We start from the raw sequence: 72,089 nt of genomic DNA on the forward strand, positions 1-72,089 counted from the left end.
GCCCTGCTGGAGAGGGAAAACACACAAACAAAGAAATATTCAGACATAGATTGAACTTTGTTGTTCTCAACCAATTTGTTTGGTAGGTGGTAGTGGGCAAATGGGCTGTTTTTCCCAAATGGACTGTTTTACACACGTAAAAAATTTACAAGATGGGTGAGTAAAACACGTACATTGAATGTGGGATCATCATTATGGCATTAAAAATGTAAACATTTCTAGAGGCCTTTTAGAGTCCCTGTGTGAGCGCATTTCTTCTACGCTGATGCTTTCAGTGTTGACCATTTAAAGCTGACATCGTAACTGTCCTCGAGGGAGTTTTTCTTTAACAAAGAGGATAACCTAGTTCAAAAACATTGAACAAAGGACAATGGCAGAGCAGAAATGGTCCGTAAGTCCATCTCATTCTAGTTCAATGCTTTTAACGTCACTGTTCCTTAGACAGACATCACCCTGCCCCTAAAAGTGGGTCTCAACCAGGAGAAACAGCCATTACGAGCAATTCAACTGCATGAAAGTAGTGTCTGACAGGTCCACTCTCAGTGACAGATGCCATTATAACCTGTAAAATGTGATACTGGCACTTTAAGGTTATATCATTTTACCCTTCAACTCGGGCAGCCCATCTGCTCGATAATAAGGGCACCCTTCTTTGTTTTAGGTCATATAGCCAATGTGCTCATAATCCGTTACTTCACCTGTGTTTACTATTATTTTTTCAAATCTCCTTTTGAAGTGAGCTATTAAGGAGTATATTTAGGCTGGGAGTCTGTTGGCCAGTATGTTGTGTTACATTTTTTTTTTTCCATGTACAGCATAATGTTATTATCCTCTCACAAAAAAGCAAAATCTATTTGTCCCTGCTTCTGACAGCAGTATAGTTTCTAAAGCTTTAAATCAAAACTTTATTTCTTGAGCTCCAACTCCTCCAAACAAGAAGCTATGAAAAAAGAAAACTCAAATTTTCATCGTCACCACAGCTCAGATGACAATTATGACAGCCCAGGTTTAATCATAAGAATCGGGTAGTTCATTTTCTCAATGTCAACATGAAACCTTGTCAAAAAATGAATTCTGTCTTTCTCTCGGGAGATAAGCAGGCTCCAGTGCACCGGGCTCATTCAGAGGAAAAAAACTTGCAGGTCACAAGGCAGCGACTTGCATGTTTTCTTATTTTTTTTCACCCGCTCGCTCTATCCTCCCCCTCTCCTTTTTTCTGAAAACCACCCAAGAAGAGATTAATCATGAAGGGAAAACTCAACTTCACCCTCTAGCTGCAGGTCACAGTTCTTATTTCGTGTGGAATTGGCTTTCGGAAAGCAGAAGGCCTGCCCGGGGGGCAGGGACCTGATATGAGAGGAATTTGAGAATGAAGCAGAGGGGATTGATTAGCCCACTTCATATCCCACACTCCGTAAGCACAGTCCAGCTGCAATCTAACACACCGCTGAGCTGAATAGACAAGAGAAATTGGATTCCTTCCTAATATTTAACCTTCAAGTCAGCTCTAACAGCTGTTGATGGGTTGCTCTCCCAGGTAGTTACAAGAGGACTTTTTACATGTTACATGGAGAGGGAACAGCAAAGTGGGAATGTGATGACTTTTCTGTAGGTTATTCAATTACAATGGTGCAAAGAGCAGCTAGGCCATTGAAGCACATCATCTGCATGCAACTGCACTGAGGGATTTAATTTTACACCTCTACTTGTCTGAACGGGCTGTGTGAGTGAGTGTGGGCACACATGTACCACACTCATGTACACGTGCACAAACAAACGTACGAGCATATACACACATAAAGAGCAAGTAATGGCCCAAAAGTTGAGTGTGCAGCTAATGGATGGATCATATACTGCACATAATGACTTACTTTGATGTTGGTTGTCAAAGTAGACCTATTTTAGACTCGGAGCAAAAGGCCCTTGAAAACATCCTGTAATGCTCCCATTCTTTTTATCTCTTTTCACGAGCAGATGTTAGAACAAAGAGCGATGGCATCACTTCCTTACCCTTAGATCTCAAGAGTGACTGCCATTTAGATTTCTGGTTTTCTTGGTCTCTACTCGAATCCAGATCAATGTATAAGAAGTATGAGGAGTTGACTGAAAAATGGTGCATCTCTGTGACTCTGTGAGCATATTAAACGCCAATGAATATTTAGTGGCTTCATTTATAGGCCAGTTTGATCATATCCAACCATCATCTCTTGTGCCAGTCTTTGAGAAGTGTTGATAAGAGAGCAGGATGTCATCAGGCTCTTTTCTCAAGTCATTAAGCCATGCAGTTTTTTTTCCAAGCAAAGTGTTGCCCATTCGAATGAGCACATTAGAGAATGTCTTATGATAATTAAGTGCTTGAGTTGCAGAATTGCAGAATCAGATTCATTAGTAGAGTCGCACATTTTTTATTACCACCTTATTCTGTTCCAGGGTTGCAGCAACGTCTGGTGAGTCGACACACAGCTTCTCCACAATGAGGACTCTATTCAAGCACCAAACTTCCATGATTAGACAGAGCTTATTGTAAAACTTCCCATCATGGATTTGGAAGAAGTATATTTAAAGTAAATTAAGCTGATTTTTATGTTCCCCAAGAGAATTTAGGTCAATTTACTGAAGCATATTTCAGGCGTGGGAAAGCAATCCAATAAAGTAGTCTGGTACAAATCTATAGATAAATGATGCCTCACATTCAATTACAGTGCAGATTTTATCTTTACTTTTCAACGATTTTGTCAATTAGTCCACACAGTGTTTCTTAATTCATCAAGGAGTCTGGTGTTAGTCAGTGTGTAAGCATTCATTAGATTAGCAAAGGCAGGGGGAGAGAAAGAGAAAACACATTAGACGACATGGATGTTTTTTCGTTAAAATAAATCCACTAGTAAAAGACAGTTTTCTGTTACTTGAGAATGAGCTCTGCTTCTTGAACTGGGTTCATAGCAGCAAACAAAACAAAGCGGGTAAACATTCCCTTATTCCTTCAATTTGACACATTGGCTATCGAGCACATACACAGCACACCAAACCAAATACACTGGGGAGCCCACGCAGGGACCATGAAACTATACTCAATACACAAATTAATTGGGGGAAAAATAACTAATTCTGACATTCCCTGAAGAGGGTCTTTCATCTTATAAATAGTGGCTGCAAACTTGAGTATTTTTGCTTAAGTAACACAACACTGCAGATGATAGGATTTGTTGGGCTCAACCCCAGGGGCACAGCATGACAAAGAACACTTGTTTAGCAACTGCATAACCGGGTCCCAACATGGGCCTGTGACTGTGCCCAACCTCACCTAGAAACCTACTCCATTTGCATTCTGCCTCTCCAGACACCAGGCAACAGAGTCTAAGGGGATACAGCGTCCCAGAGATGGCATTGGAAGCTCACACATAAATTAGTCCTTATTCCCCAATCTCTCCACCCTCTCTTCTCCCACTGCTGCTCCTCCCCTCTCCCCCTTATTTGTCCCATGGCTTCATCACATCACAGTTCATGCAAAGGAGAGAGTGAAATCCAACTTTTCTCCATCTAATTACAATCTGTATTTACTTTCCTGGGGCTACTGTGTGAGCCAGGATATCGGCTTTTTAAGTCTGGGAACCAATGTTTAATTCAGCATTAAACATGTCCTTCAGAATAATAAAACAACAGTGTAAAATAAAGTTCATGCCAAATCCAAACCCACATAGATGAATCCCATACTTTATGTTGGACAAAATGTATCATGTTTATAGTGTATACAAGGAAGTATAAACTGTGTTTCCATCAACCCGATTTCTCAGTATTTTAGATTGTTTACATCCAAGCTGGCATAGTTGTTGTGCACTTCCTTGCCCCGGACACACAATTATCCTTTTAATATGCTATGTGAGCATTCCCTTTTGTCAAAACACATGAATATAGAAGTTTCCGATGTGAAAATGACAGAGTATGCACATTTTTTGCAGTAAATTCACACAAAACTATTGTGGAGAAAAAACGGACATTACACATTAAAGGGAAAATACCTAAATAAATGAGGGGAAAACCATTAACCAATGCATATGCTTCTATGCAGGACACAAGAGGTTACTGAATGACTTATACATTGTTGTGAATCATATGGCCTTCACAGTCACCACATCTCAACGCAATTGAACATCTATGTGAGATTTTGGACTGATGTGTTGCACAACGCTCTCCACCAGCATCTTCAAAACACTCAATGAGGAGTTCAGAGAAGAGGCTCATGGTGGCCCACCTTCTTACTAAGGCTGTGGTTACACTTGTCTTTTCAATTTGACTTTCGTCATCAGATTATGCCAGGATACATTAACTGTCAAGGCTGTATGTTCCACAATCTGTTCTTGCCCACATTGCAATCCGATCAGTCAGATCAAATGTCAAGGTGGCCTGGCTTGCATTGAGTTTAGATCTTAAATGTGTTCATCACCGAATTATTGAAGCTTTGTAAGCACCTGTTCTCCAATAAAACAAGTCTGCAGGGAGAAAGAGCAAGCAGCAAAAATAATGAAGAACTTATAGGAAATGAATGTGTTTGTCGACCTACAGACCTCTACAGACGCCCCTTTGACGACCAAATATATCCGATCACTATCCGATCAGGAAGATCACACACAAGTGACAACTGTGGACAAACATATACGGACACAGCTGAGGTCTGATCCGCCGTATCCGGTCACAAAAGGTGCATTGAAAAGACAAGTGTAACCATGGCTTAAGACAGTTTATGTTGGGTTTTCCCTTAAATGTTTCCCCCTGTAGTTGTATGCTTAACATGCCAAACTAGCATCTTTTACAGCAGTTGTATTATTGTATTAGTAGCTAGTAAGGTGCTGACAGTTGAGAGTCTATAGAGCAGAGAAACGTTTCCTCCAATCTGTCCATCTAATGGGAAAAAGGGAAGACAGAAGACCACTGTGGTGTTGACTCTTTCCAATGCCACCCCCACCCAATCCTTGTCTTTCCAGACAGTCACATTCTGCGGGGCACATCATTTGCTATTGCCGCAAAAGCGATCATTAATTTGCCATCCCCAGTGAAACTTCATATACCCATGACATATTTTTTTTCTTTGTCTAATTAAATATAATTTTGAAGCTCTTTAAATCCAACTTCATCCAAATGCACAATCTAATTTTTCATTTGCTTTTGTACATGATATAAGACATCAAGTCAATAATTTATTAAATTACTTTTCCCATTCATTTTCTTCTATCTATAATTGATCTCTCCAGTTGAAATTCTGTTGTTCCTCTTACTCAGCCAGTCTGCGGAGAGGCTGCGTGACATCACTGTGAACAGGGCTTGTGCTTCCCCATAGCCCCACTGGAGAAAACACACACACACACACACACACACACACACACACACACACACACACACACACACACACACACACACACACACTAACCACTACAAGCTTGATTCCCTCTCTTAAACATTAAGTACATTATTTTTGTGATGATTCCTTTTTATTTATGAACATAATTAACAGTTGATTTATTGACATTTAAAGCTGGTACCTGGAAATGTGTTCATTAATTGAACTGTTAATAGAGGTGACTACTTTAAAACATAATTAACTATGATGTTAATACTTGTTTGGCCATGCCTGTTGCAACAGTGAGCTAGAAGCACATGTAGCCCAGCAGTATCATACTTTGCTTGCTGAGGCAGCTTCCAAGTTTTGCACAATTCTGTTATCCTTTCTATGGACATCACTGCAGGGGCACAAACAAATGAGAAAATAGACATTGATGTGAATATTTTGATTGTTTGCAAGCTATTTCTGGTAATTGTTGTTGACACAGAACAGTTGGATATTTTTCATTATATGCATAAATCAATCAAACAATTACAAACACACACTGATTATTATTCTGAACACTCATCTGGTCATTCCTCTCTTCCACCTCCACCAACATGATAGATGAAATGCAATGTCATGGCTACTCCCTCCAGTTTCAGTGGGCCTACCTTGCAAAGGGTTGAAACATTTCCACTAAAATTCTGCAATACTAGGTCTTATGACATGTTTTGGTTAAAAGCATGTCCATTCAATTGAATTGCAACCATGCACCACATTTAGCACAGCCTGGTCTCCAAAAGTACATTTACATTCAACAAAACTTTATTGTCAATTAGGTTTCAAGGGAAACATATTTTCTCCCGGATTGTGATGGTTTTAAATATATCACAAATACGTTTCTCATCATAGTCTGTGGAAGTCTGTGTGGGGACAAGGTTAGAGTGGGTCTACACAGGACTTTCACCAAGGAAATCGCTTTTCATTTCCCACGTGAAATCAAAAGTCAATGTTGACTTGTTTTAATTTACGTCTGTGACGTAAATAACGTAACAAACATACCTATTTTAAGCCAAACCATGATGTTGTTTACCTAACAAAGCAGTTTAATTGCATTTTGTTTAGTTTCAATTGTTCAAAACTGCCTAATCCGAAGAAAATATGTTTCCCTCGCAATGTAATTGAGAACGCATTTTAGTACATCATTTTGTAGGAGAAAGGGATGTTCAGCAAAACTCTTCCATCATACGTATTTGCATGCATTTCAATTCTAGTTACTTTCTGCTTCTTTCTCTCAGGATCTCCTCCCTTCTACAAGGAATTTTCTTTATATACTTCCTTGTCCTCTCTCTCCTTGTCATTTCTCTCCCTCAATTCTTTGTCAAAAAGTGAAATATCACATTTTATACTTATTTTTACATCTATTATAACAGTACAAATATTCTGCAAAAACACCAAAACATATTCTAATCTATGTATTCGACAATGAAAAAGGTCAAAATAGAATAAAATGGAGTTCAACAAATCGTATTTAATTACTTAAAATGCTTCTTAAAGAGATCTTTGAGTACAAGTGTCACAACCGGAGGACATGTATATCACAGCAAAGGACGTTTCAGCTTTTTGTGTCAGTTAGTGTGTTGAATTTAGGGAGATTTATTGGAAGATATGGAATATAATACTCATAACAATGTTATTTTCAGGTGTATAATCACCTGAAACTAAGAAATGTTGTGTTTTCGTTTAGAATCAGCATTACATCCCAAGTATCTTAACTGCATCCCCGTTTCCCTCACTTGCGAGGAGAGAGGAATTGAGGAAATATTTTTTAAGAGATAGGAGACGTCCTTTCCTCAGTTGCGTCACGTGAAGCAAAGTCTGTTTGTGATGACGGCGGTCACTGATCACAGCTGATCACGGCTGGATCAGCTGTCAGTCGGCTTTAACAGCTGGAGAGACTTTTGAGAAGTTTGTGTCCGTTCACATGATCACTGTACTTAATAATAGTAACTAATAATAATACTAATAAAGACACACAGTAATCATCACTGTAGAGGTATTTTCTCTGTTACCTCTTTAATAAACTGTATCCTGTTTATAAGCACAGAATCGATTTCTAGGCAGAATGCGTTTGTCATATTTATGACTTATTTGCATCTGTACGTTTTGAAATTGTGACTGTGACGTCATTATTAAATAACCCAGAATATGATTATGGTTTCTCTTGAATGATATAACTCAATGACTCATCAAACCAGACACTCAGGAATGATCAGCCTCACGTGACTGAATGAAATGATGATAAATGATCTAAAAGTGTTTCGTCTCTCCAGCTCTCTCTGACTTTAATCTTATCCATAGTAAAAGTTATTGAGGGAAATATCAGATCATGAAAAGACAAATCTTTCTAATAAATGAAGAAAGTTGTTTGTGGTCCTTTTGTTGTTCAGTTTACAATGAACATCTATTTAAACCAGATAGTAAATCAGAAAACTAATCAAATATAAAGCTTGAGTTTAATCTGATCTGTCCTCACTGTTTAAATGTTGAAAAAAATTGTATCAGTCCGATCGGCTGCAGCTCCAATCACATAACAGATGAACAAAGAGGGGGCGTGTCAGCCGTTAAAACACTTCCTGGAAGGTTGTTCTTGTGCGTCCTCGCTCATGGCTCCTCGGAGATCCCTCCTCGCTCCTCGATCCTCACTCCTCAGATCAGAAATATGAGCTTTGTGACGGCCGTCAATATGGCGGCGCAGAACAACTTCCGGTTCCAGCAAGGAGCGAGGGAATGACAATTAAGAGACTTGGGATGTACCCAGGGAGTGGATCCTCTTCACAGAGTCCGCCATGTTGCACCGCCATGTTTCTACAGTAGCCCAAAACAGACAAACCAAACACTGGCTCTAGAGAGGGTCTTCATGTTTTACATTATACCCGAAGGCCAATGTAGTTTGCCGACATGCTTGGTTTAGGGAAGGGTGAGTGGAAGGGTATTCAGTTGGATGCAATCTGCAACCTCACCACTAGATGCCACTAAATCCTACACGCTGCTCTTTTGATGTACTTGGTATTCCTAGCTAACTTGTCATTAGCAGTTAGCAAGAAACATTTACATAATTTTCCATAATGATGTAGTTTAACATACAAGTTTATATTTAAAAACAAAACAAAATGTAGGGGTGTCAAACCAAAGGACAAAAAACACTTTTATATGAACAATTCTGAGACAAGAACTTCGACTTCGGTAACATGAAAAGGGTCCTTCAACTAAATAAAGTTCTCCATTGAATTGCCTGATTTTAAAATTAGGATACCATGTCTCACCGGAGGACATGTTTTTCAGTGAGTTTTTCAAGTTCCTATGCTTTAAGAAAGATAATGATGAAAAAAAAGATTGCTATTTACTAACAAGACAATGCCTGAGGTATTCATCACCATTTTAAGCTTTTCTTTCTGCTTTATCCAAGTTGCAATTACTTGAACCATGCTTTAGATAGTCACACCATAAGACACTTATGAGATTTGGCTACAAAATGTAAAGAATTCTAATAAAAAAGCAGGTCCATGTAAAACAAAGACATTTTAAAAGATATTTATTGCATTTTAACCGATAATACTAATTATATAGCAATATATAATTCTGATTCCCACATAAACAGGGCACAAAACCCATTTAGGATTTTCATTTATTGAATGCTTGCAGTGCAAGTATGCTGCTGGTAGAGCTGGCTCAGCCAGGTGGTTCACCACTATAGACTCGAAAGATGTTTATTTTTATGTTGCAGTGGTGCCCTGAGATGAAAAGTTCCTCTGTGTAGCTCTCAGGGAGTGGCTTACATTTACAGCTTTTCAGTTTCTTTCTGGGTGCTAAGGTTTCTGCCAAGGTACTAGAGCCTTCTTCTAACTAAATGACCTTAAGAATATTTTTGGCCTGGTCTCCAGAGTCGGCTATGTTCTACACAGTGCAGTTGTTGCTGCACCTCACCAGGTAAGAAAAAGAAGGAGAGCTTCCCTTGGCCAATCAAGCAGATGCTATACCTAGGAGTCTTGGTTACACTAAATGCCAGACCTCCTAAATCCAGATACACAACAATGACAGCTTTGATTCTCATGCATCTTTTAGGTTTAATGGCAGCAGCTAACACAGCGGTTCTCTTGAGGTGCATGCAGATATGTTTTGAGCATCACAGCCTAACAATTTTCCCAGCAGTGAGCCAAGTCTGGTCCACTGGAGAGATTCTTTGTTTTGGGGGAGTGCCACCTATGCATCTGTGTTCACAGACAGGCTCCTGATGGAAGGGGATTGGACTTGCATGACAGTTCTTCCATTTAGAGCAAGGTCTTTGAACTCTCCGAAACCAAAGGCTACAACTGATGGTACAGATCCAATGAAAGCTGCAACACAGCTTTGTGTTTTGATTCAGCGTCCAACACCTTTGGCTGGCACATTCCGTGATGCATTAGTGGATTAGGGAAAGTCGAATAATCAAAACTTTGCTGTGGCAGATATGTACACACTGCCTTGCAAATATTTGAAAGTGTTCAAGTTATTATTAACAAGTCTAGGTCAGTCTAAGTCAGTGTAGCTGCCTTTGAAGGGGGACAGGCTCTCGCATGAGATCCATCTATATTATTTGTGTGAGCCTGCATGAGCGGTGTTCCTCTGAATTGCTAAGCCATACACTCTGGGAGTCAGCAGTGGCTTGCAGGGTTAACCATTTCCACTGAGTCCATGTTTGTACTGTGCTAATTTTGGTTCCTGGACTGGGTTTCTTCCCTTGTCCTGTTTAGGATCAATCAAGCTTGGAGCATTGTATTTTGTTTTCCCATCCTCAGGGTCGAAAGGGCACCTGCTCCTATGTAATCAGTTCATGTTGATTTCATGTCAAGGTGGTGTCACAGCAAGAGGAAGGTGTGAGTGTCATGTTTTCCCCCCTTCAGCCTATGGAGAACCCGTTCATTGGAAATGAAGCTCTACGATGACAGGCATAGTGTTTGCCAATTTATTGCCACTTCACAAATTGTTGATTCGGTGGGTGCCCAGTCGGGTCACGCTACCCCTGATATCGGGTTAATAATAGGTGTGTCTATAATATACAGGTGGGGAAAAACTTGATTTAGAGAGCAAGAGCTGCATCAGGTAAGATTCAACAAAGGAGAGTTACTTTTAAGGGCTCAGCATGGTCCATATGCCAAACTGCACACATCTCTGTGATTGTGTGCACTCTGCCGGCAAAAGTGTATTTGCACTCTTCGACACTGTAGTGGTAGTTGTAGACAAATCGACAGCAGGCTAAAAAGAAGACTGCTCTTTGAGTTGGCAAAAGTGGGTATATTTTCTATATTACCTTGTAAAAAATGTTTTAATTATGGGCTGCTTCAGAAAAAAAAGATCAGTAAAATATCATATTAAAGTGTTTTTCAGTGATCAGTCAAGTGTTCATCAAGTGAAAGGCAGAGTGAGATATATAAGATAATTATCCTTGTTGTGACCAAAATAATTGGCACGCGTTTTCTACCTGAACCCTTCAATAGTTCCAGTGACGAGAAGAGAGCAAGGGTCTGACAACAAAGACAGACGAGGAACAGTCTTGGAAGATTGGTCCATAATTAAATGTTTACATAATTCGATGGTTCATTTTGGTTCATTTCAAAATTCAAGTGCTTCCCTGAGACAATTTCCTCTCCCTAATTACAATTTCCGTCTAGACTGACATTTACAATGCAATCTTCTGATCTTTGAAAATGTGTTTTTGATTTATTTTTTCTGCCTTCATCAGAGTAGTTAGTGACAAGAAATGAGTTTATAAAATAAGAGCTCAAATTATCAGGGCCTTTGACTTTTACAGCTGACTCATTACCGTATGTCAAAGAAAAGCTGAACACGTTTGACAACCATGTACAGCAGGAGAAGATCAGAGGAAGAAATAGGTTGTTTCAATTTTCTCAAAATGCTTCTCTGCTATTGAAATGAACTGCAGGGACATCAAACATTCTTGGCTGCGTAGCTTTCAGAGGGAAGACAGTAAAAAAATGTATTTGATGCCATCTGAGGCTCACCAGTGCTGAGGATCACAATACAGCTAGCTGACACACTGGTGATTATTCATGGCACTCCCGCTTATAATGCTGGAGAGACAGAACAATGTTTTTTTGTTGTGGGAAGTGAACAGTTAGAAGTTCTAACCTCTGCAAGAACAAGCGCCCTATGTATTTCTCTCAGCAGTGAAACAACGCAGGGCTGGAGGGATGCACACATCTCCGTCTCCCTTGGGTGTAATCTGACTTAGATAAATATTTGCCATGCAGTCTGAACATCACACAAAACCTTTGTGATGCTCTTGTGAAGCTTGCTGTGATTGCTTTACTCCACCGCAGGCATGGATTTCAGCCTTGAAGTGACTTTCGTTGGTAAAATATCTACAAGCAGGCATGATATGCAGCTGAAAGTGGAACAAAAATCTATTTAAAAATCAATAAGAAATGAAGGAAACCCATCTTGTATAATTTGATAAACATGTAGACAAATATATATAATTATTCTTGACATGAAAAATAATTTGAGTCCAAAGTAATATGAAGAGGGTTTTTACTTTGTATGTTAGAGCCAACACAAGGCAACAAACGAGAGGCTTGAGTATTGGCAGTGACACAAATGATATTGCTTTGTCTTTGAAGAGCTCCGGTAAAGCTATTCTCTGAATTTTTGCCCTGCCTACAGCACGCTGGCCCATGTAGCTCGTGTTTTACCATCACACACATCCATCACTGAGTCAAGAATCATATCAATACTTGCCCATTTACCCATTTGGGGAGAGCTGAGTAGATCAATTCATTTAAAAGGAACCACAGCCAGACATCCGTTTTAGAGATTAGAGCATATATTGGCTAGTCATCTGATGGAGGGTTTAAGGTTCATTAAGTCAATGGAATCCTTAATCAATAGGCAAACTTTAAGTCCAGGCTTTTATGGCAGAAGGCTACTGCATATCTAGATACACTGGTAAGGCACAAAACATTAAACAGCCTTTTTTTGAGAATGTTTAAAATGTATTTCTTTTGTTTGTTTATTTTGTCCTTGGTACAGCTAGCATGACAAAGTAGCCTACCCATTCTTAACAGGATAATTCAAAAGACCAGTGATGTATTTATAAAATTGTGAAATGCAGTCACCGAGAAAAAGTTTTACAAATCCGTGTCATAACCTTGGTGTTGTGATGAGGCTATAAGGCAATACAAATGGGGAAAAAACTGTTGAGAAATAATGTCTTGTTCAATTCTCAAAGTCAAACAACTGGCATCTTTGATAGTCAAAGACAAAGGATAAAGACACATGACAAGCATCAAATGCCACATCCCTACAGCGTTGTCCAAATGACAGGGTGAGTCCTCAATCACCAGGTTTATGTAAATCCTGCAACTCAAGTTTCTGTCTATAGTCCAGCGTATCCCTCTCCAGCTAAATCATGGGGCATACTCGGGCCGTGATTCTTAAGTGTCACTCGTGTCCACCTGAATTATTGTTTGTGTGTAATGCAGGGGAAGAACCAGCATGCAATGAGAAGTGGTTGTGCCCTCTGATTGATTGTTAAGTGTTGTCCAGGAGCCCATTGCCAGACTCCACTTAACAGCCTGCACAGCAGAAAGCAATCAGTGGCTGTTACTAAGGGTCTCGTGGGGACGGGTCTGGTCATGATTGATCTTCAGTGGATCTCTGAAGATGTCTCAGAGTACTGGGTTTCACCAGTCGTGTTCAGGTGAGAGAGAGTGCCCTCGGACCTGAAAGTGGAGCATCAGCTGAGAACTTTGGTTAACGCAAAACAATAAAGCCAAAACACTTTTTTACTGATTTACTTTCGTTGTTTGAAGAAAATATGAGATGTGTTGGTGTGTCTAATCATAAGTGGACTTGCCCTGTGAGGCATTTTAATTGGCATGACAAATGGCGTGTTTTGCATACATCATTCATACGGTATGTTAACGGCAAATTACAGCATGAAGCAGTGCATTATAGCCCAATAGTAAATCCCAGTGGATATATTACATGTCTCTAGGCAATATTGTACCTGAGGACACACATGCACAAGCACACACACACAGTCGCCTCTAGTACCAGGCTGTAGAGCTGTCGGCTCTCCAGTGGTGTGTCAATGTGTTCAGTGACCACAACGCCTGGTGTTATTCTCATTACAGAGGGATCAAAGGGACATGAGCTTCATAGCAGCGGGGACTCTCTTCAGCCCCCTGAGAAGCAACTCCTCCTCTGATCTCAAAGGTCACATTTAGTCATTCAAATATAAAACAGCATCACATCTCTCACACCCATGAGACCTGCTGGAGTCTTCTCCAGAGCAGAGGTTTCAGACGAATCCGCTAAAAAAGTATCCCATAAAAAAATTAACCATAAAAAATGGAAAACTGTAACATGTAAAACAAACAGGCAGTTTATCCTAGAGCAATAATTAGCCTCAAAGGTTCCCAAAATCACGGTGATGACCCTGCTGATATTTAATCTAGACTGGTAAGTAATGTTATTTAAATATTCAATTAATATTCTGCGGCCTCGAACCACACAAACAATAATTCTCATTAAGAGGCTGAATGAGGGTTTGTCCTTGCAGTTTCATAATGACTGAAAATAACGGCCATGAATTGTGCAAACACTACATTCAATGCAACCTATTTCAACAAAGCTATAATGTCAGGGGTTAAGTGAGGGCAGGGGACGTAAGTTTAAGATGAAACCTAACCTTTCTATTTCTTTTCATACATGTTCTTACTTGCACAATTTGTTGTTTCACACTCACTTCCATATAACATGTTGAATGTTATAGAGTAGCTACAGCAGAAAAAGGTACAAACACTGCTACATACGCACAATGTTTACAATTAAAATCACACCAGTGATTTCTGTCATGGAATTTAGTTTTCATTCTTTAAATGACACAGTGAGTGGACAGTGATGGTGGCAGCTAATAACATTGCAGTGCCAACAGCAGTTCCTCGGGATCGGAGCAGCTGTTCTGCAGTCTATATTGGCCTGCTCTTCAAGTGGAGAAAAAAAAAGAGCAACCTAGATGAGAATTTTGTGCTTCAGTGGCTATTGAAAGATGAGGCAATAAACGGCTAAACTTGAGTAATCACACACTCCCTGAGGAATTTCTCAAATGGGGATGGTCAAAAACCTTGAAATTTGAGCCTGTCGCACGCGACCCAGGCTTTAACATTTGATGAGATTCATTATTGTAGGGAGCTGAATACAAGTGTCTTCTGATTACAGGGCCCACCATTAAGAGTTCCCACCAGTGTGCATTTCCATGGTGGAACGTCAATGGGATTAAAATCTCAATTCACTCCAGTCAATTCTCCAGTAACAAGATTTCATTAAAAGCAGGCAGGGAGGAAAATGGACTCGAACGCACTGAAACAGCTGGACTATAAATTATAAAAATGTGCTTTCTGCTAACTGAACACACCTTCAGCTTGCAGATGCATTATTATTTAATGTTCAGAGGAGCTGGTTTTATGTAAATTGGAGTCTTCTATTCTCTTCAGTCCCCTTCTCAATGCCAGGTACTTCCAAACCAAGCAAAGGGAGAGATTATGCAAACCAATTAACATATGAAAATAACGTATTAATATACTGTCTCTGAACTGTATCCAATCAGTTCCTTTTCACTGGCGTGTGTACAAAACAATTAAAATTAAATTTATACTGCTCTTCCTTAACATATTCTGCAGCAAATGGAATCAGTGAGCAAATGCTGACAAAAGTTTTACAGGCCTGTGTTCTTCCTTAAAGGCACACTGACTTTAAGAATATTTATAAGAAGCCATGCTAATAAATTCCACTCTTTGTTTCTCCCTAATGATGTGTGCATCTGAGACAAAGCAGTGAAATCCATAGCGGTAGCCAGGTGCTAATGAATGGCTTACATTATGCTGTCCACTAATTACTACCGCACCATAAATAAAACACAAGACAATCAATTAGGGGTAGACGTGTGTTTGTTAGTCATGGGCAGCAAGTTCCTCCAGGCCAGGGCTTTGCAACAGACCTGCCTCTTCAGGGTGTAATGTTTTAAATGGATAGGAGGAGTTCAAATAAATCACATTTTCAATGTTACCGAATGCACTTCAGGCGTTCTATTTCTACTCTCAGAGATTACAAGTAAATTAATATCTCCACAGTTTCAACTGAGCGGTAAGTAACATGTTAAAATGCACATGGAGCAGAAAGTACTTTCCACTGAATTAGACAAAAGAAATCCAACAGGCGGCTATCATCTCTCTGTTTTTTAATGGAGCTTTGCAAAAAGGCTTTCTCCTCCACTTCATACAAAGCTCCTCCAGTTTCCCAGACACCAACTGGCTGACGTATCGCACTTGATTTGAACCAGAGCAGGGGAAATCAGAGTGCATTAACACTGCATGTAGAAGGCACTAACTGAATGATCTTAGCATTATGCGGCCTCTGGCCGGGCCTATCTGCGTAGTTTGATGCATAATTTGAGCATTAATGTAATTTACATTTTAACACAGTCCCAAAAGTAAACTGATTAGTTGATAGTTATCTGCTAATGTGCCAAGAGGACGCACATGTCAGTTGCATGCAGGCAGAGGGACAGGATTACACATGACAAGGTTGGCCTTGCAGGAGCACAGACAAAGAGACAATGCCTGCCAAAAGGTTAGACACCAGAGAGAGGCAACACACACACACACACACACACACACACACACACACACACTCAAAGTCTAACACAAAATCTTGTAAGGTAAATGGTTGTCGTTCAGGTTTGCTAGTGTAGCATTTCTGTCGAACAGGATCTATCTTTCTTCTTTATTTTCAAGGACCTTTAAACAGATCATACCAAAAAGGAGGGAGAATCATAACAATAAATCTGGAGGATATAACAAAAAGTTCTCAGTGGTGTTTGCAGTCTTTAGGCCACTTGGTAACATCTACAAATCTGTTTTTGTGCAAACTTAAAAGGGCAGTTCACTTACCAGACATCGTATTAATCAATCTAAAATTCAAATTTGAAAACTTATTAAAAGTCTTTCTGGGCCATCAAATGTCTTTTATCTTCGTCCCGGCAGAGTTCCTTCTTTTTCATGGGACAAATGAGTGCCCCTGTAGATGACAGAGGCGCTTTAAAGAAAGTGCAACAGAGTTGCAGTCCCATGATGCAAAGCTCCCAGTGGTTACATCTGCTCCATTCTTTCATCTTTCTCCATTGTTAGGTGGGAGCTGTCACATTAGGAGGAGAATCGTGGCTCCTTCCCACCCCCAAGTACCCCCTTTTTTCCCATTCCAGCAGTTGGCAGGGTGGCAGGCCCATACAAAGGAGCATGCACCAGGAGCGCAGAGGGGAGCACCGTTAGAGGAAAAACAGTTTGGGAATTAAGGTCATTAATTTTCCACTTTAAAGGGCTGCCACACAGACGGAGATAAAGTCAGCATAAATATTCCGCCGAAGTTTCTCCTGTTTTTCTCCTCTCCCCATTTTCATCGGCAGCCCATTTATCTCCATGCTGTCAATTAGAGGCAAAAGCAAAGAACTAATTAGGAACTGTGCAATTTTAATTAGCTGTTTTGATAATTAAACTAATTGGTTCCCTTGTGTTTCTGCAATGTGTGCTGAGAACTTTTTTGATATCTGGGCAGCAGATTTCCCATCCGCTGGTTAATTAGTCACTTTTGCATTAAAAAGGAGCCTTCCTTAATAGCCTTAATTTGCAGTTGAAAAGAGAATCTACCATCAATAATTTGTGTAATTGGTAACCGTTTGATTGTAATTTAGAGGCACGGCCGGACAGCTCGGCATGTCTAATTCCTAATGACTAGGATTAAAGTTGGATTAACTGTTTGGGAAAGGGATTCACTCTGGTCTCTTTTCTACCCACCAAATGACACCTTGTCTACATTTGATTGGTCATGAAATTCAAATTGACTATGTGAACAGCAGGGCTTACACCATTCCTATTACCATCTATATGGTGAGCCTGTCAGGTTACCTCAAAAAGATTCCAATAATTCCTGTTTTCCACATAACGTCAAAGGAGCTCCATGAGGAGGATGATAAAAAGATGTTACAATTTATTATGTGATGTGCTTAACCTCTGCTATCAAACCCATTTGTGTACAACTCTGAGGGGAAAACATGGCAGAGATCAGCCACTAGGAGGAGCAGAACCTTAAGTCTCTGAGTAACAAAGTAAAGTACATCTCACTGTTAAATGAAACTTCATTCAAGTGGTAGGCAATGCTTTTCTCTCTGAACATAACATTGCATATTAAACACAGTGTACATTCACAAATAAATGAATCTCTGCCTATAGGTTACAGGCCTAAACTCTATGCAAAGATGGTGAAATTACTATAAATCATTTTGCACAAGTACTTACCAAACTGGTGTTTGCTACAGTAGCAGAAACGTCAGGGGAAATAACACTGATGTTTACAGGTGTCAGCTTAAAGCAAGCATGCATTTGAATATTGCTAGAAGCTGGGAAACCTGGACTAAAAGCATATCATTCAACATCTTAACTATCGGGCACCATCTTTATACTTTTACAACACAGAGCCCCGTCAGTAGTCTGATTAAAAAGCACCATTCATCCCACTTAGCCAGAATACAATTAAGGGACATGGCTTTAAAAGCCCAGCCCTGAAGCCTCTCCCCATCCCACATAAAAGGAGCACTCTCCACTGAGCCTTGCCTGTAAATATCATGTTTGATATGAGGTTTTAATCTGCTTAGCCATTCTGGACTATAGAACGGGCTCATCCTCTCTCTGAAACCTCTGTCCAATGGCTGTGTGCCTCAGGACGAATAGGAACACAACACTAGTGCGCTATCTGATTAGGTGGGGTTAATTACAGAGCACTGTTTTGTAGTGGCTGCATTTGAGAGCTGCCCATAAATAGATGGGCATGGCTAATGCATGCTCAGAAATGAATTTTAATTAACTGTGTATCAGAGAGGCCCACTCAGGGGCTTGTTTGTAGTATGTACTGACCTCCCTGTTGGATGTAGAGTGGGAAAAGGTCTGCACCCAAGACACTGTAAGAGGGGCTGAAGAGTACACCATGGCCTACATGAGCCACGTATCACAGACGCACAAAATGTTGTGTCTTTACTCAAAGGCAATGTGGGTAATTTATATTGATGAGAACTTTGATTGAGAGCCACTCTGCAACCTGTCCATGCCTTCGCATTAGGATTATCTCAGTTGGACAGAGACACATGGTCTCTGCAACTACTCCACTTGTCCATATGAGAATCAAATACCAGTGATGCTTAAATATACATGAAACTTCCTCACCTACATGATTTTGTATAACACGTAGACTCCAAAAGCTGAGGTATTGAGTGAGGCAATTGTGGTAAATTCACAGCTCCATCCGTTATTACCCACCTCTCTCTCTCTCTCTCTCTCTCTCTCTCTCTCTCTCTCTCTCTCTCTCTCTCTCTCTCAAAACGGTCTTTATATAGAGTTTTTTTTCCACATTCAAATGTCAAATGGTTATTTGAAGTCAAGCCCCGATGATACTGAACCATTCATTCCCCTTTCATTTCCAGTTTTCTGTGTGATTGGATTAATTATGTGCCACTCACTTTGCTAGAGGTCAGCAAACATACATTCTCGGTCATAAGTCATCAATCTATGTGACCGTGGAGATGAAAAGTCAAGCATGTCAGCCAGGAAGCTGGACAGAACGGGATCAGGCCATTGATTTCAGGGCCAACCCAATCTCACCACAGCCTGCTGCCCTGAGAACTGAAATTATCCCTATGGGCTATGTACAGTGTGCTTTATACCTTAGATTTGTGGTGCATGATCACATTAGTGGGGTCTATAAAAAAAGTTATTTCAAATGCAGGGCAGGATAATTATCAAATGGGAAAGCATGTGTAGTCCATATATTGTACTGTGATAACGGAATCTATAAAAACAGTGCAACATGGTTCAACTCAAAATGGATGGACTTTTATGAGGATATGATTATTTTTAGTTTAGTTTAGATATTTTATAATATATTTCATATATATTTGTATTATTCTAAGCTTTCACCACCATTTCAGTTTATACAGATATAAATCGTCTTCACAGATGAGGCTTTACTGCACAAATCTGTGGTTGAGTGCAGATCTTAGAGATGCTCTTGATCTGATATAGTTTAAGGGTAATTATTATTACAATAATGTATTATTATTACAATAATGTATTATTATTTGATGATAGAGTAGCTAATGATAATGTGCAGTGTTGGTGCAAAATGTAACAGAAGGCAAGGACAGACTGAGCAAGCTCACACCACAGACAGCCTGCTGGCTGCTGACGAACCAGCATTATTGTAGCTATACTCCACTCCACTCTCCTAAATGGCTAATCTTTGTTGGATCTCACCCTTAATTGGTTAACAGTCTCCGCAGGGCAAGTGAAAGTGGTGCTATTTAAGGCTCCACCATGAAACAGCAACACTTTCATCTTGGCAATAACAGGCAACAATTATATTACCAGATTCGAAACTGAACCTTCTATCTACCCACTAATCAAAAACGCAGCCCATCTGTTGTGTCGTCTCTTTTGAAACGACTGTTTATCTGCCTGTATGATAACTGTGTCTGGACACTAATTAACTGCTAAGTAGACCACAATTAGATGTTATTTCTATTAAATTCAGCAGGGGGAAAAAAGTAAGGAAAGAAAAACAATAAGCGCATTTTATGTTTACTCCAACTGTACCAGGCACCGATGGAGCAGCATCTCTCTCTCTCTCTCTCTCTCTCTCTCTCTCTCTCTCTCTCTCTCTCTCTCTCTCTCTCTCTCTCTCTCTCTTTCTGACACACGCGCACCCGCGTCCGTGCGCACGTGCATCAATACAACATGACGTGCATGCGCACACCCTCCTGCTCTATCACGCACATTCAGACTGGCAGCCAGATCCAATGCGCGCGCACGCACGCACACATACATATATACACACACACACACACACACACACACACACTTTCCCTTAGCTGTGCTTTTGTGTTTTGTCAGAATTAATGAGAAAAGTTCCCTTGCCCTAGGGGTAATTAGTGTCCTTGGAGTTAAATAAGCTAATACTTAGACACCTCTGGCACAAGCAATTATGTTTGTGTATTGAATAATTGATTCAAAGAGGGGGGAAGGGCTGCTAATCAGATCTGAGCATAATGAATTGATTTAATTAACAGGGGAATCCGAGGGTCTCTGGAAACTGCGCGCATTTATTCAGTAGCAGCCGAGGCGAGCGCGGCACATAAACTGGGAGAGAGGCGGCGTGAGTTTGCTTTTAGCAGTTGTCAGATTTGCAATTGGATTTGTTTGAATATAGTTGCTGTCTCGGAGCAAATGAGAACGAGAAAGAGAGAATATTAACAGCGAAGCAGAGCTCAGCCGTTCAGTCTGAGCGTCTGATCCGTCCGTGTGTGCACAGTTACAGATAGGCGACACTAGATTTATATCGCTTTTCATTGTTTTTGCCTTTTTATTCGCATGGAATTTATCAAGAGCTACCAACGCTGTTTGATCGCTATTTATTTGCATTGCAGTTCAGTCCGGATAGGGGGATCTCGCCGCGTATCTCGCCGTATTCTGTGTCTGAATTATTATTGATAGGAGGAGAAAGAATAACGTGCAGACGGCAATTCATCTTTCCAGGGTTTTTTGGTCCATCGAGGCGTAGTCTAGTCAACCGCGCGTTTCAAAGCCATTTCCAGGAGAAGCTTTGAGCAGACCGAGCGGTGCAGCCTGCTGGAGCCGAGGACGGATCGCCCGGGGAAGGACTCCTCGTTCCTCAGGACGATGGTGTTGGACAAGGAAGAGGGTGAGTAACAGCTCCGGCCGTAGGATGCTGGAACCCGGGGAGTTACACGGCAAACTACTGACATTTTACACGTCAAGTGTTTCCCGTCGCCCCGGACCCTGCGCACCCGCAGCCTCCGCTTTACATTAGCTTTCTAAACCCCATTTAGTCACGAAAGGCTCCGTGTTTTCGCGAAGGAACCGGAATACTGCTTTCCGTACCATGAAGTTGAGGTTGCACTTTACACAAATAGCTTCCCCACTGCTAAACTGCTGTTTAGTTCGGAGAGAGTTGCATGTTTATTTAGAGCGGATTTGTCTGTGGCGTTGTGATGTGTAACCCAGAGTTTGAGGATATACTCCGCAGACGCTGCAGTGCATGTGGCTCCTCTTTTCTTTCCTCCGCTAAGTGCTTTTTGCGTCTGTGAAGTTAGCGAGGCAGCCTTTGACATCACCACGGGATGGGAGATGACAGCAGAGTGCTTTTAACTTGATTGCAAATTATGGATAGCACCGTGCAGCGTTCACTCACTTCCCATCCAAATAGGCCTACTTGCATTACTTATCTATTTCAATGTATTTAGGTTAATGGGTGAGGCAATCTAATTAATTTTAATTTAAATGAAACTCTCCACTAATGGTGTCCCATTTTGGATTAATCTGATGTTGAGATGTGCAGTGCGTTTATCACATGCAGGTCTAAACGGTGCTCAGTGCGTATGCATTTAAATATCTGCACAACATGATAATCATATTCTATCATCAGTAGTGAAGGCTTCATGTGGTGTGAAATGAAGTTATTTTCTGATGTTCTTCTCACTTTAAGGGTATTTTGAGGGTTGCTTTGTTGACCACCTGCTGACATGCACAATGACAACCTCCACTAACCTTTTATTTGTGCATTAGTTCTCAAAGTACAGTAGCCTTTGCACATTTGAGTTTATCAAAGAGGGCTCCTCCTCCTCCAAAAGTAATGGATGCATTTGTAACCCAGTATTTACATTTGAAAATGGATATTTCATATCTCTTAGCAGAGCATCCTTTCACTTACACATCTAAAAACCAATAAAAGGATTGCGGCAGAGACATAAATTGGTCTGTCTGGCTGAATCCATGTTGTGCGGCAAATGTACCCAAATTAACTCAACTGTAAATTGTCTCCTTTGGATGTCTGTCTAGCTAAAAGTTCCCTATATGATTCATGATTCAGATTGCTTTTAACAGTTATTGGCTAAGCAATATGGTAAATGTACAAGGTGATGCAAATGGCATTAGTGGGAAAGGATGCACAGGAGCATGTAATGCAGTCAATACTACATTAACTACTGATGCCCAATTACAGAACCAGGGAGAGTGGCTTTTAGGAGCATTAGGACTTGCAGAAAAGCTGAGATCACCTGCTGCTCATTGCCTAAAAGCTTCACCCTTTATTTGCTGGGCCCGACCAGCAGCTCCAGCATTTTGGCCAGGTTGTCAACAGAGCTGCTTGGATCTGGTCTCTTTCATTGTGGTGCCTCTTAGCGTTTATTGGCTCTAAAGTTATAGGCTTGTCAATTCAACCTTCTTGTCTAATGTATCCACTTAGTGCCTGCAAAAATGAATGCGTGCATATGTGGAGAGGGAGGTGTGGGTCTGTGTTTTGGGTGGTCACATGGGTGTATGTGTATGATTGCTGCCTGTTTCTCTTGAGTGAGTCACCGTTATGCCTGTGTGTGTTTGCGCGTGCTGTTAAGTGTTCATATTTCAGTCCTTACGTAGCCCATAAAATAGATCTTCAGTGTGTCTGGTCTTGTGTTTAAAGCCTGCCCTCCTGGTTGGCAACAAAGTAATGCTGCTGAGTGTTTTTGAACTCTGACTTCCTTCTGAAAAGTCTTCAACAATGTCGGCAACAACAACATTAACCAGAAATTAACATAGGCTACGTGACCCCTTATGTTAGCTCCATTGAGACAATCTGCCTAAACCATTTCCCACTGCATCTTTTAAGAGTTGAAAGCTTAACATCATATTTTAGACAGACTGCCGTCAGTTGATCAAACCTAAAATATTTCTCATTTTCGCGTCATGTTGCAAGTAGTTTCATATTATCTGTTGTGTCCATCGCAAGCTATATGCTCATTGTAAACCTCTCACCACACTCTCAGATGACGCACTCATTAACTTATGATATACACTTTCTGGCAAGGCACTGAGTCAGAGAGCACGGAGGACTGTAAATGCAATACAGACACTGCTCTGTGAAATAACCTAATATGCAGGTCATAGTTAATGAATAGCAACACATGTACCAATTCTGTGTCAACATTATATTTCACCCTGTGATACGAAGGTTCCAATTTGCGTCTAATTTGAGAGGAAAAAGCAACTCAGCCATTTTTCTCTCCTTCTTCATACAGTAGCAACTGCAGGAGAAGCAAGTGGGTCCACACTGAAGGCAGAATTCTGCTGAACACTAACACAACAACAGTATACTCTTTGCAGACCTGAGCAGAAGAAATATCCCCCAGCTAATCATGCATTTCTGGTAACCTTTGCTTGTTAATTTATGATCCTGTTATCATCCCGTCCAGTGAAATTTGTACATTCATAAAGCATGTGATTGAAAAGCAACGCTTCAGATGAATACAGACTGGTGATCTGTCGGCTGCTGTAATAAAACTTGGGCTTCGGGCTCCAATTTTTATTTTGAAATAATAAGAATTGCTTCATACTTTACCAGTGTTACCATGGTAATACTGTCTCGTAGCGATGTTATATTGATTTAGAAAGTGGACAGTAATATTTCTTTTCTGTTATTTGGTTTCTGAGGGTTGATTTCTAATTTCCAGTTGGAGATTACTTTTATATGTTCCTTAAGTCTTTTCTCTTTTCCAAAGGAATGCAATTTGCTCCCCTGTATTTGCTATTTTCACAGCTTATTGGTTTGCTCTTACTTCAAAATTAAACTTGCCCAATTCAAATATTAAAATTACATCTGTTTTTTGTGCTTTGGGGCCTGAACAGTATTACAAACACTTTGCTTCATTTGATATTTCTTAAGTCGCTACAGTTTCTTTTAAAAAGCTTTATTACAGGCACCTGCATCGCCTTTGCAGTACTTTTACAATTCTGTCAGGCACATAGATTGTCAAAGGAGGCAGTTGTGTATTTTAAACAGTAACACGTGTAACCTGTGCACAAATGAATGCAGGAAAAATGTCCTTCTCTATTAGCTAACGCATAACAAAATATATAAAAACATACCCAATGAATCTTCCCTGATACAGATGTGATAATAACATTATCGACCGTACTCTGAATTGGCATGCAACATTGTTTGCGCCTTCAGTGTGTTATGCTAAAGCTATTCTCATTAATTACCACATTTATACCATTTTTAGCTGCGAGTGTATATTAGCGTCTAGTCTGTTTCTGATATTACCAATGCAGAATTCTTCACCGGAGACAATTTTGTCCGTCACCACTAAACCTCTAGATCCATATCAGCCCTGATCGTTTCAATCTACGAGTGCTCCAGTTGTCTATCATTTTCTATAATCTTAGTGGAATACAAAATGTACTGAATTGAGACTTAAGAGACACGTGTTAGCAAGAGCGCCCACCTGCCTTTGATGTAAATGGCTGCACTCATCAGTGTGGCACACAAACTCAATTATGCACTTTTGAGCTGTAAGAGCATCCCTTTTATGATTGCCAGAGGCCACAGACACATTACCACTCAAATTAGAACACCAAGATCTGCATCACATGAATCACAGGGAACGGACGATCCCCGTTGTGTTGTCCAAAGTCGGACCCTTTTATTCGCCCTAATATATTTTTTCCATGTCATGAAGAATTTCTGGTGTATTGTAGAGTTGAAGTGTGAGAACACTGAAGGTTGCAGAGATAGTGACGCCACATTGAACATTATATGAACAAATAAGAAACTCAGAGCCACAAGGGCATACACACATCAGTCCAAATGTTACAATGAAACCTTTTACAAAAGCCACGAATGTGCTGACAAGTGGAGATGAATCGTTACTTTAAACCCCCTTTGAAACCACCTTGGAGAAACCCAGTGTCTTATCGCGAGCTCTGAGACAAACGCAGACATGCACAGACGTAATGGTGATGTTGCACAGGTGCAAAGCTATTATTGCGTGCAAAAAAAAGAAACCCCAATAACCTTGTGCATAGTTGAGTTGATAAATATTGCTGTATTTATTAACAAAATCTAATATATATATATATAGTTAGTTATTCATCCGTTTGAACCTGTTGGAAGCTTGTGTTACTGCCACTGCAAAGCTGACTCTCTCAAGCTTTTGACTCCACTCATGTTAATATGGGGGGAAAAAAACATTCATTGATGCCTCTACAAACACACAATCACTTCCTGCAAAATCTCACCAGTTTTTTTTCCACATAAAGTTACTTATTCACCGGTCTACCTATTACGGGCTCTCTGTTCTGACTTTTTTTTGTCATGCTGTTGAGCTCTGTTATTCTGTTACTAAAGGCTTAGTAAAGAAGACAGGAAAGATGGGAAAGGGGAATGACATGAAGCAAAGTTCTTGAGATGAGCAGATGTCAAAACTACAATGTCATCAGCTATAGTTCTCTGATAGCTGAGTGCAGATGTCAAAATAGCCACAAAATGTTACTGAAGAGGAGTTTTTATATTCTAACTGCAGAGTTAAAATAACTTGTCACCTAAGACAACGTAAGCACTTTCTACAGTAAAGCCTCATGGGAAATCAAACACATATGACACAAATTACTATTATTATAATATATGAAGGGTTTATATGTGTATTTAATTGCTATGGTGCATTATTCATGTGTGAACTGCATCTCAAATCATAATTGCACTGATGTCTTTCAATGGTTCCTTTTATCTTAAAGCAACCCAGCATTATAACAAGTCTTGTTTAATCCCTCCTGAAAGTGTCCGCTTTAAAGCAGATACCAATATCGATATTTTGGGAGTTTTAAAAATCCGATACAATATATTGACCGATACAGATTCCTTATCAGGAATATATACACACACACACACACACACACACACACACACACACACACACACACACACACACACACACACACTCACATATTGATATATTCCATATTTTACAGTTGACAAATACACTTGTCAGTACTTTTTGGTGAACAAATCAAAATGTCCTCATACCTAATTTTTTTGTTTCTTGTTACGTATTATTGATGTATCTGTAAAGAGCAGATACGCCATATATAGGTCTAGCTTTAGTGTGCGTGTGAGTGTTTGTTCTGATGGGAGTAGGAAGCTGTACACTGTGCTGTATTTTGGGGTGCGGACATGTGTAAAATGTGCTATGGTTATAAATATAGAGTTTCATCAGCTTCTCATGGAATTTCGCAATTACGGGCAAACATGTGGAGCGATCCGAGTTGACAATTTTCACATACAATCTTGTGCTTAAGATGATTTAAATCAGGTGTTGATTGGTTTGCACTGGTCTATGTTACATGTGGGGCGACACTTGCAGAAATACAATACTGCATTATTGTAATTATATAGTTTGATTTCCGCTATATGAACTAACTTGCTGTGTGCCCCCTATATAGTGCACACATCACACAGGAATTGTTGCTGATTCCATAGTTCCTATTTGACAAAGCTCTGATTGTTGTTGCTGAGTATTTTTCATTTATTTTTGGCCCTGCCTGTGTGAGTGTGTGACTCTGAGGATGACAGTGTTGATTGGTCAGTAAAACACTTTATTGTTGTGAGTGTAAGGAGCAGTACAGCCTCTAGGGGCTGCTAGTGGGGCTTTTACACTTTCAGTCTTGTTTCACTGTAAATATCTTTTGAACACCCATCTCATATTCCCATTACAGTATTTAGTTTTGTGTCAAAAAGTAGCTTTGGTTAGAGCTGTCTGATATTTTTTGCATCTCAGACAGAGATATATAATAAGTTTCCTTTCTCATTTCTGATCTATTTTCCTTCTTCAGGTAATGCAGTCATTGGATAAACATGCAGTTCAGTGCAATGATATGTGAACTTTACAGCCATAAGTTGTTTTAATGTAATTGGACAACTGGTATTTCGTTGGCCTATAACTTGCAGTCCTTCTGTTTTCCTGCACTTTCACTTACAATATATAGTTCTAATCCAACTTAAAGTGACCTTTAGTTGGATATTTTTTGCAAAAATAAAATACCTCATGCATTTATAAAGGCCTCCTAAGCGCTTCCTTTTAGGATAAGAATCCAGAAAAATACACCTTAAAATATTACAGCTATCTTGTGGGTAAATAGAAAAGCCTGGGGTGCCTTCTCTTAAATAAGAGCCAACTTGCTGAGAACTAATCTCTTATTGGATGACCTTCAGTAAATAAAATCTTAAATAGCTAATTAAAGTCTGTGATTAAAGAGGGGTAGTTCTTTCTCTCTTAAAGCTAGTAGATTAGGTTTTGGATATTGAAGTTGCTGATTTAATCAGTGCTTAACTACGCTGCTTGCAGCTACAAATACAGAAGCAATTGACAGCGGCCATCCACAAACATTCCCACCGAACCCAACATTAACTGAAACTTGCTTGTAAAACCTTGGACCACATCTTTCCAATCACACTTCTATAATTTTATATCATTAGGCCAGTCGTCTCTAGTTGAATTACCATTTGATTTAAGCCATTAACAAGAATTACTCTTTTAGGAATAAGGCCTGGTCTGTACATTATGAGGTAACATCAAAGTGTTAAAAGGAATTCATTAAAAGCAAGCCATCTTCAAAATGAAACACCAAACGTCATCTAGAATATTCCTTTTCTTGGGAGATTTAGGACAGGCAGTGATACATAAGACATTTAGTCTACCATCCACCCAATCTTCATGAAGATCTCTCCCCTAACTGCACCCAACCAACCTCCCTCATTACTTACCCCATCAGGTGTGAGAGTAGGTGCTTGAATGACATTAGAGGCCAGTGCTGCCAAATAACTGCCCCCTGTGGGGAATTTGCATTATTCAAGATTAAAGAGCCTCACACAGTGCACCACAGTATGGTGTTCCTTCTTCCCTTCCATTTTCGACACACTGAGGACCCTGAATGGCACACCTGTCTCCTGGCATATCCTTTGAAATAATAAGTGTGCAGTAATTGCTGGGGAGAGGGGAGGATTTTGAACATCACTTCCTGACCTCATGAGTGACACAAACTTTAGAGGGCTACATTTATTCCTCTCCAAATGCATTTTTAATGTGGTCTAAAAGTGTTTGTGCATTATTCTGTTCCGGATGGCGGAAGGTGGCTGTGACAGGTCTAACGATTTGATTTTCTAGTTTATTTTTTGTCAAGAATCACAAAGTGGCAGATAAGATTGCCTCGTGTATCAAAGTTTCAAAGTATATAGTTTGAGAATAGATGGATTTTTACTTTATTCAATCTTTGACTATTGGAAAAAAAAGAAAAAGTAAGTTGATCTCGCTCCTACTGTGTGAGGATTGAAAATGAAGATGCATTCCCCTTCTTAGTTATTGACAGCTTGTAACTAAATGAAAAATGGTAAAATGGCAGGTTTCAAGAACTAAACACCTCAGAGCAACAGCCGGCAAAGCCCAACTCTACGACAGTCCTCCCTCTTTAAGGGCTCTCGTGGGTTTATTTGGGGTAACCCTGCATGATAAAACCACGTCTTTTCTCCTCCTCCTCATTCATCTTACTCCCTCACACTCATTTCCAAGCCCCATCGCTCCCTCTCTCACTCTGTCTCTGCTGTTGACAGCTTACCTTGCAGAGCTCTAATCTCAACCTACTACTGAGCAACCAAGTGTTGGAACAAGTCGCCTTCTGTAATAATTTGGAAAGTCTGCCAGTTTCATGTCTTTAAAAAAAAAAAAAAGCTGCAACGAATTTAATTAGAAAGCTGTTGCATATCTCTGTGATACATTTCTTTTAATTAACCCCATGTGAATAAATTAAAAATAATAGGGGGCTGAAGAGTGTGGAAAAACACCCTAATGAAGTTTTCCGTTAATTGGGATGGAGTCTGGTGCCAAACCACAGTGAGTAGTGAGCACCAGGAGCTAACAATGCCTTCTGTAAGCCTCAGAAAAGAGCCCAGGGCCTTCGTGCTGACTTCAAGTGTAAGAAATGCACCTCTGACGTGATGGAAATGACCGTGGGCTGGGAGAAAAGGCAGTCCTGTTCCAGGCTGCTCTGCTGAGACTCCCCATGCCGCGCTTGAAGCTGGGCCAGTGTTATTGCAGCCCTAATGCGGCTGACTCATTTGGAGCGGATCAGGAGTAATTATGGTAGGGAAAGTGGCTGCCGACCGTGGGGGTCAGGACACTTGTAACATGTGAAAAGAGCAATTATTCCAGGAGACAAAACCCTCCCTTATCCTGGGCAGTGCCAGGGTCAATGCAAGGGACGGCTGGGCTCCGTTTCACCGGGGCTTATTAGCCACAGCAAGCTGCAAAGTTTGAGAGAGTGCATCTTGTTAATGAACAGTCCCCTCCTCATCCGCACCAGCCATGTCTGCTCTCTCTCCCACTTACTGTGGGTGTTAATTATGTCATAATCATAGCATGCATACAGTCCCAGAAATCACCTCACAGGCCCCAGCATTCCTACACAACCATCTGGAAATGTAGCATTCCGTACAGTAACAGAGAAGGCTCTTACAGCTAACTATAAGAAAAAAAACACAGTGTCAGTGTGAAATGTAATATTGACTTGGGCCTTGTAAGAAACTGCCTAATTTGAGAGAGAGAAAGAGAGAGAGAGAGAGAGAGAGAGAGAGAGAGAGAGAGAGAGAGAGACACAGAGAGAGAGGCGCTCTGTGTGTGCGTGTTCATGCATATCTTTCCTTTTCTTCCTGCAAATGTTTCAAACTACGGATAGATACATGGTTCACACAATGATTCACTGGTGTTTATTTTGTTTATCTTTCAGAATACACTCATCAGTCTGCTTTCAACTGGCATATATATTCCAGCTGATGCTATTAGCAGATGTCTTGTGTTTTGTCTTGGCAATAGGGAAACGTGTCTATGGGCTCAATTACAGCAATGACGGGAGCAGAATGAAAGGGGCTGATTCATGCACACAATGGCACGACATCTGCATGAGATCCCCATTAACCTTAGAGGCAGACACCTTGGCCTAGGGACAATTTTTATTTGGCACTTACTGTGGTGGGTGAAAAGTAAAAGAGTGAGGTTTAAATCAAGATTTGCTGAGCTTTTTAGTAATACTGTGCCAACATAGTATTTTTAATCTTCCAATGTCCTTTATTGCTCTTCCTGTAATAATATAATACAATGTTATTTTATTTAGATTTCAAGAATCATTTAGATGATTCATTCAGTCATGCAGGGTTGACATTCAGTGGTTTGGTAACTTCTGTAGATTCATCATTGGCCATTTATGTCTGGTTGTGCAGGAGTGCTTTGAATTAGTGATGATGATGATGATAATGATGATAATAACACTTGTTTCAGCTAAATGCAATCATTTGGTAATATAGTATCTAATTTCCCTGAGCTTCCCAGTCTGTGTATGCACCACGCTGGTGGCTTATTCGCTGCAGCTGGGAGTTGGAATTATAGGGGCCCCTGAGAGGAGGCCCACCCAGGGCCAGCTCCCACCTCCTTGAAAGCCCACCTCCCTCCCCATGTGTCAGGAAGGCTGAGTGTTTCTCTCAAGATCCTTTACCTCCCCATGAACCAGCAAAGTCTGCATCAGTGCTTTTAATTGATCAAAAGACATAACAAAACAAAGAATCAACTGTCCCTTCGGCCATTAAGGATGGCGCCTGTAAGAGCAGCTGTTCCACTGGGATCATGTGGCGTAGTGAAGGATGCCATAAATGTGAGTCAATTTCCTTATAAGTTGTAGTATGCACTTGAAAGTAAACATAATGATTTGGCAACTATTTTGTAAAGTAATTAATCAGTTCTCTCATGCTTTTTCTCAGTTTCATATACTGATTGAATATCTTTCGGTTTTGACTGTTGGTCGGACAAAGCAAGCAATCCGAAGCCGACACCTCAGGTTGTTTGATATTATTTGACAGTTTGATATTAAGCCAAACAGCAGCGTAACATTACAGGATATTTTCATTTGTTTACAAAGCAAATAATCAATGAACCCAGAAAATGATTGGCAGATTAATCAATGATGAAAATAATTGCTAGCTGCAGTCCTACATACAGTAAAAGTATGTAAGAGAGAGATTGAGCACAGCAAGATGGTGCTAGACCATTTAGTGCTTCAAAAGTAATGAGTTAATCCTGAAGTTTACTGGAAGCCGATGCAGGGAGTCTAAAATGGCGATTCTCTTTTGTTTGATCCAGTTATCAGTCTGGCTGCACGATTTTGTAGTACCTGAAGGCGTGAACATGTTTTATTGTTAAGGCAGAGTGAATTCTTCAAAACAGGTACATGATAAACTCTCTGCAAGTCAGAGAATGATAGACATGATCTAATATTTGAAACCAATCTAAGCTGATGAAAACAGGTTTATTATTAACGTATTATTATTTCCTCGTTTTGCAGTTGATGCAATAGTTGAAGGCAATAACCAATCAATTCTTTTAGTTGGCATGATATGACAGAATGGCTGGTGGCTCAGGAACTAATACATGTATACATTACTGTATGCAGCATGATCTGCAAGCATCAGCTCACTTGTTATCCACCAAACATTTTAGTGGTCAAGTGGGCAAGTCACCTTTCTTTTCACAAACTCCTGTCCAGTCTGAGGGCATGTGGTCATTCTATTTGTCTAATTTCAAACATTTTCTTGGGTGCTCTAAAAAGCTTACTTTCTTTTAAATCCTTAAATATATATCAAAAAGGTTAGAGGACTGATGAGATTCTTTGATAGCTGTTAAGACGGAAGTCTAAATGGGGTAACATAGAAATTGGATGCTATCTTTATAATAGAAAATACATGCTCTGACAGACTGCTTGGGCTGAGAAAAACTAACTGTACATATCCTTGAAAGATACAATCTTAAAGAAAGTAGATGGATGGTAGAAGGGAAAGATGACAGGCCTTTACACACAGTACTAATGGCAAATTAAATTCCCTCTCAGGAAGAATATTTGGCAGGGCAAGTGCTGTCTCTCCACTTTGAGGGGTAAAATGCATCCCTTGTTGGAGAATGAATTGTGATGTGGAGAGGCATGCTTTTGGTGACATCAAATGACACTGGAAGGTCAGTGGCACTTGTATCTGTTAAATGGATTGGATTAAGTGGAGGCTGCCTCCTAGTCTGCTGCTTCCTTTCATAATGCAGCTTTTCTTTCTGGGAGGTGGCAAGCATGTGAGGCTCTGTTCTACTCCACAGTTTCACATAGCGCCGTGAGTGGTGACAGGTGCAAGAAAATGTCTCGTGGCATTAAGGGAATTGAAAAGACATTTACTTTACACACTCAGTTTTTTTTTGTTCTGTCACTGCTCTTTGTTTAGTAGGTTTGAGCTAGTGCTTGCTACACTACTATTAAAGCTGTTTTTCAGAGGCTGTTTTGGTGGAAGACATCAAACTTATGTTTCTTCCCCGCAATGGTTTCAAGAAAGACGCATCACTTGAATGTGCATACTGGTTTCCCAGCAGACATTAGGCATTCCTCCATTGAGACATCTCTCTTACAGGCATAAGGACTGAAGGACCGGATGCATGCATGAAGATGTGAGAGTCAGACTCACTGCAAACAATGTTGTCACTTTGATGATGCTGAGCAGGGTTTTAAACAAAGTGTGCATCCAATAGAGGGGGTGAGCAGCATGCGGTAATTCCAGGATAGGTTAAGCTTTGGCCTTTTCAAACGTGATGTAAAACACACACGTGATTTGTTTAAGGAGTGTGTGGCGGGCGGTGGTCTCAACCAATTAGGAGTAGTTCTCTGGAGGTGGAGGAACGACCTTTTTGTATAATTAGTTCTCTTATTTAAAGCAAAGATTTTGAGTAGAATAACTAATTAGGTGTCATAAAAGGCAAATTAAAGAATTTTGTGATCCCCGAGAGACTTGCAGCAACTCCTTTCTTTATCTTTGCACAAGCTCTGAAGCACACACACATACACACATTTCCTCTCTCCTCATTAAGACTGTTTTTAGTTCTGTTGAAGTCTGTCAGGCATACCTGCAGAGAGCTCCCCTAACAAGCCGTGAAATGCAGGTAGAAGAGTCCACCCTTACCCAGTGTGGCTTGAATTTGAAGCTTTTTAGCTTCATTTACACTGAACATTGGTATTTAAAGCAGGTTTTGTGATCCTAATGCTCCGGCTTCAAGGGGTCTGTTTTGGAGAGGGAGGGAGGTGAGGGAGCTGGAGGGCAGGTAGAACACTAATTGATGGCTCCCATCACCAGCACCGGACCAATTAGCCTCTGCTTTCCACTTCTGATAAAGAAATAAGACAGCTCAACCCCACCAGAGCACTTACTGACATATAAACCAAAGCCATACATTTGAATAACAAGCTCTCTTATTTCTTTCACCTCTTTTTTTAAAAGGGAAAATTCTAATTTTATTACATTCATAGCATTATTGATGTGTGGATGGCCAAAAATTGCAGCGCAAATCTGGATCCAATAGGGTACTTTGTGAGTCCATTTAGGTGTGCAGATGTGTGTGTGTGTGTGTGTGTGTGTGTGTGTGTGTGTGTGTGTGTGTGTGTGTGTGTGTGTGTGTGTGTGTGTATGTGAGAGACACGGAAAGAGAGAGCAAAAATATGTTTTTCTATTCCAAAGAAGTCTTCTAAAAAGTGGTATAAGGTTTTTGTGAAAGAGAACCAACTTGACAGGTTCAGCAGACAAAAACAGTGCTGAGAGTGAAGCAGTCCCTTGTTACCAGCTGAGGTTGTGTTTATCACCGAGCAACAGAAGTTACCGTAAAATGTCAGCTCCAACAGAATGACCCCCATTCATACTTAACAACACTGTTGCAATTGTGCATACTTTCTTGCAAATTAAATGAAAATTAAAAAAACTTGTATCTGGTCTCGACAATATCTATCCGTGCACATCTCTAAAGTGCAACAGTAAAACATTGACATTTTACATAAAACTCAGTATAACTTGTCTTTAAAAGTGGCCTTTATAGATACCCACACATACAAAATGCTGGCCTAACCCCCTGTGATGCAGAGTGTCTGGTCTTTTTTTTTTTTTTTTTTTTTAAAGAGAGAGAGAGAGAGAAATGTGTTTTGAAAGTAGAGTGGCAAGTGGCGTCCACTGTGTGTTCTTTTAGATGGATCAATAGCTCAGTGTGTGAGAGAGTGTCTTAAGAGCTGTTGTCTTGTGCTTTCAGCTGTGGCAGACCTGTTAGTGCTACAGAGGGGAGCTGCGCGCCCCTGCCTCTGTACCAGCAGTGGCCTGAGGGGGGCTTTTAGTCCAAACACAAATGTCAACCACACATAGACTATTAGTGTTTAGTGCTGTTATTAAATGGACTTTATTTGTCCTTTAGGAGGCTAAAAGGCGGGCTTAAAGGGGACCTGCGTGACAGCAGGGCAATTTGCGAGTTTGGTAACTTAGGCTCGCTCGTTGCAAACACATGAGTACAGATAAGTGTAAAAGGAGGTAAGGCTGTAATGCTCTGAGTAGGGAACATTGTGTGTGTGTGTGTGTGTGTGTGTGTGTGTGTGTGTGTGTGTGTGTGTGTGTGTGTGTGTGTGTGTGTGTGTGTTTGTGTGTGTATGAAACACAGAGAGTGAGTGTATGCTAAAAGGCACTTAGGCCATAACATATCTCACTGGGGTCTGGTAGCAACGTTTTTGTGGTCAGAGGCTTTTTAAAAGGTTAATGTTAATCTATACCAAACAAAGCCCATGAGGAGCTTTTACAGCTGTAGACAGTTGAGTGAAATGGTCTTTGATGAAATGGCAGGTAACTAACGTACTACACAGCTCCCTGTAAATACCACAGTTAGCTAAATAAACATTGTGTCTTTTCAGAAATACACAAGACCCTTCCGCGGTACGCTGCTGCAAGTGATCATGTAACTTTTGTATTACAGCATGTTCTTAGTGGCACAAGTAAGTCAGGGCTTTGTAGTGCAATGTGACCTGTGCGCCTATCTACATGGAAGAATGTTTTCCTCAATGCATATGAAGCAGGTAGTCCGTGTGCTGTGGCCACGCGCAAGGCCAGGCTTAGACGCCTCGAGAAGCAGCCAGCTTATCAAAAAGAGAACATGAAAAGTCACTCGTGTTCCTGGGCCGTAAATCACTCATGGCTGTTTGTCTCCTTATCACTACAGGTGTGCCGATGCTCTCCGTCCAGCCCAAAGGAAAACAGAAGGGGTGTGCTGGCTGCAATCGCAAGATTAAAGACCGCTACCTGCTCAAGGCCCTGGACAAATACTGGCATGAGGACTGTCTCAAATGTGCCTGCTGTGACTGCCGCCTGGGGGAGGTGGGCTCCACCCTCTATACGAAAGCCAACCTCATCCTCTGTCGCAGGGACTACCTGAGGCAAGCAAGACACACAATCACCTCTCTCCACTCACAACAAACAAATGCCATGCCATTCCAAGAGCTCTGTGACATGAAAGAATCACAAAGGGGTTTTTTTTGCCTCCTGGTACCGTTTGCTTTGGTTTCTCTGTGTGTTTCCTGTGGCTTCCATTCACAGAAACACAGCTAAAATCTAAGTCATGCAAAGATTCCTCAGGGGATGCTCAAACACAAACATATTCCACTGGCAGAAAAAAAGAAAAAACATCTGGGCCATTTTAGGAGCTGTGCGACTCCTTTCTACAAAAAACTAAATTCTAAATACTGTACAAAATTCTTGTGCAACCATCAAAGGATGAGTCGTGCTGTCATGACATTTCTGTATCACTGCATCCAGAATAAAAAATGCATAGTCACAGTTTGAATATAAAGTAAGCAGTGGGTTACACTTGGTTGACATTTACAATAGCTTGTTCTCGTAGCATACTTAACATTTAACATCTGGCAAACATCTGTTCTTGATGAATTTTGAAGACATTAGGAGCTACTGTGGATCAGGTGGATCAATTTACCTCCTCAACAACATTTACAAAAATAGCCATGACAATCAATACAATTCTAATTTAATAACAATTGCATTATACATTAAAACCCAGTCAAACGGTCTCACTGCTACTGACAATATATGTCCATTAATTAAGATAAGTTTAGTTCAAACCCCCACATGCTTGTTTTTACCGTTTTTCATATTTTCATCATCATTTTTTCATCAACACAGAATGACTGTCATGAAGTAGACTTGCTGGCTCTTGTACCAGAGCTGTAGGTTGTGAGAATCCTCCAGGCTTGTTGCTTCATCAGTGTCGTTGGCTCTGTATACCCCCCTTCAGATGCCCCTGCCATCTGCTTGTTAAATTAAACATGACCATTTCCTGGGCGTTAAGTCACATTCCCAATGAGATCCTACCATTTATCTGTGAGGGAATCCCCCAGGGGCCGACTTAGGGATGCCGGTGCCCTAGCCCCCCCCCCTTTAAAACTCCCTGTCCTGCGCTGCCCTCCCCCTTTCCCGTTTTCTTTCTGCCTACTTGGTATTACTGATACCTCCAGCTTATTGTTACCCACAAGGTTTGTATCAGTTCATTATTCTAATTTACAAACATTCAAAACAGCAGCTATCATCTTGTGTCCTTTCTAATATCTAAACCAAAGTGAACCTTAATCAACTTGGTTTTCTCCCTACCTCACTCATGGATCTCCATGACATTTTACTTACATCTCAGCTTCTCCTCTGACCTGGACGAAGCCCGCAGCCCACTTGAGAGGTGCTTAGGGACGTAACGTTGAGATAGCCCATTACCATCCATCAGTTCCCACCCACACTTAATGCTTTTAAGATGCAGTGAGAGGTCCACTAAGACCTGATGTTGCCCCCAGAAGGGGCAGATGGTGCAGATGAGGTAATAATAAATGGGCAAATGACCAAGAGAAGGCAAAAATGATGAAGCTCAGAGTTTCACTTGGTAGAATACATCTGCTGAAAGGACAGCAACCCCAACCCCCGAGTTATAAGTGCCTAACTGGCACTGTGAAGGGAGAAGGAAAAGCTTTCTCACACATTAGACCGGCAAGATATGGAGGTCAGAGACGGGATGAAAAACTGAGAACGACATATGAAATCAAGAGTTAGGAATACTAAAATAAGAATAAAAAGGAAAGATGAGGAGAGAGCTTTCTGTGCTCCTCTGTTGCCCCGGATCGCCTAATGAAATCCATCCCACTCGCCTGCTCTTCAGCCCGCGACAAATGCAGAGTACTTAATGGCTAGAGATGCTTGAGATGAATTCTATTATGGAACAAATTAAAAACCTTGCCTTGCGTACAGAGAACAGGCAGTTTGAGAAACCAGAGTATTTGAAAGTACGCGATGCAGTCTTCATCCGGCACTAGTTTCCTTTTCATTCCTTCTTTTCAGTATAGTAAGACGAAGGCTCCACTCACCTGCTGTAATGAAGTTAAATCTGTGCACTGAATTAGCCTCCTGCACTTCATTAAAGACAAGCGGGTGGATCAAACACACTTTGGTTATTTCCCCGAGTTTGGATCCCCGCCATGCTCACATTAATTATTATAGGAGCTCCATCTGTGATTGTCCTTCAGTGGCATTAGCAACTTATTGAATGCACTCACGCTTTCCTGAACCTTACACTTCAACACACACAAACCCTAAAATACACACATACCTTAAACAGCGTCCTCCCCTGCCCTCCAAACCACTGCACCAACAAAAAGTTCAGTTTCTTTCACTTCCCAGTATCAAGAGAGTTTTTTTTTTTTTTATCAACTTGGCCACACTCTTTCATTATAAATGAGAATAATAGATTAATTAGGCGTTTCCTTTATGTCTAGGGCCCAGGATCGCACGACTTCACCAGAGGGTTGACAATCTAGTCATGGTGTGATCATCAGGACTTGAAGCCTGAAATCATTTAATCCTCTATTTCATATATTAGAGAGGACATAATAGTCATCCACTTATCAAAATGGGGTATAATTAACTGTAAGAGGGAAACGTTTTCAAGATAATGAACATTATAAGTTATCCACAAACCGGTGAAATAGCAGGGAGAAGATGATAGCTCCATCTGGATGTGACTGTTTTTCAAATCTGTCCTCTCCTTACTACTATAGTAGGTAAAACAATTGCTCTCCTCCCTTAACAGTTGCTCTTCCTCTCTGAGCAAGATAGATTTGAACCCGAAAGGTTTACACTTTCAAAAAGACGCAACTGTTGGGGAAGGTCAGAACATGCGATGCATGCATTAACAGATTTCTCTTTTATGAAATCTGACTAACTCTGTGCAAGCTGGGAAGTCTCAAAGAGCTCAGAGAAGAGGTAGAAAACTTTAAGAGCCACAGCCCAATCTGAGGGAAGCAATACAGAAAGGCAGATGATGCACTGTAGGAGCTTTAAGGGTTTGAAGTTGGCAAAGCAGCAAGTTGAAAGAACTTAAGACGGCCCTCTTTTCTCTGAAGAGTGATTGTAATGACTCAATAACAGCTTCTTTGTAAAGCTTCTTTACATTCTTGCCATCCAACTCTGCTCCCATCAACCCACATCAGCACATAAAAAAAGACATTTTTAGCTACTAAAGAGTTTCACAGTTCCACTGTGTTGAAGATTGTAGGAGACAGGGATTAGGCAGCAATACATGTTGGCATAAAATGCATGTAAGAGCTGACATGAGAAGTCAAATTGATTATTTACAGACCTTAGAATGGGCTATTACAAATTAATTATTTAAATGCTAAAAATATACAAAAAATAAAATAAAATTATTAAGTTACACAACAAGACACTATGCATATAATTAGATATAAACTACAACAATGATTACTATGGATCCCATTATTAAAGCCTGTAATCTGAGAGAGGGACTTTGTAATTCAATATTTTAATATATTGTTAATTATTTAAATCACATTATATTAAACAGCTGTTATTATGATAATCAAAATCATTTTACAAGCAAAATAATTCTCAGGTTTAGCTTCTCAAATATAGGAATTTATAGTTTACTTATGTCAAGTATGATAGTGAACTGTATATCATGGACTGTTGGTCCGATAAGACAAGACAATAGAAGTTGTCACACCGGGGCTCCGTGATACTTTTCACTATACTACTAAAGTTACCATGTTGCAGCCCTACTAACTAGTATGTACTATTAAAAGGGATTATACAATATCTGAACAAAGGTGATGACTTTTAAAAGTCCCGAAAAATAAATAGCCAGCGTGCTTTCACTTTCACGCCATTCGGAAATCCTTTCCAGAATGTCTCACGAGTTGTGGGGAGCGATCCAAATCAGCACTTCTGAGCCTCTAACCAATTTAAATAAACCACAGAAGTGACTACTTTTAAAGAGGACTTTTTCTGCTTCAAACTGTTGCAATGTGGATGATTGATCGACAAAGCCCGATGGGCTCAGTGTATTATGAGCAGCATAACAATACTCTCATATTTTCCAGAAACTCACCATTCACGCTCTGTATAAATAGAAATCCTGAAAATGTATGTAAAAAAAAATTTCCCCTCACTTTCCTTTTGAGAATATTGATTTATTTAATCCAAATGACCACAGAAATGGAAGTGCATGAGCCACTGCACTCTAACAATACAGGACATGTGTCGGAACAATACGTGGGAATTCTGCAGAAAGTCTATTCAAACAAAATAAAATCTATTGTAAATTAAATTGAATGAATGTTTTTCCAAAGGTAATCCACAATTTATGAAGGCACTGTTTCAGTGCTGAGAAGCGTATCATGTTTTTGAGCGTATGTTGTACTTTACATTCTGTGTAGGTTTGTATAGATGACATAGTCACAGTATCGTTCATTCTTCAGCACAAGATGACCTGGTCTGTCCTGTTCATTTGGTGGCTCCCATTTTGATTTCAAAAGCTTGAATCCATCTAATTGTGTGTGTATATCTATATTACTTTGCATTCTTGCATCGGACAGCAAATCCCTTGACCTTTACATTTTCATCTCAATCATGTTTCGGCGTGAAACATTCATTGCTTGCTATACGCAGCACCACTTCAGCTGTTACTCATGAGACTGCTGCAGTAGTGGTTCAACTCCAGTTGCTTTTAGCTTCATAGGAGCACAAAGAGAAGAGTGTAATGTGTTTGAACAGTTCTCTCAGGCTGTAATCTCCTCTTACCACAAGGAGTCCAATTAAGCCATATGTTGATACCACGCTATAACCCAAAAACATCAATTGCTGGCTGAAGAACCCTGTGAGTGGGAAACTTTCTTACACTCCAACTCTTAACGCTATGGTGAAGACGGAAGTTGTGCCAAATTTCTGCCTGTGATAGTAAATCACAAAACAGATAAGGAAGTCGGGTTAGCATGGAAGAGGTTTATCTCTTCATGATTTGAAGACCATCAGGGTGACTCAGAGGAACGAATGTCAGTTAAGAGAACATGCCACGGTCCTGTTGCTTCATTTTTTACTGCGCATCCACCTAAAAGGTGCGAGGCCTTTCTGTGCTATTAGCAGAATACTTTTGTCTTACTAATCAAAAGTACTACAGACTATCTTCTAAAGATTACAGCCTAATAAAACAAAGACTTTTTGTTACAGTTGGGAGTTATTCTACAGTTCAATGATGGTTCATTCAAGTTCACATTCAAGTTTGATGAACACAAACCACAATATTCATCACTACTCACTCGTGTTAAGAGTAATAAGATATTTTGTTCATTAATAATAGCCTTATTTCTTCTTCATCTGTGTTTCAAATGATCAGGTTTTAGTCATTTACAAGCCTATATTTGATACACGTTTTCCTCCACAAAATCCCATCTGTGCTGTGTTTATGCCTCGTTATGGGGTGAACTACTTAGCGTGATGATTTCATCACTGTTCAAAGTGGGTGTGGATTTTTTTTAAATGTGGGTATTTACCAGCGAGGGGGGGGACTCTTTGTTATAAATTTGTAGTCTCCATTCCCAAACTGAAAACAGATAACCCATAGTGACATCAACAGGGTTATTTGTTCAGACTTCACGAAGCCTCTAAATTTGGTAGATTGCCCCTTTAAAATGCAAAAAAACAAGGAAGGGTATGCAACTAATCAGTTCTGTTTATTCCTGCTGAACGCCTTTAGTAGTATATTTCTTGAGGGAAAAATATTATTTCTAGTTATACTTAAGTAGTAGTGTTTGTATTCTGACAGCTTTTTAAACATTTTCAGTTTTGCAAGTCAATCAAAATAACCTGTATTTTTGCTAGACTAGTAAAGTTCAAATGCAACATACCTACTGTAGCTGGGGTTGCATATGTGAACAGCAAACAATCCTTGTGTTTCATGATAAATGGGAAGAGAGGTTATACACACAAGATTTGGATCACTGGTTTGTAGAGAATATAAATATATACATGTAGCTGAAAGGTAAAAACTAGCCTCAGGAGTCGCACACTACTTTGACTGAAGGTAGAACTTAGTGTCGCCAGCAAGCTGGGCTTCCCCACCAGGTGTTTTCACAACCTGTATGTATCAAGTCAGCACCATGTCCGCAGCCCAGCGGGGTGTATAAGAGAACGGTTAGAATAATCCTGCGAGCTTTTACAGGGGTGTGCATGTCAGACTCTGTAAGTGGCCGAGGCTTTCTGGGCTCTTTCATAGCCTCGGTTCCCTGAGGGAGAGAAAAAGACATCATCGTGTGACCCTTCAGTCCAGTATAAAGCTCAGGTGTGGTGTGAAACCTGGAGCAGACCCTCTTGACTGCCATGATGACACAGGAGGTGTGAGACAGTGGGTTAGATCTAACGGGGACAACTTTTTTTAGTGAACAACAAGGAAAAGAATTAGCCTTAATTTTATTGTGACACAAAACCAAGAAATCAAGGTTGCCAGGAAAACCGACATACAGTAATGGAAACCAGGAGCACTGTAGCACTGATATTTGGCCAAATTTTGGATCAATACTGAATGTGTTTGAATCTTCTAAATCTTTAAATGTGTCTCTGTGGAGAAAAAAAACATCTTTGTGTTGCAGAGTGCCCCATAGATGGCAGATGTCTACTGGATGAGAACATGCAGTGTTTTACTGAAACAGTAACCAGTTGTAACAATGTCTCTGTTCAACACCGTGTGAATCCCTCTCATGGAACATAACAGCCTTTCTCCCTCTGTTTCTGTCTCTCCTGCTCCTCTGGGGCAGTGGCCCCTAATTAGAAGCAGGGCTGCTGGATAGACGTTTTCTTTAACAAGGTGAAAGCAACTGAATGGGACTAGCATAAACAAGGCAGAATATCAACACTGTGACTCTTCTGTCTGAGCCCTACAAGTTTGGGGAAAAAGTGTTTAACATACTGTTGGAATGGCAATCTGCTGTTGCCTTATCCCCTCTTGCAAAGCTGCGAAACGGTTCTTCTCCTCCTGCCGAATATATAAATCTATCTGTGCTTCAGAATCTCCAAATTAAACATAGGGGCAGGCGCTTGGAAAATGAAAATGTAAATCAGAACTGGGAAAAGCGTTTGAGGTTCCTTTGCTTTGAGGAGAAAAGAGATCTACACCAGTGCCTCCCTTGCTCTGTTTGTGACCTTTATCATGTGGCTCCTATAAGCCTAAACAAGCCGCGGCGAGGTTTGAGCAACGAGTCTGTTCACAGTGAAACATTTAGTTAACTCTTCAAGGTTACATCTCCCATCACTGTCTCAGGCTCCGCTCTGAATGAAAGAGGGAGATGGTGAAAGAGATTGAGACTAAATCCTTGTAAGAGAAATCTTTTGAACTTATGACTACATTATAGAACATAGCCTCTTGTGCAAAAATCCAGCTGGCTTTGGTTGGAGAAAGGCCTCATTAGGTATTTTAGTTATGAAAGAAGACAACTTTCAACGATTTAAATGGTTTGCTTCAGACTTGTTTTCATGCTTTTTGTAATGTGCGAGGGGAGGGGGGGGGGGGGGGTTCTTTGAAGAAAGAGATTAAAACCATGTGATTGTTTTAATTAGATCATTAGCCAAGAATTAAGATCTACGTTTGCAACTCTCATTAACAAAAATACCAAGTGGGTGCCAAGAAAGATTTGTGCATTACATTCAACGTATTACGATTTTGCCCTCTTTTCCCTTCCTTTGCAGCATTTTTCTTCCATTGTTCTCGCTGTCAGTACGTTTTTGTTTACTCCTTTATTGCATCAAGGTAAAGGGAAGGTGGGTTAATCGCCGTCTGTGCTCTCTGTCTTTCAGGCTCTTTGGTACAACGGGGAACTGTGCAGCCTGCAGTAAACTGATCCCAGCTTTTGAAATGGTGATGAGAGCCAGAGATAATGTTTACCATTTGGACTGTTTTGCCTGTCAGCTTTGTAACCAGAGGTAAGAATGGGGATCATAACTGCACAACAACATCGCGTTTAAAATGTTGTTCAGAAAAACATTAATGGCATGTTAAAATGGCCAAAGCTTTTTGTCCTATTATATATTTACAGACCACCTGACAAGTCTAGGGAATAAAACTTGTGGATTGCTTCCTGTGTTGTAAAAATAAAAGGTTGCTGTATTGCATTTGTAATGCCCTGCTAATTATTTCAGATTGTGACACACTGCCAGCAGTTTGTACTTGTTTGTGGCGAAATCTGTAAATCTTTTAAGCCAGAGGGATGCAAAATTAGCTTTTGTTCTTTTGCGAGGTGTATAGGAGCTACAAAAATAAAGTTGTCCAGAGGTGTGTTGCTGTATTAGGGAGCACGGCCCTATACATGTATAAATTGGTTATTCCTTGGCGATATGATCTATTATGAAATTGGAGTGAGCACAAAGCCCATGGTGTGATACACATAGAATATGACATACCCAAATATTGCTTTTTCCCATTAATATACTGTCAGTAATGGCACCACTCTGGGAGCAGAGAGTCCTTTGCATGCTTGTCAGGGGTTCTGTGACCCTGTTCCTCCACACAGCACAAGCCCATTAACCTTCTGCAGGCCAGATTCAGTTACCATAGTGAACACCTGCTATAAGGGAATTATGACTGCAGTCTCTCTTCTCAGCTGGCAGACATGAAGCCAGGTCTCATCTGGCATCGTATTGCCATGGCCGAGACCGTTTTACCAGCCTGGCTCATTACTGAAGCTAAGCTATGCTTGGCTATATTCTTATCTTCACTCCCCTTCAGTCACATTATGGAGCCGTCTCCACTGTGTCACACAAACAAACAGCGGCACCGAGGAGAACATCAGTAGGGCAGGCTGCTATGTGTTATTATTCCTCCTCAATTGACTCTGAGACTTCAGAGGAAAAACAGTCTCGAGCACTGGAACCAAACTGGTGTGTGAAAAAGCTAACCCTATGGCAGAGGAAAGCTTGGAAACTCCTGTGGTGCCCACGCCATTTTGCCAGGCCGGGGGGAGTTGACCTGTCTTTTATCAGGTGCCAGTGCTCGTGTCTGCTTTCTCTGAAATGATAGGGTTTTAATCCACTTTTATGTGAAGCCTTACATTTATGATGACCATCAAAACGGGCTTAGAATCTGACAAGGCACAGTGAGTCAGGTAAAACATCCCGAACCAAATGTGTGCAAACAAACAGAAGCATCATTACCTGCTGATCTTAAATGCAGCATTTTCTGTGCCAGAGCAGAGTCAGTCAGCCAGTCAACACACACACAAACACCACTTTGTCATAATGCCAACAGTAATCATCTTTGTGTTTTTAACAACAGTTGTGCCTTTGTTTGTTTTTCTCTGCCAACAGGTTTTGCGTGGGGGACAAGTTTTTCCTAAAAAACAACATGATTTTGTGTCAAATGGACTATGAGGAGGGCCAGCTGAATGGAAGCTTTGAGACACAGGTTCAATAGTTGGAACCTCGTGGCAGCAACAATCGGCTCCACACTTTACACACGAGATGGATGTTCTGCTGCACTTGGAAAAAGACAAGCGTATGTCTGCTTGCCTGCAATACTTTTTAAGACCCCTTTATCAGTCCCTAAGGACTCTATTGTAAATGTTCAACTTTTCGCCCCTCCCACCCCAACACTGAGCAGTTACAAATTTTGATGTACAGTTGTGCCTGCTTAGCTGAGCACTGTATTGCTTGTATGTTTTGTGAAATTTGTTTCCGGTTGGTTTCATTTTCCTTTTAGAAATGGTTCATTGGAGGGTATGTACAGTCTGTTTTCTCTGTATATATAAACTGGAACATTTATTTTATGAAATGTAATGCAATTTTATTACTAGTGTGAATTAAAGATTCTTAAATGTTCATAGTGAGTTTTTTCTCTTGTACCAAAAACCAAAGTTGTCGGAGGAAGTCGGCCCATGTGTTGATATGTAATCATGTCTCCAAAAACGGCAATGCTAAAAAAAAAAAAAGCTTTGAGAGAGAAAGATTTATTTGAAGTATTTCTTCAAAATATGATGCAACAAAACAAGTTTTATTACATTTTACAGAGTTCTGATAGAATTAGAAATGCTGTTTAAAATGAACTACATAATATTTTATTTGGAATAAAAGAATGCTTCTCCAAACTGTGTTGTTGTGAGCGTGCAGGTGTCATGAACGCGAGTGAGTTAAGCTGAGCGGCTCTCCGTGATTCATGCTTCATTAATTGCCATCTGATTATCAGGGTGAATTGGCCAGGAAATGAAATGCAACAGCAAATAAATTAGAGGGAAAATAAATGCTCATTGAGTTTGAGCTCATTCAAACTCGGCTGTATTAAAACAGTACTGTTCCCAAAAGACTCTTGTTACTGGAGCTGTGTGACACTGTCTGTTTAATTGATGTGGTTATTTATGATACACACACCAAAAGCAAACGATATACCAAGTCTTCTGAAGCTGTCACATATTTAGCTGATCGTTGAAGTGGTAATTCATTTCAATGACTTTGCTAATTACGTGTAGTTGTATGAATTAACCCTCTCAACTTGATCTCTAAATTATTTTTTTTAAATGATACTGGGTAAGAGAACTTTAATAAAACAATGTAGGTGATAAACAGTCACATATATATATTAAATAGGCAGCTCAATGCGTACCTGTAATTTCCTCCAGAAATATCACACTATTTCAGATCTGATTACCTTAAAAATACTAAAAACATGCAAGAAAGCTTTATGACTGCAGGGTGACACAAGTGTGCTGCATTCTTTATAAGACCCGTTTCGATTTTAGTTATTCTGCTCATAAATTATACTGTAGTTTATTTTCGCTTTGGGTAACAAGAAGCCAAGCCAAGTATACAATTGGATATTAATAGGGATGAAACTAACAGTTATTTATTTCATTGTTGATCAATCTCCTGATTACGTTTTTGATTCATCGATTAATTGTTTAGCGAACAAAATGTGAAAAAGTGTGCCCTTACAATTTGTCAGAGCCCAAGCTGACTTCTTCAAATCGCTTGTCTTGTCTGACCAGCAATCCAAAACATGATATTCATTTCACAATGAAGTAAAAAAACAGAAAAGCATAAAAAGTAGGAACTACTGAATGTTTGTCAACTATTTGAAAATATACATTTTCTGTTGATCAGCTACATAATTAATCAGCTTATTAAATATAGTATTTTTTAGAGCCACTTTGGGTCGGTTTCAATTAATTCTGCCACACTAAAATCATTATACTGACAGGTTTCTTACATGGTGAAACAATGGCAACTAATTAGTGATAACAAACATCATTCTTTATAGGGAGAGAAAAGAACCTAAGCAGAAAGCAAACGGCTTGAAATATGAGCAGCTATTAGATCATAAGATCCATTCTATTTAAGTTCAAGTTCAGTAACAGGTAATATGCCATACATCAGTCTGGACGGAGGCCTCTAGCCTTTAATTTAACTCTGGTATATTTGACGTCAAATATTACCAGACCTCATATGTTTGACCGTGAAATCCAAATCACTATTACATCACTATTATTTAATCAATGTGATGTTGTAAAGTACCTGGGAAACTGTATGATACAATATACCTATGGACAGTGTCTGTGATGCAGTAAAGATCAAATCACTGGTTGGGGTTCAGATCAAACCTGTGCTAAAAAAAAAACAGGTTGCACATCATGTGTAAATGCTCAATAAATAATACAGACACAACTTGGAATGTATAGCATACTGAATGTGGCTCAGCTCAGGGGTATGAAAAAGGCCTTCAACAATTAAACAATAATCAAACCTCCACTATTATTTATCATTACTCAACATAGTATTCTTCCGTTATGGTGAAAGTGGGCAAACTTCAGATTTCAACCCATTTGTGACATTCTGTAGACTCTTTTCTACTAGCAGAGCACAGAACAGCAATATTATTTGCAAACACATAAATCAAATGTGCAAAAAACATTAATTAGAAATTCATTAAAAATTCAGACTCACCGGCAGGTGTGCAAATAAAGGATTAGGTAGACATCAATTATACTACATAAGAGAGCATTTTAATTGCAATTCCTGGATTGATTTATAGAGGGAAACAATCAGGCTCCGTGCAATGTGGCTGATTGCTCATTTTCCGGAAAAATAATGATGAAAACACCTCACCAGGTAACACTGTCCGCAGCTGTAAATCCATACACACATACAGATTCAGAGGCGTGCGTGTTTTGTGGTGCACAGACGCATGTAGGCTTACGTATATATGGTTGTACATGCCCACAAACACATTTTTAATACTAACCATATCATAAAACACATGCATATGAAGAATAAGGTAGAAACAAAGAGACGTGCACACACAGAATTACAAAAGATAACACACACACACACACACACAGGGATCCTCACACACATACACATGCACTGCAGCTTGTCATTCCCATCTGCTTGTGTTAGTGGAGAAGTTCTTAAGCACCAAATGTTGTGCTGTTATGACTCAAGTTTGTGAATTCTCCAACCTCCTCTGTGTTCCTGATTACTGCATTATGGCATCTGCTTAATTAGCTTGGCTTGTGTCATATGTTGCACACGAGGGGGTGTTAAAAAGTGCCCTTCCCTCTTGCTCATTATCTGCCTCGATTCATGTGATGTATAATCTCTCTTGACAGACATTCATATTGACATAGGGACAGCTGTCAGCAGAGCATGGTCATAAAGGGTGCACATAGAATAAAAACCTCAAGGAAGGCAGATAAGTGGAAAGGATGCCAAATTTCTAAGTGAAAATACTGATTCTGTGTTTCTCACTGGATCCATCAACACTGCAACAGTTCTAATTATACTGAATTTAATTTTATGGATGAGTTTTTTGGGAGAAGGGACTGGTAGTAGGCCGTGCATTTTGATTACTACAGGTAATATAGTTACCTCCTGCCCGTGTATTTTATAAATTGGACTGGTGTCCAACTCTTGGCGAGGAATCAACCTCATTATTGCCATGTGGGAAATTCAAATCATTATCTGCATAACAGCTCTGGACAATCATTTCCAACCCGCAATACGTTACTTTGTTAACGGGACAGAGTTTGTCGATTAGAAATGTTCCTTCTTTACAAGTCAAGTATCACAATCTATTTCTGTTGAAATCAGATCAATCAACTGCATGCAATAGTCCACCAGCTTCCACCTGCTCTTCCACTCACTCACTCACACACACTCACACACTCACTCCCTGTAATTATCTCAGCCCTTAGTCCAAAACCAAAAAATAGATAGATGTAATGATATACAAAAATTTACAAAAATGCTTTTATCGGAAAAATATTGTAGCACAAAAATTCATAACAGGCATTGCAACGTAATATCTCACAGCAAGAGGGGCCTGGGGCCAATTGGGGCATGTTCTCCCTGTGTCAGCGTGGGTTCTCTCCGGGTTCTCCGGCTTCCTCCCACACTCCAAAGACATGCACTTTAGGTCAATTGACGACTCTAAATTGCCGGTAGGTGTACCCTGCATTAGCCCAACGCCAGCTGGGATCGGCTGGATGAAAGTTATACTTATCACATGGACATGTGCTGGAGACCTTCCTTTGAAAGGGCAGATGACCGCCTAACACTTTTGTAAGCTGTTTTGTTGAGTTGCTCCCTCGTAAAATGCTGAGTGAATTTAAATTGGGCTTGTATTGTGAAAGGTAAATACAAAAGGAGTGTAAATGTAACGCGCTGCCATTGATAATGTGGTCACTGACACTAAAAAAATCAAGACCTGCAAATTTGTCCGGACATGTTTCCTAGGATACTGGCTGCACAACAATATTAAAGAACCCAGACTCCTTTATTTTCAGCAAATAGGGATAAAAAAATCAAATCAAATGAATTCATCCTTTGGGGACCATGAATGTCTGTACTACGTGTCAAAGCAAAGTAATCTTATAGTTGTTGAGATATTTCAGCCTATGTGAATGTATTTGTCCTTGAGGATTATTTGTCCTTTGGCACTGAATAGAAAACAACTAGGCGAAATGTAATTACTTCAGGACAGTATTGGATATATTACTATTATGAAGTTGGTATACATGGGATTAGGCCTTTTACTGTTTCAAAATATAAAAAATCAGCTGGTTATCCACAAAATAAGTAATAATGATGCCAATGAGGTTGTTTGATTTTTTGTTGTTGTGCCTAATGTTTTTTTATACCACAATTTGAATGGATAATCTATATTCTCTACTCATGAATCATTATTTTCCATCAAACAAGCAGCTGTGGCCTTGACAGAGACAAAGCTACAGCATGTTTTTTAAAATGTGCAGAACACAGTTATATAAAATAAACGAAAATGTGAGCAGAGATGCTCACGGTGGTCAAGTGACTATTATTGTCCTTGAAAATAAACAGATTTTGACACACACTCCAAAACCCCGACATATGTTCCATTGATGCCTAATGGGTCTGCTTGTGCTATGAGCAAGAAACTGGAGAGGGCAATTAGTTGCATGTGGCTTTGATTAGCACTGATTCCACAACAGTGCTGGAAGGAATATAGAAAATAAAACAGTGAATTACTGCTGACGCTCTTTCTGACAGAATGCAATGAAATGGAAGAAACTATTAGACTCAATGGTAATAACAGGTAAATGTAAACACGTTAACCAAGCATGGTGCCCACGGCTAAGATTGTGCATATTGTACCAACAAACAGCCTGTGCCAGGCAATGCATATAAAACTGAAATAAATGGCTACAGACGCATGAACTTGCCCTAAAAGAGGTTTGCTTACTCTGTGATCTCATTCTTAAATGAAACCAATTTGCCTAGAAATTGGTTCTAAGGCCTAATGCTGAACTCTGTACATCAGCTCCACCACACACATACACACACACACAGTTAGCTTTTACAAACGCACTTTCACAGTCACACTGCTTCCACCCCTTCCACCCCTTCCCTCGCTGCAAATCATGTTTGACTTTGAAGTGCTAATTTTGGAAGTTTAGCCAATTTTTATTTGCTGCTTTGAAATGTATCCCCTAAGCTGCTGCACCAGCAATGAAATATACAGACCTTTACAATGAGGGATAAGTGACCAAAATGAGAAGCGCCTGGTTTTCTTCCTAACATTATATAACTGTGAATAATCCCCACATAGCATTTTCTCCTGTGCCACCAGTGCCTCAATTTATATTCAAAAATATTATGCAGACTTTTTACTTTTTGCTCATTCCTCAATCCCTATCTTAAGTTGGAGCTAATTTAAGATATGTACAATGCAATGCTGCAGACAAAAACCCCAACATATGTTCCACGTTATAATTGTGTTTTATCAGTGTTTGTGAACAAAAGCATCATAACTAAAACAAGGAGAGTAAAAGAGTAATCTGAGCAGATAGTTTCACTTTGGCAATGTGTTTACTAAAAGGATACTTGATAAGTTTCTGATAACAGGAACATTGTATCATTGGTATATTTCTCAGAGTGCATATCTATATACTGTAGTGATCCTCTTCAGTAACGTCTAAACCCTGACAACAAACCACAGTTTGACCAAGGACCATGTGGACGGGTGTTTGATGGAATTCAAATAATATCAGCTCTATGTAAACATTTAAATTACATTACACTGATCTTACACTTGTCCCTCTCGCGTACCAAACTTAAATACTGGAGAAAAAAAAAGGCCTTGGTAATAAACGTAGCAGCGTTTACCACCGTGATGGATGCAAGGATGACCTCAATCACAATCCTTTTTTAACTGCTTTCAGCGAGAGCTAGAGCATTATATAGTAAAATAAGTTGATCAGATTGGCTCCTCACCAAGCAGCCCAGCTAATAACATGGAAAGCAAAGAGCTTGAGGGAGAGAAGATTTGGAATGTGGGCCCCTCCACTTTCCAGCCCTGCTCTGCTTTAACACAGCCGTGGACTTGCCAATAAATTGCTTTGGTAATCAGCTTTTTGAAAAGCTTATTGACTGCTTGTTTTGTGTTTATTGTAGTTCTCAGAATGAAATACAAAATTGGATTTTATTACATGTGCAATTTTCTCCTCTCGTAAAGAATAGAGCATCACCTTGTTGAGTGTAGATGATCCGGAGAGAATGTATACTGCATATTATTTTTGATTATCTCTCTTTTTTGATAGTCTCCTTATGCTCCTAAGGAGGCACACTATGGGACTGGGTGGAAATATTTCATGTTTAAAATGTCCCCGAAAAAATCGGAGAGATCAAAAAGTGGGTACACTGTAGCTACACTGGGGTAAATATCTATATGTATTAGTGTGTGAATCAGTGACAGAGAGTGAGAGAGGAAAAGGAAAATGTGGAGTAGTTTGTTTTGTATGTAAGCATTAAATATATCAGTTCTGTATTCTGTTAGTAATTAACTGGTCATTCACTGTACAATTTGAATAAAACATTAATTTCTCCACAACTCTACTTGGCAAATGCACAAACCATATGCTCATGCTTGAAGAATCATAGCCCCATTCGTCCTTTTCACAGTTCCATCATCAGCATGCAGCACACTGAGACAATGTGCTTTTGTAGACCATATACAAAGTCAAGAGCCAACATCATAGTATAGACCTGCCTTTACCAGTGATTCTTTCAATCAATTGTCAGCACCCAGAAGCTTTTTGTGTTCACATCATCATATTCTTTGTGTATGCATTTAACTATTTCATATCATTGAAAGCAAAGCCCTCTGTTGTTAAAATATCCTCTGCTTCATCAAATAAACACAAACAATGTTATTTTTAAAATGCTTTAAAAAAGAAAATCCAGACACCACCATTTCAATCATAAAATAAAACCACTGTTATGAGCTCAAGTTTAATAAAACAGACAACTTACTGGTGACCTCTTGGCAACTAATTCCTATTCATTCTACGCCTCTTGTGTACACACAGTTTCACCTCGTATAAATGTGTGATATTCTGACCTTCAAAAAAATCATCTATGAAATGCTCACAAACCAGTCACCCACCAAGTAAAACTCTTTGCAGTTTTGAAGATCACCTTTATGATCACTTTATCAATAAATTTTTTCTGCAACTTCTATATCCTATATTTTGTTGTTTTGGACTTCATTCAGCCCATACACTTCAATATTCATACAACATTTACAAAAAAGAAAAGAAATACGCCTACTAAACTGTGGTAGGTTTCTTTCAATTTCCTCAGGGCAATAATTTTTAGTCTGTGAACTAGTCTATAGTATCAAGCCACATATGGAATCCTCTTGATATTTCTGTGGAAACTTGGATAATGTATCTGGTTTCTAATATCTTTACCATGACCTTAAATCATTAGAGGTATTTGTATTTACAAGATCTGTCATATGAAGTCATTACACATTTAATTCAAAATGTGTTCAATATAACTTTATCGAGTGACACATTCTATTATCATCTAAAATTGTGTTGGGATACATTCCAGGTCATTTACTTTCCAGTCAAAGACTTTTACTTCAAACATTTTATTAGATTGGCTCTCACATTTGATACAGAGGATTATTATATATTGTTGTACATGCTGTCTGCCTCAATGCTGTTTTGGGCCTACTAATATATAGTCACTACATGCATCTTTTCTTAGTCATTAGCTGTCTTTGGCTTTCACTGATGATCCACACTGGTTTGTAATATTACGCAGATGACACCCTACTTTTTAAATCTACTTCACATCACGCTTAAACTTTCACTGTTTAACCTATCAACAAACACAGATTCCTAGTCAATTAACTAGTTGTGATTCTGGACGGACACACAAACAACATAACTGAGTAGCAGCAATACAGAAAAGTTCTGTCAGATTTGCATTGACTGTTTTTAGCAAATCTCAAAAGTGTATTGGTTACCATCTCTTTCATTTCCTTTTTTTTCTGATGAAGAGCAATCTGAAGGACACATCTGTAGTGTCCGTACCCCAAAAACATACCTCTCGCCTAATAAACAAACTGAAGTGCCATTTTGTTTCACTTCATTCAGCCTGTGTTGTATTCACATTCTTGTTCGGGCCTATTTTGTTTTATTTTGCCGGAACAATCAGTAGAGAGTGATGTATCCATACCACCAATGTCATTTTCAGTCAACATTAATGGTAGCGTGAGATAGTATAACATTTTTCACACTGTTCAAAGAAATATGTTGATGAAGTTATGTTTAAAAAGCAACTCTCTTTTGAGAGTTTATATTCTAGCACAGCTGCATCAATCTTAGCCAGGCTTGTTGCCATTTTTCATAAATGAAGCTAGGTCGCTGGCTAGCTATGGAAATCTCCCCCACAGCAAACACATCAACAACATCTATACTGTGTTACATGCTACACTTAAATATGTCAAAGGATAATAATCAATCCTTTACCATGCCACGATGAGGCAGTGGCAAAATACAAAGGGAGAGCAGTAGTTCAAAATTCAGTACATTATGTCCAGCATAACTTCCAAAGCTAGTCCTATTCATATTCAGCAATTATTCTGGTGGCACATAGTTACAATGATATCCAAATGAGATCTCTGTAGCACTGACATACTTTCTGCTAGCAGGTACAGGATGCCTCATATATGATTAATTAATTGCTGGAGCCTGCCATCTGTGTTTTAACTGATTAAATAGCTCACAAAGTGGGATGCACCTTTTGATGTGAACCTTTGGGGAACTGGCTCTGTCTTTGTATTTCTACCTTGATTAAGCACAATACTCCCGCACTTCCTCCAGCCCTCTATTTCAAAGTCTCTTTAATTTGGGAGGAAAGGACACAAAGGCATTTGGGGTGCTTTAAAACGTTGCCCATTTCCAGTAGTCAAGGGGCTGTCTCTCTCTCTCCTTCCGTCGTTCTTTTTTTTTTTAATAAAGTGAATGTTTCACACAGGACTGGGCCGGTGAGCAAGCATCGAGCTTTCAGATAAAAATTGATTCCAGGAAATTCTCACCTGAGATCCATCACGGTGAAAGGCTTTAAAAGGTCACACATGTAATAAGTTCCTATGGTCTCAGTCCCTCCAATAATAGGCCTTAAGTCTGCCATGGAAGGCTGGTATATAGAAATAATTGAGTAATCTGTGGACCATTCAATTCAATCGTGGGACTCAGTGACAGTGCATGGCCTGCTGGGCCTCGAAGAGGTTGTTCTGGAGAGTCTTTCTGCTGGCAGGGAAATGTTTTCTCCCCTGAAGCCATGCACTTCCATTTTTTCACTGACATTTTAGAGGCTCTTCCGAGTCTAAATTGTATAGGATTGTGTCAGCATTTCAACTCGGATAGAGGAAAGAATATGACACAACAAAAATGCATGGCTGAGAGTATCAATTCAATTAAAATCTCTCCAAAATGTAAACCCGTACATCTGATGTAAAGAACCACATTACAGATTTTTTTTTTTTTTTTTTATTTTTAAATCTGAAAGTACTTTAATGGAACAAGTAACAGAATTTAACTAACACTAACATTAGCGCCTTGGTTTGGTTGAAAACGCAGTCTCCTGCTGACGTGTTTGAAATGAGAATCTTATATTGTGATAAAGTCTGAGGCTAAAGCTTTATGTCCCATACAAAAAGTCAGCACCCTTACCGGTCAATGATCCATGAGAACGAGAAATAAAGAAATCGGTCTTGTATTGCAGTGTAGGGCTAGGTAATTCTAGTATGAATATGAAATGGAAAAATAAAAGATTAGACTCATATTTTCCTAATTTTATTCAGAAATGGCTTTTAGGATGAGGACTAATCAAATTGTTTGGTAAACATAACCCTAAAACTTCCCCATATCTTTTTTTTCTTTTCCATTTAGATTATTTTCGCCACACAGGAATCTAATAGAGAGCAGGACACTAATGCAATCCTACACTTGAATGGCATTTTTTTTTACATAACCTGTAACCCCACAAATTAGTGAGTTAAATGCCAGGACACATTATTTGTACTCTTGAAAGTTCACTTGGTGAGGTGACTACTGCATGCAGTATGCTAGTTAGCCAGACATGCGGTTGCAGCTCACATTGGAGCAGTCGAAACACACAGTTTAGTCCCACCCCTACACTTTTAGTCTTGTATTTTGGAAAGGCTACAAAAAGGACACTGCACTCCAAAATGTGTACATACAGAGTATCTTCCTTGCTAGAATCTATGCTCACTGCGTCAACATGTCCAAACAAAGTCCAAAGCATGAAAGGCCTGCTCTGCCTAGTTACGGTTGATAAGCTATAATTGGACAATCAATATTTGGGGGAGGGATTTGGAGAACTGTCAATTGTGTGCTACCATGCAAAGTTGACAACACTGAAAGCCGTGGTTAAACATAAGGAATTAAGAAAATAAGTAATTGACTATAAAGCAATGTCAAATCTCTAAGTTCATTCTGATATTGTCTGACATTTGAATAATCTTTTCATATTGCAATTCAATACGAGGCTTCTTACACTACAGCCTTTGAGTGAACCACATCACTCATCCATCTCTTTATCCGTACTACCACTGCAATCTCTTTCTCTGTCTTCATTAGGTATCTATCTGTATTGGAAAGAAAATGGGGACAAACCTTGAGTTACATTGCATACTTCATTAGATGTGATAAGCGTCCTGAAATGAAATGTCCTTCAGAAAGATAATTTGTTGACTGTATGTAGTTGTCAATATTGATGCCAGGCATTGTAAGTTGGACCTTTGTCTTGACAAGTCTGTAAACTGACTGCAACAGCATTTCCATGCTAGTCACAGATGTCATAATAGTCTTTACACATCATTTTATTTTCAGCAAAAATGTGTTTGCACCCATCAAAGAAGTGTTCTCCACACATACACAAGCACACAACATGACAGATTTAGAAATATGACTTAAACCAGAACAGATGGCCCTTAAAAGTAAAACACAGTAATTCAATCTGGCTAATGGGAGGAAAGCCACAAACTGCTCCATTCTCATTTCTTTGACTGAGGAACTCGTCTGAATTGCTTCTCGAGGTTTGATGTTCAGCCCCTCTATCATAGTGTGTTTCTGTGTTCCCCATGCATATTATAAGACATTTAAAAGGAAAACAGTGTATATTTACTAGACACGCCTCATCATGTGCACAGACAGGAGCTATTAGTGCCTAGACAGAGGAGGAAATGTATTGTAATTGATTGTTACAAAAGATTACCCTCTTCTAGAAGCATCAAGCTATTTCAGAACTGCATTTGACGCTTTAAAGCACTGTGCAAAGAAGGCTCTTTCAGCGTCACACATTTACGCTGACATGCAGTTTGCAAAACAATTTCCATGCGCTGTTGTTTGATCTTTGTCCCCACTTTGGTTCTTTATAAGTGTGAGTATAACTCACTTGCCAGCCACGCGGGCAATCATGGCTTCTATCAAGGGATGTCAGCTATCGCAAATGGAATGCATATTCCCCACACATGTCTAAAAACTGCAATAAGGAGTTCCTTTCACCACTTAAATGATGTAGTTAAAATGATAATGAATTGCTATTGGAAAGTTGTGTCTGCGTAGGTTCCAGCAGTTATGAGTAGCACAATGAGTCGCCACAATATTGGTGAATGTCATTGCAAATTTTCCAAAACATACATTAGGTTTGGTGTGGAAAAGGGTTATAGAAAAGCCAACTTAAGTGACAATACAGCCTCCAACTGCAGGATACAAAGTCTTTTTCTGTGAGGTTGAGTGAACAAAAGTCTTAGATCCACGAAGACAAACAATGCTGCGTCTGGAATTGATTTAATTTCACTCACTTTCTGCATGTTTATGAAAAAAAAATCTCCAGTTACACTCCAGAGAACTCTATATTCTATACAGAAATGACGACAATAGTAAATACCTGATTTGATGGGAAATGCATCTGTGTCGATTAAAGACAAGTAACAAGTAATGTGTGTCAAGGGGGGGGGGGGAATATGGAATTCCCAACTAGCAGAAAATTGGTTTCTGTATAGCAACAATATAGCTTGGACACTTTAAGTCAGTCTTTGGAGGAAATGTATTAACCTGCTGGGCCACACGTACAAACTTTCCAACCTTATTGTTGACAGGTTTTATGAGCCTAATGCACTTTGTGATGTATAGCATAATAACCCAGTCTATGACTGTAGGGCCTTACTCTTAATACTGGCTGCCGAGTGAATCAGGCAAAATTATTGTAATGAGACAAAATTTCCATACAACAGCAAAATGAGTTCATTACTCTGAGTTATATGGGTGAAGTAACCAAAAGAAATTGATGGTTTTATTAAGCTGGAATCGAATTTCAGCTATAAACAGAATTAGGCAAACATGCAGACAGCAAAATGTAATAATAATTACATTAGTGTTATCAAAAAGGTTATCAGAATGGCCCCTGCTGCTTCAATTCATCGCTTTCTAACAGAAATACTGTTTTCAGCTCTAGCTCGTTTTTTCTGGCCATAGTAGGCTGATTGAAATTTGAACAGTCGCATGTCCAAATTGATCATAACCTTGTACACAGCTGTAAAAATTCAGAAGGAAATCTAACACTTATTTACTATCTTCTGCTTAGTTGTTGTGGTATATTATTATATGGACTCAGGTGTCTGGAAATAAAAGTTTAATAATATCCACTAGTATATAGATCAGGGAAGCATGAACCAGGGTATCTCGCATGTCATTTTCCTCACAGCTTTCTATTGCTCTAACTGTGGGATCCGCGGGCATTTTTAGGATAACTAGGAGATGTAGTCCCTCCAGCAAATCCTGGGTCTGCCCTGGGGTCTCTCCCAACGAGATAATTTCCTGTACGCATCCAGAGAAGGGAGCATTTACTGCAGTAAGCACTCACTACTATACTATTTGGGATTATTTTATAATCAAGGCATTAACATGATTTGTGTACACAAAATAAAACTGATCTTAGATAGAATGATTACAGTGTTTTCAAGCAGGGGTATACAATTTTAATTACAATCGCACAATTAAGAGCACAATCTACTTTAGGTGGATCCTGAAGCTGCAGTCCATAACTTATGTATCCATTAAACAAAGTATCAGTAGTCCTCCCAAGGTTACCATCTCTTTCAGTAGCTGGCTGTACTCTCCAGCTGTCCACTGAGGACTGCTTCAGTGCATCCTCTACATCAGCTGATTATGCTATCTATCAAGCCCAGCTGTCACTGCCCATTTAAACCTTTGTCAAGTCCTCCATGCAATGCAGCCTGCAGTAAACCAAGTAATTGCACTTTTGTAATCCAACACCTGAACATCACTTGCCCTCTATATTTTTAAAACAGATAAGCAAGATGGTGCATTTGAAGAGTAAGATTTTGAGACTTTTGTTGCATTTGTGGAGTAATGGGAAGTAGTCTTGATGACAAATAAGGCATCGAAAAGACCATTTTCTTGTTTTTGTTGTAGTTACAGCAAGCTAAAAGAAGGGGAAAAAAGATGCCATTGCTTTTTTTCTTGTTGCCAAGTCACAAACAGGATGCTGGCAGCTACAAGGATTCAATTATAAAAAAAGTACAGAAAATAATTAGAAAAAATAATAGCACTTGAAAAAAATTGCCCCTCCAGAAATTGCGCATAACAATAAATCCGTTAATTAGCTCATTAATATTCAATTGGGGTCAGTGGACTTAATGGAACCTTTTTCATGGGCCAAGGAAATGTTTAACACTCACTTTTCCTCTGCCTGTTCTCATTATCAACTATGCACAGGCAGGCCTTATCAGCCCTCCAGATGGTGAGGAACAATGCAGCACCATTATCGTCTTACAGCAGCGTGTGTGCCTTGTAACCGGTGTGTGCCTGGGACAGTGAAGTATAGATACTGAGGCATTTAGTGTAATTGATATGTGGTATATATCGTATTGTTTAGGCCTGTTTGTTTGCTCTGCTGGTATTCAAGGCGAGAGGAGAGGAGAAGATTGATTTTCACCGCAGCCATTTCCGCTCTCACCGCAGGTCACAGATAACTTGTCAACGCAGGTTTTGGGGCTGGTGTAAAACGCATCAAGGCTAAACTCTCTCGGGCACAGTGGAGGATAGGGAGTTTCATCTCTGCAAACACAAGCCCTCTCATTGCCGTTACCTTGTGCATGAGACAGATGTTTTATTCAACAAGTACATGGAATGGAAAGCTGTCCAAGCCAAAGTCTTTCTGCATCTGTTCTCTCCAAGGTTCTTATTCTAAGTCATGTTTCTGCTTGGCAAATAAAATCAATTGTCATTTACTGTATTGATAAATATAAGTTTATTTTTCTAACTGTACAATGTCTAGATTTTGAAACTCATGTATTACTGATAATGGTACAAACCAAAACAAATCCAGGCTATAGTTACTATTTCTGTTAAAAGTTCCTATTCTTTATCACAGTACAAGTACACCATATGTCCCAATATACTGTCTTCGCAATTGCTCTTATGTTTCATTTGATCCTTTAAATCAGCCTTCATAGTTCATTTTATCAGTGCATCTTATAGTCAATCTGATGCTTGTTACTTCACTAAGACACCTTGTTTGGTGGCACAGAAGATCTGCAAACTTACCAGGTCAGCTGCACTCTCTCTCCATAAGCTTCTCAAAGATTCAGATTACTTCAAGCTATTTTCACCAACATACAGCATACGCCTATCATCAGAAAGCAGACCAAGACAGAACCAATCATGCATACACAATTAGCCAGGAAATGACTGTGTCAAAGTCTATGGTAAAGCCAAGTTGAATTAATGTAGGTATGATGAAAGCTAAGTTGTAACTATGGGGCATTTTAAACCAATCAATGCATTGCCTTTGTTGGGATCCATCCCAGAAATCAAGCATACAAAGAAATATGCTAGCAAGGATTTTACAGTTCTGTGGTTTTCTGAGCAGAGTAAATAATGCAATCTGCAAAGAAATCTTCATTCACTGACAGTCAAAAGGGAAATTGATGCCACTTGTAACAAATATGCAATACATTTATTTTTTTATCAGCATTTTCCATAATACTGTGGATTAATGTGCCTCAATTCAGAAGATGAACCGTGACATCGTCATTTTCTATTAACGTGCTCCATCTGTTGTATCCATCATTATATCTACAATAGCTAAATGTCACCCTTTTCAAAGCCAACATTTTCGGTCTCATCCAGGGTTATCCCCCATTAAAAAAAAAAAAAACATGAAAGCAGAGTTTGTTTTTTGTCTTTGTTTGAAGCAAAGGCTGTGGATTTTTTCTGAGATAAAGGCTGTTGTTTTTGTTCTTAACATGTCAGTTTATTGACACCATTCTCACAGCAAAGGGAGATTATTAGGAATGATACATTATCGCTTTAAAAAACAAAACATTTTTATATCAACTCAGTGGTGCAGAAAAATATAAGTTTGGACTGAATGACTTAAAAGGAGATTTTCCCACATCATCTTGACAACTAAGTGAAACTAAAGAAGGTACCAAAGAGAATTGAATTTGCCCGGCTGAAACAATATAGGTAGGAGGATTTAACAATGAAAGCATTTCTAAACAAATAACTGACAATGTCTCTCACCTGTGAGAGCCAACAGAGCACAATGGCTTGGATTGAATGTGCTGAATGTGCTACGGCTATCCCACAAATAGAGGTGATCCTAAATCATGTGCTTAAAGGTTGCAGCTTGAGAGCACCAGGTGTCATGGATAATTCCTACTCAGATATCTATAGCCCTCACTATCTCACCCCATTCTCTCTCTCCTAGCTTAACTTCACCTCTGTCAAACAGGCAAGCTGCCATCCTATTGATCCCCACCAACCTCAAAACGCCCACCCCCCTCCTCAGGCCCAGGCGTAAGGGCAGTCACTAAACCTGTGAGCAAAGGGAAAGAGGACACTCCCCACTGAGTGCAATTGGGATTTGAGAAAGTTAAACACTTCTCAAGCACAAAATTTCAGCCTGGGCAGCAGAGAGGGGATTCTGTCCTCAGGCCTCCACACGCTCACCTGATCAGAAGGTCAGGCCCATCACCATCGTCCTTCTTGCCCATCTTGCTCTCTCACCGCCTTTCAGGAGCTCTGTAAAGGCTCAGCTTTCTCATTTACTTCAAACACTGCTGTCAACAGTTTTTGCTGCTGTCCTTGACTCTTAAATGATACTGGGTTCATATTTAGAGAATGACACACTGCAGGGGGTGAAGGGCAAAAATGCAAAAGGACGAAGAGGGTTAGCTCATGAAGTCTCCAGTCCGTCTTACAGGAACTTTGATCACAAACCCATAAAGCATAGAGAAAGTTGGTCCAAAGTTGGTCATTAAAATAGCCCCCTTTGGCCATTTAGTTTTAAGAAAGGTATTTCTATATTCAATGATGCTAGTTGCAGGGTGAAAAACTTTAAACTAAATTGCCAGATTACACTGTACTCTTCTCATTTCAGTTAGTTTTCTTGTCATTGATCAGGTTAAGATCAATTAAAAACACACAAATTCCATTACAACCCAAACTGAAATTTGATCAAGTGTTCTAACTGCACCAGTCACCACATGGCGTTAGCATTCAAAGCATATGAACAAACAACACTCCTTAGAAAACTTAGACACAATGCTTTAAAAATACATCCTATCCAAACAAAACTGTCTAAATAGATTTTGTTTTCACAGATCCTCACTGCGCTCGTTTTGAAGTCTACTTTGATACCACACTGGCCAGCTAACCAAAACACAAATGAACATGCTTGTATATCCTTCATTAGAGCATTAATACACAGAGGGTGTTGAAAGATTTGCTTATTGAAACAGATGTGTGATAGATTAACTAAAGCTATCATATCAACATGTATGTGCTATTGTTGTGTCTAAACTGATACAAACCAACTCAAGAGAGGCTTTCAATACTGGCTCCACTTCCTGTGGGGTGTTGTACTGTGCACCCTCATCAGTGTGCACTGCTCCATCTTGTATCAAATATGAAATATAAAATAATGCATTCTAATACATGATATTGTATATGGTGATTGACAGGAAATTAAGATTATTTATTAGTAAGTTGTTCTGTCGTGTCACAACAATAAACCTACAATAAATGCTATCTTTATCAAGGATCTGAGTTTGAGTATTTAGTTCATATTGTTTTCTAAATGCGAGGGTCATATTAGTGTAACAGAACTTGAAGATGGATCGGTACTGAATATGTAGCATGACTAGTGAATAACAGAAAGTGCTTTACAGGTTACACAACTCAAAAGACAGATGGCAGGAGAGGACACAGTAGCCATTCAAAACTACTAGTCCTCCATAATACAGGATAAGACACCAGCACAAAGTAAAGGACAGGACGCAAATTGGTCGAACCATCTAGATTCTAGACGTACTTTCCTCCTGTTCTTGGACTCAGTGGTTGTTTTTAAAGAAAATGTTAAACAGATGAGACCAGGCGGGTCAACAGCAGGCTTCATGGACACTGACTACAAGTGATTTGTTGGTCCCCACAGATACTCTTGAACATACAGTTGAAAGGTTTCCATTGTAGTTGACGCCCATGTTACCCCAGTGCCCTATATCTATTCCGACCTGTGGGTCTCCTGCAAAAACAACCTGCAAGTGTGAAAGAGGGGTATTTAAGGCTGTATCGCCGCTACAAAAAGAGCTGCATGTTAACAAGAACAAGACAAGCACATTACGTTCAAACAATGCAGCACCACCTCCAATCCTGTGCTCTCTTTCACTCGCTACATCCCACCCCCTCGGGGTTAGCAGACCTTCCTTCATGTTCAAAGATTATCTGTTAATCCAAAATGTGCAGGAGCATGAGACGGCAGGAAAGGGACCAATACTCTGGGGGTAGGGAGGGAGGGTTGCATGGCTTTATTTGTTTGTTGGCTTTCATATTAATCCATTGGAACACAGTGCATTTCCCCCCTCTTTTCTGGGCATGTGTAAATGTTTTAGAGCCATTAAATGGAAGAGGAAATTTTCAATGGATAGCATGTAAAAGTATTAATTGTAAAGACTATTATTTGGTGTCCATGAGGCTGAATCAGCTTAGCCACTCCATTCCCCCATTTGCATACAAAATGCTTTATTTTGGCAATCAATGAAAGTGCTCCACTGTATGTGTGGCTTATCACATGCTTGCAGGAAATGGATTCCTTAGCCATCTCGTTAAATTCTGTTGATGCAGAACAATTTGAAACATGGCACAGGCAGCAATGACATTTAAAGATGCCTCGGCTTAATTATATTTTGCAAACATTTGGGCTGTTTGTCCTCGGGGATAAAGTGCCTCCACTACAAAGTTAACTTGTTAATAATTCAAAATGAATCTCGCTTTTTGTTGAGCACCAATCATTATCTCCTATTAGTGCTGGTTAAGGGCATACAAGGTGCCTCAAACACACAGGGGGAGACATGCTGTTATTTAATACTAAAAATGAAGCGCACACATGCAGCACCATTAACTTGATAATTTTCAGCAGAAAAACCCAGATACTAAAGTTCCTTTAAAAAATGTCAACCAATTAGACAGAGAGGAGATGTTGAAGTGCACAAAAATAACTAATTGAATAAATGATCTAACTCTAAAGCAAGAAATATCTGTATGTGGGTATGTCCTTCACATATCTCCACAACCATTCATCCGATTTACTTCACACTTGGCGGGTGTGTTGCTGGGAACCCATGGGAATGTTTTATTAAATTTGGTGCAATTTGGACATGCAACACATTCAATATTATCAAACTTTGAAAAAACAAGTGAACAGCGCTCGGTTCAGCAGTAGGGGCGGGGCTAACCGGTGAATATTACATGGCAAAAAAGGGTAATTTTTTTCAAGGTCGATTTTGAGCTTTCACACTGTGAACAAAGGCATCAACCCATCACCTTGTACGGAACGGGTTGAGTTGCGCCTAAACATATATAACAACAACACGAAGGCTCCGAAGTCCAAACAAAGACGACAAACTTTGTTATTCCTTTCAACCTTGACAAAAACAGCACATACCAGATCCACGATAAATAATATTTGCAAGCAAGAATTTTGTATTTTCGTGTTGTTCATCCGTCTTTTCCCAGTGTGTAAAGGTCTTAAGTCAGAAAAGAAAGAGAAAAAAAACCTGAATGTCTCGTTGTGCCTAAACGCATACAGAAAAACATGTTTTTGCACAACTTATGTGCATTTATTGGAAAGAGCTCACGTTCAAACTCCATGCAGCAAGAAGTGTGCATGTTTTGTTCATGATAGCCCATAAAAGCAACACAAATTTAAATTGCATCCCTTGGTGATAGTGCATGTCCTTCTGATACTGATAAATTAAAGTGTGCAGACTGGCAATCATACAACTAAAAGACAGTCAAGGTCTGGCCTATATTGTAAAGCATGTTTCGACTTCATTAATCCACCTCATTCACTTTTCCCAGCTGTCTTTCTTCTACTGTATGAATATACAGGATTTACATTTGTGACAGTGTGTCCTTCATGAAACTCAAAGCCAGGTGCATCCCCATCAATATCAGCAAAAAGAGGAAAAAATTAAATCTCAAAATATACACCGTAGGAGTGCATTGATTTAATATACTGCCATAAGACCTTGCTCCTAACACTCGACATGCAATTTGGAAATAAATTGACTGATTTAGATAGAGGCACAGGGGGAGGGAGTGGAAAAAAAACTGATGTAAACCTGGTCCGCTACTATTGAGTAAGGTGACATTGCGCAACAAATCACTTGCATGAATAGAGAAAGAAAACGATTTCTATTTCTAAAAAGTAATTTTGTTTGGGGAAGGTGCGTTGATTGCCATGTATGTGAATCTATTTCTCACTTGACTCGAGGAGCATGAACATTTTATAAAAGTCAATGTTATATTTTGCTGTTAGCATAATAATCAGAAAGGCCAGACTTTCATCCGAAGAAAAACAGAATCTCATTTATTCCAAGTACATAATAGAAGGCCAACTGCAACAGCCTATCTCTCCTGTGCTTTGTATACTGCTGTGCGGGAGCAGAAAGAGTTGACTTTTGCAGCAGCAGAGTCCATTGTGTTTTAATTGAGCCCAATGAAGAATAATTAAGTAATTAAAGGCTTGATAAGAGAGAGGCAAAGTAAACAGATAAAAGACAAGTGCGGCTATTAACAATATGGTACACTGAAGAGTGAATTGGGCATACCTTCAGTATGGAATCACTGAAGCATCAAAGGCACCACCCAAAATGCGCCAACAGTCTGTATGTCATTTCTTAAAAGCTTGTGGTTGTGAATATGCACACAAAATGTAATACTTCCCAGCTGGACTTTGGTAATGGGAGTGCACTGTGATATTTTCACCACTCTGACATTAGTGGGTTTATTTTTTGAGTAATTGCACAGCTTGATGTGTACTCAGGGGTTTCCATGAGAACGATGAAAGTCTTATTTCAACATTGCTGCAATTATGGGGAAATATGGGAATACATTTTGAGCCAGTTCACAGTTGAGTTGACTGGAATAATAGGAATCGAAAACAAAAAGGGTGAAAATGGCAATTCAAAACTCAACTTATTTTTTAAACACCATCCTATTACGAAAACAAATCCTTACAACTAAAATTTCTAATACCCTTTATGTGTCAGATACTGCAGCACGTCCATATTAGTTTGAAGCTGTTCATGGTGCCAACATTTCCCAAACAGTGGTATCTGCTTTATTCAACATACAGCAGCCATAATCTGTGTTGGCATCATATGCTGGTTGGCAGTGATAATCTATAATCCATTCATCCAGAGAGGGTACACAAATGCATATTTGTTTCCTAGGATTAAAAGCTTATAGGGTGTATGGCATGGCCAATAATGTTCATCCATGCCAGCTTTGACAGAATTTTCAACTGTATTGCAGAACCAGTGTTTTTATCAAGTCACAAGGCAGTATCCTAAGTATCTGAAAACAAAGTACAGACTAAAATGTCCCAATACTAGTAGGGTAGGAAAACCCAAGGTAATGCCATGAAAATAGTCTTTTAATGATAATTTTACAATTCCACAGGTTGGAGAGTAAACAGTTTTTGACTATTGACAAAATGTAGTTTCTGAAAGACTAAACATGCCCCAATTGCTTTTTTCTTGGCCGATTCCGATTACTGGTTTTATAAAATCTGACCTGCCGATTCTGATTTTCTTCCTGTCAACAATAATTGACAGGAAGGCTCCAGACTAACTTCTATTTCAAAAATGTTTCAACCCTTCCAAAGTCAGTAGAAACCGTCAAATATTCTGTTAACCTTTTGCTTTATTATCGTCTTCTATAGAGGTTATTCGCATTCAAACAACAAAAAAAACAAAATCAATTGGTAGTTTTGCTTATTTATTATAATTGTCTTAGAGATTGTGTTTGTAGGTTAAATAGGTCATGATTCCCTCATCAATATCTATTTTTTATTGCTGCGAAAACCACTCCTTTGAACAACTGTATTTATTCAAGTTTCTCGCAAATCGATCATTCTTACAAGATTATATTTGAACACATCATGATAGCGTCATAACTTGCTTTCGCCCAGTACTCATTTTTACTAAATTAAGCTAGAATGCCTCATAACAATGTTAGTGAAAGCAATTAGCTACGTTATAAGGACGAGCTGCAGCTCTCACTCGTTCTTTGGCTCAGTGGATGTGTTCCCATTAACGAGTTAACTTCTGGACTTCACTGTCAGTCCACTTGTCCGTGTTTTCTTCCTTTTGCTTCGCTATGAGCCATTGTCTGTGTTTTGTGTTGTGTGTTGTTAACATGGCTAACGGCTTGCCTGTGCTGTATTGGCGTTTTCGACCAATCACCATACTCTTACGTCACTCAAAGTTCCTCTTGTGAAGGGAGACCTAATCTGAAACAAGAGCTAAAAAAGTCCCTCAGACGGTGTTCTAAGAACTTGGTTTTTCTTAAAGCAATATCGTCAGTGGGGGAGTTTCAATATTGCCCAACCCTAACATCAATGTAACTTCTGTTTTATATGGGTACAGACCGCTGCTTTTAAAAACCATGGCGAAAGGCTGTTGGGAAAGTAATGTCATCAAAACAAGGCCTGGCGATGCAACCACAAATTCCAGTGCAACTTCTTATCAAGTATTAGAGAACCAACCAACAGGGACTCTCACAACCTACAACATCTTAACAATAAAATAGACAGAGGTGCCCCAGGTATCCGTCCTCTCACCTTGCAGGACAAGCCAGCCTCTCTCTCAACAGTACTAACAACTGGAAAAACAAAAGATCTGGTGGTCATAATTGTTAGATATGACTGCACAAATGAGGAGTCATATTCAGACAGGTTATCCAGGCCGGCCAATTCTAGAAGTTCAAAGTTGCAGATTCCACTGGGGTTCTAAGCCACAGACAGTAGGCCTCAGCCTACAAGGCACCTCTAAATAACCATTTAATTACCAGATGACTTATCCACACTGTAAAGCATATCCTTATTGGACATCAGCAAATGCCGCCACAAATACGTCTAACATGGGGAAACAAAACCTTTCTAAAGCACTTCTTCAAGAGGTGTGCCGGCTATTTGGAACCTTTAATGCACTAAGAGCTTAAAATCAATCCTTAAGCTAGCTGGTGAAGGGATGCAAGTATTTGACTGTTCGCTTTGTACTTGAAATGTTTAGCTGATGCATCTGAACAAGCAAGAGGCAATGGATTTTTTGCCAATTTTCAAATACAGAGCATTACAGCAAACTAGGCAGAATATGATAAATATTCTTGAACAGGACTGCATCACTTGTTAAACTTGTATGTATAGGTAGGGCTTCTGTATAAAAAAAAAAGAATGCAGTGAATGCATGAATTTTTCATTAAAACAATGACAAATATTTCAGTATTATTTGCATCTATACCTGTAGAAGAAATTGAGCCATCCACTTCTGAATGTTTATGAAGACAGTCAAATACCTGTGGGTTTAGGATATTTGCATAATAAGTGGAGCTGCATATCATCTGCATAGTCAAGAACACTGATGGGATATCTATGCAATAGATGGCCTAAATATGACATAAATAGAGAACAGAACCGGACCTACATATGAGCCCTGGGGAACTCCACAAAGCATCCTACAGGAGAAGAACCTCGACATTAAAGAGTTATTCTTAACCCAAAACATATTCACGGTGCACAGTCCACGGGCCACCCAATCTTTAATAAGGATGCATGATTCCCCTTGCCAAATATAGTACTGAGGTCAACAGTAAATCTGATCAAAGAATTTGCGTCAGAAAAAAATTAGTAATTCATTACTTTAAGTAAATGTGGTTACATTGTTTAAGTCAGCTGAGCCCTAGAACCTGACTGAATTTAAATGATAATTTTCATTTATAGAGGCAATGTGCAATAAACATTCTCTGGAAGTGCGACAAAAAAATGGGGGATGGTCTATGGACATTCAGACAATATATTTGCATCTCAGACCTTGTTTGAGGGATGTTGACATCGACATTGTATCTGTATATCTATATATATTGGACATTAGTTGCTGTACAAATAAAGGGTAGACATGGCACAAGTTAATTTAAATTTTCAGTGTTTCAACCAAACGATAAGACTGTCAAGACTGACTGAACAATAAAATAAAACACATTAAAATATCACAATTTTGTCAGAACTTTGTAGGACCAAAGACAGACACCAATGCCGCTATGAATGGGAAGATAAGTGATGCCATGAAGAAAACAAACAGATAGTATCATAAACTATTGACAATCCAATTGATCCATACTGGAAAGTCAGTGATCTGTGGATGTTGGAATTGAGGTATGAAACATGGATATGTTTCAAACAAAGCCTAAACACATATACATAGATGCTTAGGTGAACGTTGTTGTTGCATGGTTAGTTAACTATATACAGGTGAATTATATTCCTTTTACAATACATTACATCAAAGTAATGTATACACTCAATAATATCTGACCCTTGCACTAACTTGGGAATGTCTTAGGCTTTAACACAGTGATCGTGGTTTAAAAAAAAAAAAAAACTTAAGCCTCTTAAGTTAAAAAAAAATTCTGTCAAAGATTATTATGTGAGTTATCATTACTGCCATGGCCTCTTTCCTAATATGAGATTATATTATTCCTGCTGCACCTTTGAAATGGCAATAATAAACAGGAAAAATGTCACCTTTTGCAATTCATTTTAGTTATTCAAGTGAGGTTTGCATTTATTTCTCTTCTCCAAACTTACAAACATAAAAGAGTGATTGACGCAGGGCAATCCCACACAGCAGAAAATAGGGCTATTTTAACACAATATGTAATCAGAATACTGAATGTACAGCCTACTTATGCACCTTTCACCAACTAAATGTCCTCCATATTTTTTAATAATTTTGATTACTGCATCTATGCCTCATGCTTCATTCATTTCATCTTTTCAAAGTTACAATCTCAAAGAACTGCGTTTTCCTCTCTTTGGCGTAACACTGCAAAGGCATGGACTTTCATTAGTGATCCATAGGCATGTATTTAAATTAAAATCTTCGGGAATATTACTTTAATGTTTTTCTATTTTCAAGATTTTCAAGGTACTGCCCACAAGATTGTGGGCAATAAGTGCTGTAATTTTAACTAAACAATTAACTTATGATAAAACATAATTATTTCAATGTTCCTAATATTGAGGCCAACACAGGTGTGGAAATGGAGATGGTGAAGTGCCTTATTAAAGATAACTAAATGTGTGTACTAATATTGTAGCAACATGTGAGCGGTACCATCTCGAGTGAAATAAAATGTACTAAAACTGCACATGGTTTTCAGGAGACCACAAAAAATACATCCTCCTCAGTCACTACAGTCTACAATGTTAAGACATCTATTAAACACCATAAATTAGACTTGGCTTGACTGTTGGGATTCTGAGTAGGTGATCCGTTTTCCACCTGACATTCCTCTGTATCTGAGCCTGCACTGCCATCTGCTGCACTCTGGTGTGAATCACACACCAGAGGGTTGACAGAAAAAAGGTCATGTGTTGCATTCAAGAGCTAATCGTAAAAACCCAATTTATAAATATAAATTGTGTATTAAAGGCCATTTTTTGTGGAATAATTGGGAATAATAGAGTAAAAAAAACATTTTACTTCACTATTAATTAATACTTCCGTTACATTGGTTGTTGTCTGTTTAAGAAATCAAATAGCACAAAGCTGGTTTGTCTTACAGCAAAGGGATGCGTAAAAAGACTTGCACATTACATTTCTTTCTTAGAAAAAAAAAACTTGTATCACTCCTTTTCACTTTTTAATCTCTCTTCTTGGCACACCACAACATGACACTATGATAATTCCAATGAGAATCCAGGCAAAGATACTCAGGTGGAAGACAAAAAAAAATTCTACACAGCAGGAATAAAATTACTGTGTTAAATGTCAACTGGAAAGAATAACAACACTAACCCAGACACTAACAACCTTTGGTTTGTTAAAAAAAAGAAAGAAAAACATCACAAAGTGATGCACTTTCCAACCAAAGTCTGCCGCTTTTATCAAATCTGAATGACTGAGAGCTGTCATGAAGTCACACACTGGAATCCTGCATTGCCTCACAAGCAAAGCAGTGATCGGCCTAACAAACAAATCTCATTAAACCACCCATAACACACAGTAAAACAGTGAGCAGCCTTACCTAAAACCAGGTATGTCTTCCTCCTCATTATTTTCAGCTTCGGCTTGTTGCAGCAATAAACCTGGATCATGAAAAAGTAAAAATACAAAATAGTAAATCAATTTTGAAAGATTGTTAATCTAGTGGCGCCTCCAAATCGGTAAAATTCCCTCTAATTCAGCCAAGTCTGTATGTTAACCAATACAGATGTGTATGTGTGCACCAAATTTGTATACAATAATAACTTAGAGAACAAGAACTTATGTTAACTGTCACATTCATACAAACACAAAATTTGATTTAATGAAAGTAATAATAATCATAATAACAACAATAATAATAATACAAATAATGATGCATGCACTAACTCCCTCTTTGGGGATTTGTAGTCAATATTGCAAACAGCACTTGAAGGCAGCTGGTCTAATCCGGTCTAATCTGGGCAGCAACGTCACCAGATGAGAGATGACATCTGTGCATAGCTTTACTGTTCCAGTGAAATAAACGCATGGCTGTCATTTTGTGAGACAACATGTCTATAACAACTTGCCAGAAGGTTACTCTTATATCATGCTCTGTTCTCTGTATTTCTCTCTTCCTGCCCAGAATGCTTTTACCCAGAGGGAAAAAGGAGATGGGTCGGCCTGAGGGTAAGAAGGGTTTATCAGATCATCATTCATCCATCCATCCATCTCCATCCCGCTCCATCGCTGTTTTTTTTTGCTGTTGTTGCTGCTGCTGCTGCTGCTGCTGCTGTTGTTGCCAGCTGTTACTTTACAGACTATAGTGTGTGTGAGGCCCAAGGCCGCATCATAGTGTGCATATATTTGTAACAATGTTACAGAATTGATAAAAAGAAAACAGAAAAACATGTATTGAAGCATATGTGTATGGATTATGTTGTGGAATTAAAAAAAAAAAGTGTTTAGTATTTATACATTTACATTGCACATGTTCAAATATGTTTAGGCCTATTTATTCATATCTTGTATTTCATGTCTACCCTACATTTTAAATAGCCCATATCAATCACAGTACTGCAAAACAGAAAGTATTGCAGGGTT

The 72,089-nt window shown here is 39.4% G+C and overlaps 2 protein-coding genes across 2 annotated transcripts in view; both read left to right on the forward strand.

Moving 5' to 3' along the window:
- The first annotated feature begins 20,377 nt into the window (after positions 1–20,377).
- lmo1 (LIM domain only 1) lies at positions 20,378–45,537 on the forward strand. Its single transcript, XM_068731142.1, has 5 exons — positions 20,378–20,638; positions 21,019–21,184; positions 35,409–35,622; positions 43,382–43,507; positions 44,888–45,537. The coding sequence occupies exons 2-5, from the start codon at positions 21,163–21,165 to the stop codon at positions 44,991–44,993; spliced, it is 468 nt and encodes a 155-aa protein (XP_068587243.1). The 5' UTR covers positions 20,378–20,638; positions 21,019–21,162; the 3' UTR covers positions 44,994–45,537.
- Positions 45,538–71,557: 26,020 nt separating this feature from the next.
- ric3a (RIC3 acetylcholine receptor chaperone a) overlaps positions 71,558–72,089 on the forward strand; it is a 4,674-nt gene continuing 4,142 nt past the window's right edge. The window contains exon 1 of the mRNA XM_068731061.1: positions 71,558–71,675. Coding sequence (XP_068587162.1) covers positions 71,558–71,675 — 118 coding nt within the window. The remainder of the gene's footprint in view (positions 71,676–72,089) is intronic.

Source organism: Cebidichthys violaceus, unplaced genomic scaffold, assembly GCF_023349555.1.
Source record: "Cebidichthys violaceus isolate CVI_PGR_0920_01 unplaced genomic scaffold, fCebVio1.0.p SCAF_5, whole genome shotgun sequence".
Lineage (NCBI taxonomy): Eukaryota > Metazoa > Chordata > Actinopteri > Perciformes > Stichaeidae > Cebidichthys > Cebidichthys violaceus.

What these genes read in the sequence shown, in the direction of transcription:
- lmo1 (XM_068731142.1), top strand. Translation starts at nt 21,163, where the DNA reads ATGGTGTTGGACAAGGAAGAGG. An exon ending in GGTGTTGGACAAGGAAGAGG is followed by an intron (nt 21,185 to 35,408) that starts GTGAGTAACAGC and finishes TTATCACTACAG; the next exon opens with GTGTGCCGATGCTCTCCGTC. An exon ending in TGTCGCAGGGACTACCTGAG is followed by an intron (nt 35,623 to 43,381) that starts GCAAGCAAGACA and finishes TCTGTCTTTCAG; the next exon opens with GCTCTTTGGTACAACGGGGA.